Here is a 72,089-nt window from a genome sequence, read left to right as displayed (position 1 = left end):
AAAGATGCACCTTTTAAAAGTTTCAGAAAATGGCTATATTAGTCGACTAGAATAGTTATTAGTCAATTGAAATCAAATATTAGTAGACTGACTGTTACCATCAGTCAACTACTGTGTCTAGACAAACAATTTTGAATTATGGATTTTGAAGCTTAGTCGACTAATGAAAATCATCACTAGACTAAAAAAAACTTTTAGTTAACTCCTGCTAAACTTTTCAGAAATCAAACATTCTGGCCAGTCGACTAAGAGTCAATTAGTCGACTAATCAGAAAGTTGACGTTTTGCTTTGAAAAACTAATGTAAAAAACTAGTCGACTGATGAGTCTATTGGTCAACTGATAAACCTGAAAATGTGGGTAAAGAGCTTTCTAAAATGATTTTCGCCAAGGGTTCTTTTAGAAAAGTTTTTCTTAAATATTTTTAGGTGAAATGCAAATAAGATATGCAATCAAAGTAAGGCTCTTACAAGAATCTAAGACTTTTAAAGAGATTTACATTTGCACACTTGTCTTCACAGATTCTTCAACAAATTCTTTAATTCTTTTCATCTTTCTTCATTGCCTTAGCTGAAATTTAGTTGTTTCATTTGTTCATCATCAAAATCTTGTACTTAAATTGTCGTCTCTCTTTTTGATGATGACAAACTAGTCACAGATAGAGTATTGATAAACAAATAAAAAACTTACTCCCCCTATCAATATGCTGTTAAAACATAAGAAGTTAGCATAATATCAACATTGTTAACACATATTGTTTTTCTTCTCATGCATATTATTTTTCTTCTTCCCTTTATCATGATCAAAATGAGTAGGTAGAGTTAGAGTATAAAAAAAATGCAGATACAAGTTCAAAATATTACAACCCAAACAAAATATTATCAAAGCAATATCAATAAACAAAGTTCAAGAGAAGTGTTGCTTGAGCATCTCCTTGATTTCAGATATATCAGACTGAATAGATGAAAGCTGTTGAGTAACATCTTCACAAAATATATGTTGTTGAAGTTCCAAAGCTTCAATGCATTTCAAAATTTCATCATCATCTTTTCCAGTAGAGAATTTCTTCTTTTTGCCTTGAGATGGAGGCGATATAGGAGATGGTGATGGTTCAAGAGATATAGGAGATCCAGAGGATGAAGGTACTAGATAGGAAAGTTTCATTTGTTTAAAAACAGTTTCATCAAAGATTTTCTTTTAAGAAATAGACTTTTCATTATTCAGAGGCACTTTGAAATATTTGAAGATTCAGATAAAGATACACCCATATGGAAGAAAAAGTTTTTGTTTCCATAACATAGTAAAAAAGACGTGTGCCCAATTTGCAGATATATTTCCAAATAAGACATATAAAGCAGTAGAAAGATCATTTGAAAAATAATCAAAAGATCCTATTTTTGGGAGGACATTATGAGCAAGAATTCTTCCTGCAATTCGAGCGCGAGGTTGAAGGTTTGTATTTTTGAAAGGAGGACAATGAGGAGTGCCTGAAAGTAATATTTGGTCGAAAATCTTTTCATCCTCCAGTTCAATGGAATTAAGAAGAGTGCTAGAAGATGAAACATTAAGAATCTTTCCAAGAAGTTTGTAATCAAATTTGATTTCAACATCTCTAATGAGAGAGGAAAGAAAACCAGTATCATGATCTATTTATAAATTTGTGTAAAACAAATGGATCAATAAAAGATAATAATCACGATCGGAAGAAGCATAAAAAAGATGTGAAATCCCTGTAACAATGCCTTGAGATCATATCTTGAATAAACGTGAAAAAGAACACTTCTACCTGGTAAGATGGGAAGGGCAGAAATAGAGCCAAATGTTTCCTAAAGAAGAGGATTTCTAAGGAGGTTAAGAGAGAATCCATGCCGAGCTTTGGCTGTGGGTGTAGATGAGGAAGGAAAAGCATGTTCGGAGGCGGTTTTCTGATGAGGCATCGTCATCAAGAAAGAGGAGACAAAGAAGATGGAACCTACAGAAGATGACTTTGTCATGGTGAAGGACAGGATGCTGTGAGGAGTCCGGCATTACAGTGATGACATCCAGCGCTACAAATGTTATCCGGTGTTGCAGAGATTGTTGTCGTCGTCCGACGATTGGAAGAGGGACACTGATTCTACAAGGGTTTTAGAAAAGAGGGAAAAGGGACAATAGAGGAGAGGGAAAGAGAGAGAAATACAAGGGTTTTTATAACCTAAGTTGAATGCCCTTTGTTTTAAAAACAAGTAAGAAGTCAGTTCTATTTTTTTTTTTAAATTAACCAACTACCAATGGACTAATCGTCAAATGTCAGTCGACTAAAAAGTTCAGTTTTGAAAAATTTAAAGTAAAACTAAGATTTCAAAAAATAAATTATAAGTCTAATATGAGCAAATGCCTAGTTCTCTTCTGATTCTCATAAAATCTCCATTTTTGAGTGATTTAGTAAAGATGTTGGCATGTTGTGCATTTGTGGGTATAAAATTTAAAGAAATATCACCTTTTAAAACATGATCTCGTAAAAAATAATGTCTCACTTCAATATGCTTAGTTCTTAAGTGCTGAACAAGATTTTTCGAAAGATTTATAGCAATAGTGTTATCACAATAAATTATTATTGTGGAGTAATTCAAACCAAAATCTCTTAAGGTTTGCTTCATCCATAGTACTTGTGAACATGCTAAACTAGCCACTATATATTTCGCTTTAGTAGTTGAGAGTGATACTGAATTTTGCTTTTTACTAAACCAAGAGACTAAGGAATGTCCTAAGAAGTGACAAGTTCCACTAGTACTCTTGCGATCAGATTTGCTTCAAGCAAAATCTGCATCACCATATAAAACTAAATCGAAGAAAGATGTTTTCGGGTAAAAAAACCAAAGTTTGAAGTATCTTTCAAGTATTGAAGAATTTATTTTACAACAATTAAGCGAGATTCTTTTGGATTAGCTTGAAATCTAGCACACATACAAACACTAAACAATATATCAGGTCGACTAGCAGTTAAGTATAATAGAGATCCGATCATACCTCTGTAGAGCTTAGTATCTACAGTTTTACCATTTTCATCTTTGTCAAGAGAGGTAGTTGTGCTCATAAGATTTCTTATTGATTTAGAAGAGTCCATGCCAAATCTTTTAAGAAGTTCTTTTGTATACTTGGCTTGGTTGATGAAGATTCCTTCTTTAGTTTGCTTTATTTGAAGTCCAAGGAAGTGGTTCAATTTGCCCATCAAGCTTATTTCAAACTCTTCCTGCATAGCTTTAGCAAAATCTTTGCAAAGACAATCATTAATAGAACCAAATATTATATCATCAATATAAATTTGCACAATAAGAATACCTGAATTTATATTTTTAATAAATAAAGTAGAGCCTACCCGACCGATGAAAAAACCAGATTTTTCTAGAAAACTTCATAGTCTTTCATGCCATTTTCTTGGTGCTTATATTAAGAAGAGTCTCTCAGAGGGTTCCACACCCATATCATATGCTAGTGTTGAGATACAACAAAAAATGCCAAAGAAGAAAAATTATGACCGGAGTGATACATCATACTATTAAATACGAAGTAGGGTTGATACGTGGGTAGAGAGGGAGCCTGTGTCATGACCAAAAGCCTGCTGTCTGATATTTTCACAAAAAATACAACATCACTAATCGGAAACCCAAAAATATACACTCAAACAAGAAGCAACTAACACCTTCAATGTTGGCCAAACAATGGCTAACACATGCACAAAAGGTGAAAGAGTTTGTGGCCACATGCATGTCTCCCATCCTGAAAATATCTAAGGAGGGGAGGTGGACTCAGTGGTAAAAAAGTTTGACTCATTGGCTCGCGCTCAGGTTATTGCTAATCTTAAAGCTCAGATAGAAGAAGTTGAAGATACAACCACCTACAGTGGCAGCGGCGAGATGAAGATGGAGAGTATGGAGAATAGAGAGAAAGGATCATGTATAAGGTCGGAGGTACCTCAACAAGGGGAGGATGTGAACCCTAAGGTTGAGGTTAATGTGGAGGGTCATCGAGAAGTAGAGGTGAGTGAGGGCCCTTTGGCTGGATCTAATGTTCAGTAAAAGGTTGAGGTTGTGGTGGAGAGTGCATAAGAGGATGCTCATCAGGGGGATGTGGGTGGATCAGAGAAGTATCCTCAAGAGTCCAAGGTTGATGCTCGGGTAGATGAGCCCTTGGACATGAGAAGTTTGAGGAAGAAGCCGCAATGGTAACAAGGTCCAATGCTCCTAGGTGTGTTATTTTGTATATACTATTTATAGGGTATTTGCAATCATTGTCAATTTGCCATTCAATTATTGATTAAATTATCACACACACACACACACACACACACACACACACACACACACACATATATATATATATATGCGTGTGTGTGAGAAGCATATTTTTAGGATAACTAGTTTGATTCATGAAGTTTAATGTGTAAAATGTTATATATATATGTGTGTGTGTGAAGCATGTTTGTAAGATAACTACTTTGATTATTGATTAATTTAATGTATATATTTGCAACATGTTTAAAGGATAACTAGTTTCAATATATACATTCATTAATTTGTCATGTATATGTGTGTGTGAAGCATGTATGTAAGATAACTACATTGAATATTGCAATTCATTGATTAATTTGAGGTATATGTTTGCAACATATTTATAGGATAACTAGTTTCAATATATACATTCATTAATTTATCATATATATTTGTGTGTGAAACATATTTGTAAGATATCTACGTTGAGTATTGTAATTTATTGATTAATTTGAGGTATATATTTGTAACATGTTTATAGGATAACTAGTTTTAATATATACATTAGTTAATTTGTCATATATATGTGTATGAGTGAACCATGTTTTTAGGATAACTGGCTTGAATATATACATTCATTAATTTGTCATATATATGTATGTGTGTGAATTATGTTTTTAAGATAACTAGTTGGAATCATTGTACATAAGTAATTATATTTGTGTGTGTAATTCAATGATTAATGTGATTGATTCCAAAAAAATAATTTGTGGCTATAAGATCTACAATGAGAAGATTAAGAGGATCTAACAAGCCGCATGCATCAGTTCTATTGGTTTCAAGAACATGAGTGGTTCTTAAAACTAACGAAGAAAGCGAAGAACAAGCTAGATCATATATATTTCTAAAAATTCTTAGAGATTACATCATGTAAGATCTGTCAGTCTCTTCAAAGCCATTGTGCAGTTTTAAATTCTAACGATCAACACATTATAGTTCAAAGATATTGAGATGACCATCACGTTGGAGGACATGACACAAATCACCATATTTAAGTGCCATTGAAAATCAGTGAGTGCAGATCGGTGGAGAGATTGCAAGCACATGTTAGGTATTTAACTACAAACAAATGATGATGCATTTGAAGAATAAAGGCTAAAGTTATCAAAGTTGAGAAAGCCTTATGATCCTAGTATGGAGAGGAAAATGAATGAGAAACTACCATGTGTTGGAGGGAAGCGTGGTCCTATGGTGGATAAGGAGATGACAACATTCTTGTTGTACGCATTTGAGCATTGATCATACGTAAACCATTGTATGCGAGAATGGATTGTACGTAAACTATTGCATGTGAGCGTGAATTCTACTTAAACTATTGCATGTGAATATATATGAAGCACAAATCATTGCATATGAATATAAAATAGTACATAATTCTTCAAAATATCACATATGCGAGAATATTTTACTCAAAGATAGACATTTCTTTGTAAAGTATTTACATTCTTATAAAATATTTATAAAATATTTATTTTCTTATAAACTATCTATTTTCCTTGTAAAATATTTATAAAAAATTCACTTTCTCGTAAAATGTTTGTACCGGTACATTAAAAAAAAATCTATCATAAAATCAAATATTATAATTTTACGAGCATATGGTAGGAAGAAACCCTACCTCATAGCGTGAAGCTCCGCGTTGAATGGAAGATCCCAAAATTACTGAGGGGATTTTCCTTTGAAGCTTGCGATGATAGATGTGTATGCCAATAGTTTGGAGACGACAAAGACTAATGGGTGTGCCTAGGGTTCCACGTCGCTATTCACTACATTGATGGCAAAGAAATCAAATGTTTCTAGTTAAATTAATGAGTTTTACTAAATAGGCAATGTTAGATACCTCTAATAACTTGAATTAAGTAAAATTACTTGCAATCAAGGGGTTTCTGGTTCGTTTTCCATAAAGGTTATCTCCCAGCTTGACTTAAAAAATGAGTAAAAAAATACCTACAATTAAGCCTTTTTGAAGTTATTGTTCCATCTACATTGTCTTGACCCAAGTCTAACTCATTGACAGTTCTAAAGGAAATTATTACATCTTATTATTGGAAAATTTACATTTGGGAAAATTTTAATCACCATTAATTTGATTACTATACAATTTAGTGCCTACTGTTCTGTGTATACTGTAGTTTGCTTATGTTTTTGTTTTATCTACAGGTGTTTGGCTGCTGCATTGCCACTTTGATCGGCACTTTACTTGGGGAATGACGACGGTTTTTATAGTGAAAGATGGTCCAACAAATGAAGCAAGTATGTTGCCTCCACCACCATACATGCCCAAGTGTAATGTTTCAGAGCTGACTGAAACAAGTGGGCCCTATGATCCGTCCGATCATTGAATGCCATGGAAATGGTAATGCAAGAACAAGTTGTTTGTGACTATTTATTTGCTGTGATCATTATGTTTTAGTTAAAATCTCTCTCTCACCAACGTGGTTGGTAGGAGCTGTCAGTGCACGTCTCCATGTGGTGGGGACGTTGCAGGTTCAAACCCCAGTGACACTTAAATTTTCTTTTGGGTTTTAAACATTTTCAGTGTATTTAATTTTATTTTCTCTCTTTGGTATTAGTGTATATTGTTGTTGATTTTTTTTACTTTTTGAAAATATTTACTCATGCTTTCTTTTTTCTTATTTTTAGATTTTTCACTTTTGCCATTGGAATTTGGCGCTTTATTCTTATTATTCTCTCCTTCGTTCTTAGCATTTTTTAGCGGTTGTGGGTTACGTGTATTATGGATCATTTTGTTTTGTTTTCTCTTTTTTGGATTTTTTGTGGTTGCCTCGTAGAACTCTAATGGTCCTAGCTCCTTTCTTCACTATGGTACTCTCGCGAGCTTGGTTGAGGCTGTATTCGGTTTCCTGATGTACCCTAATGCCTTAACTATTTGAATAGAAACTAATGGATTAAGACATGCTAATGTTCAAGAGGACACCTTAGTGGATGAAACCAAGCACCTGTCTACACCTATTGATGATCATTGATGTTAGTTGAAGGAAGGGGCACGTTAGGTTTTCTACATTTTGCTTCCTGGCAAATTCTTTTCTCCCATCGTATTATTCTATCATCCCTTATTTTTCTATGTTTCAGTTTTTTCTTTTTTAAATTACAAATATAGTTTTGAAAAGTGCTTCAAGGCCATAGCCAATGCATACTTCGTTCTGGTCTGCAAGGAAGGGGCACATTAGATTTTCTCTTATTGCTCTTCTTTGAACTTGAATCATTCACTAAAAGAAATCTGTGGATTAGCGACGGATGCTATCCAACGATAATTTGTCACAAATCTGTCGTTAATCCGTTTAGCGACGGATTGACGACGACTTAGCGATGGATAGCGTTCGTCGTAATTTCTTAATCGCTAATTAGCGACATAATTGATCCATCACTACTTTCATCGCTAATTCATGACGGATTAACGAATGTCATGATCCGTCGCTAAATAAGGACTGATTTGGTTTTGCGACAGATATATATCAGTTGATAATCCGTCGCTAAAATTTCACGATGAATATGTTTCCGTTGCTAAATTTTGTTGCCAATTTATCAACGGATTAGCGACAGATTACATTTCATCGCAAAACATCGGCTGATTCAGTTTTTGAAACAGATTAATATTTGTCGCTACATTCATGATAGATATTAGCGACGGATAATATCCGTCGCTAATCCGTCACAAAATTTTTAAAAAATAAAAAAAATTATTTGAAATATAAATATCGAGAAAAAAATTCTCGTTATACAATTTATATAACGTGTGTATAAAAAATAAAGTACACATAAAAAAGACATACAAAGCAGGTGAAACAAATTTAGTACAAGGTATAAGTGAAACAGATTTAACAACCCACTATAATCCTCGCCAAGTTCTAATTAGTTACAAGAGAACATATACAAAGAGTTTCGTTTGAAACAACAAGTACGTGGAACAAATTCAACACATGAATCTAATCATCACCAAGATTTGGAGCACCATTCTCTTCATTGTCTCGATCTGCCTCTTCATCCATGCCTCTATTAGCTCCTCTACGCTGATCATCTCCAGCATCCTACAAGAGAACCAAAATTTTATTATTGATAAACAAAATATAATGAAATAAATTATATGCAATGCACCTAATCTAAGGCAATCAAAGTAACATGGTTGAATGATACATAGACTAGCAATAAAGTGAATGACATTAACAAAATTCAGATATGTGTTCTAAGGCTGACAAAAAAAATTCATAGTGATTCAATCATGGAGATAGATATGTGTTCTAAGGTTGTCAAAAAAATATCATAGTGATTCAAGCATGCATATATGGTTTATAACGATGTCAAATAAATATATTATGTATCACAATCATGCATATATGTGTTATAAGGTAGTAAAAAAACTTTCATAGTGATTCAATCATGCATATATGTGTTATAAGGTAGTAAAAAACTTTCATAGTGATGAAATCATGCTTATATGTGTTCTAAGGTTGTAAAAAAACTTTCATAGTAATTCAATCATGCATATAATGTGTTATAATGCAGTAAAAAAACTTTCATAGTGATGAAATCTTGCATACATGTATTCTAATACTAGCAATAAAAATTTATAGTGATTCAATCATTCATACCTAACAGGCACGAGAGCTCATGTTTAATGCAAACGAAGTTCCCCTATCCCCAAAAAAGTTACACAACTCATTATAGACAAGGTTGAAAATGACTTCATGTAAAAAGTCACGCATTGTGTCCTGAAGAAGCTGACAGACACCATCCTAAGAAAGAACAGAGTCAATCAGACGGTGGGAGTTGATGCTAACGAGAGAACTCTGAGAGCCCTAACTGCAGGAGTCAACGACTGGTGTGATGTTCATGTTACTCCCAAATCTGAACGCACGATCCTTTTTGGGTTCACCGGTTGCAGTCACCCATGCTGCAGGATCAAAAGGCGGATGCTGAGTGGAGTCATCATTATATCGCTCTACCATCTGCTGCTCGTATGACTCCTACAAAGTAATTATTACAGTATGAATTAATAATTAAGAATTACAATGTTTATGATAAAGTAATTCACGGTAACTTGTATATTACAATGTTTATTAATACAATAAATACATATCGTTGTCGCTCTCACCTTCTCTGATACGAACTCTCCCATACTCTTACGTTTATGTGTTTTAACAAACACATCCTTGGAAAGCATAATGCCTCATTTTTTGGCTTCCTGCTTGGTTAAATGATAACAAAATCAATTAGAAAGTATGCAAAAATACTTATAAATTTGACAATATATATATATATATATATATATATATATATATATATATATATATATATATATATATATATATATATATATATATATATTGATGAGTTACCATTTTCTTTTGGTGGCTCCCAAAAGTCCTAGAACCACCTGTGTGTAGATGGACATCGGATATCTTCGCTCAGTTTTGTGCAGCCTTTGCTGAGCGGTTTTGAAATTTATGGCTCGCCCACTTGTCACACATTGCATCCCAATAATCTATCCTGATAGTAGAAGGGATATGACCCTTCCACTGCAGTGGATCATCTATCCCACCAGCTGCTTTTATTGTTGCAGTCTTTATATTGTGCAACATGTCGACAAATCGATTGACAGCCACCTTCTGCCATACTATCCTCACGTCCTACTCCTCCTTCGTAGTCGTGAAGCGATTCGAAGCTTATAATTAATTTTAGAAAGTTAGTGCATATAACTATAACAAAAAATTAAATATGAAACACATTATCTATGATAAACGATTGTATACCATGAATGAGAGCCATAATCTTTCCAACACCACCTTCGGGTACTCTTTCCATTGAGTGACCGGTCTTGGTAGATGCTGAAGTAGTGACTTCCTAATTTCTCGTATTACTTCTTATGGCTCAAACCTTGCGTTGCTCATGAATTGATATACATTAACAATCGACTATTGATATACACTATTTATAAGATAAGTATTAGATAAGTGATAATGTAATACTTACAGTCGACTATCGATATACACTATTTGAATGAGTTGTCGAATGTCAGACTGAGAAGACTCTGCATCCGGCGTTGTCTCGTGATGTATATGAGTAGCTGGTGTAAGTGAGTCATGTGCATGCAAAACATCCTCTATAGAACAATGAGTTAAAAATTCACACAATGCACATATAAACTAATCAATTATACATTTATTTAAATGATATACCTATTGAAGCATTACATGAAGACGAAGGCTGAAACTGACTATCACTGAGTTGGGATCCTATAAACACGATTAACAAGTAACAATTTTTATATCAACATATAAGCAAAAACATAATGAATTCCTATATTTAAATATAACACAAAGACATCTACCTAATAATGTCCCACGACCTCCACTTGGTCCTCGACCACTGGGTGCTTGACCAATGTGACCTCTATGAACCATATTCTAACAAATAAAAATGTTATTTAGATCAATTATATAACTCTTGATCTTAGCATAAACATGACATATGCATGAAATGTAAAGATTTAAAAGTCTTACATGAATCAATTTTATAACTATGCATGTACATGCTAAGTATGCATGAAATGTAACATGATATGCAATTCCATGAACATAGATACATAATCAAATCGAAAATAACTTCATGTAAGCATACAATCACATCATACATATCATCTAATTGATAGTAATCACCCTCTTCAGCAATCTTGTCTTCCTGTAACTGATTATACTCAGGGCATAGTTTATACTTCACATTGCAAAGCGCCCACCATTCATTTCTATCTGACTTCCTTATTTTTGGATATGAAGTATAGTAAACTTGTTGAGCTTGCGAGACTAATATGAATGGTTTATATATTCCAAACCTTGATTTATGATTCACCTCCATAATGCCTGAGGTTTTGTCGACTCTTGTTGCTGTGGGATCAAACCAATGACACTTGAATAAAGTTATTGTGTTATTTATGCCTAAGTAAGTCAACTCCATTATTTTTTCAATAACACCGTAGTAGTCAAGTTCATTTTCATAATAACTACTACCCTTGACACACACACCACTATTCATCGTTGACTTATTTACACCGTAGTCTTTTGTATAGAATCAATAACCATTTACGATGTACCCGTTGTAACATTGCACAACTTTGGTCGGACCATTTTGTAAATCACATATTCCTTGATCATTAACATCACCATGACAGACCTACAAGCATAAACAATGACTGTAATCACGACCAATTAAGTAACATATTATTGTTTATACGAAAAGAATGCATGTCATCGTCCTTACCAACTCTTTGAACCATGCCCCAAACTTATTTTCACATTCTTTATGTACTTCTGAATCAGTGAGATGTGAAAGTTCTCTTCGTAACTCCAGATCAAATCGTTTACACTTAACAAATATTTATATTACTGAATCATGTACGCACGTATAGAACTTAGTGTTACATATTAAGTATACTTACTCGATGTAGGGGTCAATCGCTGAGCAATTAAAAAGGATATAGATTTGTGATGCGTCTTGCTCTCGATCTTCTAAGAGTCTTAACCGACAACTGCCAAAGGCATGCCCAAGTAGTTTAAATATCAATAGTTTGTCAGCCACAGTAAATTATTCTCCATCATCATTACGAGGTGGGCAAGTATAACGTGTTAAAATGTGAGGTTCAAAGTATATAGATGAAAAATTTAAAATCTCTTCTAATATGTACGCCTCACAATTTGAACCCTATACTCATGCTTTATTCTGAACTTTTTTTTTTGAGGTCAAACATGCATCTGTCAACAATATACATCTCGTAATACAATAAATTACCAATAAAATTAGAGAAAAAAGTATAAATAAAAATATACCTTTCAAATGAGTACATTCATCGATATTACACAATGTGATCATCACAAATTTTTTCCTCTCGGTTTCCTCTTTTCCCTTCTCTTTTCCCTTTCTAGCCTCTATTTCCCTTTTTAAAGGGGAAAATAAAAGATAGAAAAAGAAGAGAGAAGAGAAAATAAAAGAAGAGAGAGAGAGAGGAATTCTTTTGCAAAAGTCTCACGTAACCTTAAATTTTGAAAAGATTACTTGCTTCTGTTTTAAAAATTTATGAGAAAAATTAAGAGACGAGATTCGCTCGTCGGTACGAGGTTCGACCGTTCCTTGCACCTTTACCAGAGGCAATCGAACCAATGATCGATTTTATGCCTTTTGCTTTGCCTAAATATTGTCTAACAACTTATTCTAAGTCTAAGAATGCACAAAGAATCATGCTTGTGTAACACTACAACAGAGCAGTAGATTAGCGACGACCACCTTTCGTCGCTAATCCGTCGCTAATCCGTCGCTAACCATGTTAGCGACGGATTAGCGACAACGCGGCAACAGTATGCTTACGTCGCGAATATTTCGACGCTAACTGGCGACGGAATTATTCCGTCGCCAAGTCCGTCGCTAATTGCGACGGAATAACGAGCGCTATATTCCGTCGCCAATCCGCCGGTACTAAACGGCGACCACGGCGTGGCGACGGATTTAATTCCGTCGCTAAGCCGTCGCTAGATTAATATGAATAGCGACGGAATCATCCGTCGCTAATCCGTCGCAAAAACGAAAAAAAATCAAAAAAAATTTATTTAAAAATTAATTACGGAGAACTGTACAATTTATATTTCCTGTACAATTTATATTTCCTGTAAATAAAAAACAAACCACACAAAAAAATTCATATAACAAGTATCTATAATAATTAATCGTTCCACCTTAAAACTAAAAAGTTTAATTATTTACAATTCAACAATTACAATTAGGAAAAATAAAAAAAATAGAACTTCTTCAACACAGTCCTCTAATCATCGCCAAGATTTTGTGCGTCTTCTTGTTCATTGTCTTTATCTGTCCCTTCAGCTCCACTACCCTGATTATCGCTAGCAGCCTACACAAGAAAAGAACAGTCAGTATTGATAAACAAAATATAATGAAATAAATTACACACTATATGTGATTCTATCATGTGCTCATGTGTGATCTAAGGCAATAAAAAAACTCTATATGTGATTCTATCATGCTCATATGTGTGCTAAGGCAGTCAAAAAATTGAATATGTGATTATAGCATGTTCATATGTGTTCTAAGGCATATAAAAAAACTCTATATGTGATTCTACCATGCTCAGATGTGCTTTAAGGCAAGCAAAAAACTATATATGTGATTCGATCATGCTCGTATGTGTGCTAAGGCAGTAAAAAAATTGAATATGTGAATATAGCATGCTCATATGTGCTCTAAGGCAGGCAAAGCCAAAAATTTTATATGTGATTCTATCATAAATGATATATAACATGTTCATATGTGTTCTAAGGCAGTTAAAAAACTCTATATGTTATTATAGCATGTTCATATGTGTGCTAAGGCAGTCAAAAAACAGAATATGTGATTATAATATGCTCATATGTGTTCTTAGGCAGTAAAAAAACTGAATATGTGATTATAGCATGCTTATGTGTTCTAATGCAATCAAAAAAACTTTATATGTGATTCTATCATGCTCATATGTGCTCTAAGACAGACAAAAAGTTAAATATATATATATGTGATTCTATCATGCTCATATGTGTGCTAAGGCAGTAAAAAAATTGAATATGTGATTATAGCATGTTCATATGTGTTCTAAGGCATCTAGAAAAACTCTATATGTGATTCTACCATGCTCAGATGTGCTTTAAGATAGTCAAAAAAACTATATATGTGATTATACCTGAGAGGGACCTGGAATCGAAGATCCCCTATCCTGAACAGCGGCCTTGATCTCATTTCGGAGAAAGGGGGCGACGGTGTATTGGAAGTAGTTATTCAGTGATTCATTAATGATCTCGCGTACATCATCACCGGAAAGAATAGTCGGCTGCTTGGAGCTTATGTCGGCGCAAGAAGTTGGTGAGCCGTAACTGGAAGAACCAATAACTGGTGAAGTGTTCATATTACTCCCAAACCCGAACACGCGACCTTTTTTGGGTTCACCTGCTGCAGTCACCCATGCTGTAGGATCAAATGATGGATGCTGAGTAGCGTCTTCACCATATCGCTCTACCATTTGTTGCTCATATGCCTCCTACAAAATAATGTTTAAAGTATTCATTAATAATTAATGATAACATTATGATGACTTGCATATATATTGCAATGATTATTAATAGAATTAATACATACCGTTGTCGTTCTCGCCTTCTCTGATACGAAGACTCCCGTGGTCTTCCGTTTATGTGTTTCTACAAACACATCCTTATATGGTACACTGCCTCCTTTTTCTGCTTCCTGCGAAGTTAAATGACAAAAGATTTAGTACACAAATTTGCAACTATACTTATAAAATTAATATTATATATTGATGAGTTACCATTTTCTTTAGGTGGCTCCCAAATGTCTTAGATCCACCTGTGTGTAGATGGGCTTCGGGCATCTTCGATCGATTTTGTGAAGCCTTCGCAGAGCGATTTTTAAATGCATCTCCCGCCCACATATCGCACATTTCATCCCAGTAATCTCTCCTGATAGTAATAGGACCATGACCCTTCCACAGTAATGGATCATCTACTACGCCAGATGCTTTTTTTGCTGCAGTCTTCATAGTGTGCAGCATGTCTGCAAATCGATTGGCAGCCACCTTCTGCCACACCTTCCTTGCATCATTTTCTTCCACCGTAGTTGCAAAGCGATTCGAAGCCTACAAATATTTTCAGAAAGTTAGTAGACATTGCTTAAATAAATTAAATATGAAACACATTAACTATGAGGAACAACTGTATACCATGAATGAGGACCACAATCTGTCTAATACCTCCTTTGGGTACTCTTTCCATTGAGCAACTGGTCCTGGTAGATGTTGAAGAAGTGAATTCCTAATCTCCCGTACTACTTCTTGTGGCTCAAACCTCGTGCTGCACATGAATTGTTACACAGTAAATATCAATATAAAATATTTAAAAGATATGCAATAATTGAAAACAAAATACTTACGGTCGATTATCGATATACACTATTCGAATGAGTCTTCTTGTGCCAGCCTGTGAAGACCCTGTTTCCTGTGTTGGCTGTTGACTTGTGCGATCAACTGGTGTAGGTGGGTCGTATACAGGCGCAACATCATCTGTAAAAAAATACACACCAAGTTCTCAGAATGTGCATTTGAACTAATCAAGCATCTAATTAGTTATATGATATACCTATCACAGGAGCCCGTGAAGATGAAGGTTGAGCCTGGCTACTACTGGATGAGCGACCACTATAACCTCCACGAACCATATTCTAACAAATAACATATGTCATACAATACATTCAAATAATTCACATCAAGTATTACAATGCATTCAAGTCATTCACATCAAGCATTGCAATGCATTCAAATAATTCAAATCATTGACATCAAGTATTGCACTAATTCAAATCATTCGTTAATTGCATAAATTATAATACATTCAGATAAATTACAATGCATTCGAATCATTCGTATCAAGTATTACAATACATTGAAATAAAATTTTTAATCATTCACACCAAGTATTGCAATACAACTCACATCAAGTATTACAATGCATTTAAATAGAGGTTTGTAGTATAAGATTTTTTTCACTAGCTTGAGAATTCTTCCTCGTCACTAGTTTGACTTTCTTCTTCTTCTTCTTCTTCTTCTTCTTCTTCTTCTTCTTCTTCTTCTTCATTGTTTGCCCATCCACTTGGTACATCATTTGGATCACATTCCTCTATGAATGTTTCATCAGCCAATGGAGATATGACATGCATATCATGCGCAACATCGTGACCATAAGCGAAGTCACAGACATCATCTGATTGATAGTAATCACTGTCTTCAGCTAACTCATCTTCTTGTAACTGATCATACTCGGGGTATAGTTTGGATTTCACCTTGCAAACTGCCCACCATTCATTTCTATCTGACTTTTTTATACTCGGATATGAAGTATAATAAACTTGTTGAGCTTGCGAGGCTAATATGAATGGTTCATATGTTCCAAACCTGGATTTATGATTCACCTCCACAATGCCTGAAGCTTTGTCGAGTCTTGTTGCAGTTGGATCAAACCAATGACACTTGAATACCGTAACCCTGTTATTCATGCCTAAGTAAGTCAACTCCATTATTTCCTCTATAACACCGTAGTAATCATGTTCATTTTCACCGTAGCTGCTACCCTTGACACACACGCCACTATTTATCGTTGATTTGTTTATACCGTAGTCTTTTGTATGGAATCGATAACCATTTACGATATACCCGTTGTAGCATTGCACAACTTTGGTCGGACCATTTTCTAAATCACATATTCCTTGATCTTTAACATCACCATGGCGAACCTACGCACAGACATAAACAATTATTGTGATCACGATCAATTAAGTAACTTAGTGTTGTTTATAAGTACAAAATTTATGTTAGCTTCTTTACCAACTGTTTCAACCACTCCACAAACTTAGTTTCACGTTCTTTTTGTACTTCTGCATTAGTGAGATGTGAAACTTTGCTTTGCAACTCCAGATCAAATCGTCTGCAAACCACAAATACTTATATTACCGAGCCATGTATCCACATATAGAACATAAAAGGATTTATAATTGAGTTGCATATACATATACTTACTCGATGTATGGGTCGATCGCTGAACAATTAAAAAGAATATAGATGTGTGCTGCATCTTGCTCTCGATCTGTCAATAGCCTTGATCGGCAACTACCAAATGCATGCCCAAGTCGTTGAAATATCGACAGCTTGTCAGCTACAGTTACTTGTTCTCCATCATCGTTACGGGGCGGGCATGTGTAACGTGTTGAAATATGAGGTTCGAAGTACATAGATGAGAAATTTGAAATCTCTTCTAAAGTGTACGCCTCACAAATAGAGCCTTCTACTCTTGCTTTATTACGAACCTTTTTTTTTAGGTCGAACATGCATCTGACAAGAATATACATTTCAAAATTCTTCTCCATGAAACGTCCAGTTCTGATAATCACTCACAAAACCCTTCCTGTATAGGTGATGTCTAACGCCATGAGGTTCTACAAATCGATTATTCTTACAAATCTTGCAGGGACACCTAATCCGACCTGTGGGATCTACCGTACTGACACTTGCCGTTGCAAATTCAATAAAACTGTCGACACCATCCATATATTCATGCGATAACTCATTGTCTACTATCCTACGGTACATCCATTCACGGTTTGCAGTCATTCTGTCGTATGATGTTACGAATAGTATCCTAACCAGTTAAAAGAGAACCATCAGAATACTATGATGAAGAAAATATCAAATTTATCATGCAATATATGATGTCATACAATCACAAGAATTATGATGCATGCATTGATAACTTAATATTTTCATGTGCAAACTATTCATGACACGATACATTCATTTGAAGCATGCTTTCAGTATACAATTTCACATGGAAGACATAATCAAATTGAAAGTAACTACATGTAAGCATGGATACAATCACATCAAACATTGCAATACATCGAAATAATTCATATCAAACAAATATCAAACATGTACCTGCAGCAAACACACTTCAATATCCCACTAACTACTACCATGCATAGCATGGACTCCGTACTCCAAAAATAAGAACACTTCCATATTCATACATTAAAATCATGCTCAGCATGATCTCCGAACTCCAACAAAGTAGTCATAGATATCAACAACTAAGTGAGTGTGTGAACAATAAAGTGTTATATTCAATAAATTAAATAACATGTGATGCGCTTGCATCACTTACTCACCACGGGTATTTACCCGATTTGCATTGTTTTTGTCACTTACTTACCACGGGTGGCGGGGCACAAGCAAGTTCTGTTGAGAAATCTGCAAAAAAAAATGATGTTTTAAAATGAAGTCACCATGAAATTATTCGACCATATTAAATCATAAAACCTTAAAATACAAGAAAATAAATTATAAATAAACCAAAACATCATAAACTATAAGAAAAATAAACCATAAAATTAAATAAAAAAGCCACAATTTAAACCTTAATCAAACAAGGAAAAAACCTGCCAAAATCAAATACAAAAAAATCCTTCATCAAATTAACTAAAAAGTATTAATTAAAAAAATGTGATTTAAATCCCTAATTATAGAAAATAAAAATAAAAACTCTAAATAAATAAAAAAAACCTAATCAAATTAACTATAAAAGCCTTAATTAAAAAATTTTGATTTAAAGTCCTAACCAAATTAACTAAAAATCCTTAATTAAAAAAATTATGATTCAAATCCCTAATCATAGAAAATAAAAATAAAAGCTCTAATCAAATCCAAGAAAACCCTAATCAAATTAACTATAAAATGCCCTAATTTTTAAATTTTGATTCAAAGCCCTAATAAAACAAAATCAAATAAAAAACCCTAATTAAATTAACTACAAATAGCCTTAATTTAAGAAATTTGATTCAATTGCTTAATAAATGAAAATCAAAATAAAAAATCCTAATCAATGAAAATCAAAGAAAACTAAACAATAAAAATAAAATAAAAACCCTAATTTCTGAAAAAAGAAAAAAAAGAGCAAGAAACCAGGGGGTCGACCCCCGGCCGGACACGGCAGGGGGTCGACCCCCGGCCGGACATCAAAAGGGGTTGACCCCCTGCCGGACAAGGCAGGGGGTTGACCCCTGGCCGGAGACGGCAAGGGGGTCGACCCCGGCCGGACAAGGCAGGGGGTTGACCCCCTGCCAGACATCAAAAGGGGTTGACCCCCTGCCGGGGTTGACCCCCTGCCGGACACGGCGGGGGGTCGACCCCCGGCCGGACATGGCGGGGGGTCGACCCCCCCCCCCCCCCCGGCCGGACACGGCAGGGGGTCGACCCCCTACCAGGGTTGACCCCCGGCCGGACACGGCAGAGGGTCGACCACCTACCGGGGTCGACCGCCTGGCAGAGTCGACCCCCTGCCGGAAAACGCAGGGGGTCGACCGCCTGGCAGAGTCGACCCCCTGCCGGAAAACGCAGGGGGTCGACCGCCTGGCAGAGTCGACCCCCTGCCGGAAAAAGCAGGGGGTCGACCTCCAATCCATTTACGTACCTGCGGTTGCTCCGGGCAGCGACGGCGGCAGCGGAAGGTTGACGGAAGGAAGAGGGCGGCAGGAGGGAGAGGGCGGCGGGCGGGAGCAGCGAAAGGAGAAAGGAAAAAGAGGGCTGGGATTAGGGGTAATGCGACATATAGCGACGGCTTAGCGACGGATTAATTCCGTCGCTAAGCCATCGTAATTCAAAAAACAAAAAAGGCGACAGAAAATATTTCGTCGCCTAGGCCGTCGCTATGTTGCGACGGAATCTTAGCCGTCGCAATTCCGTCGCTAACTGTCGTATTTATTGCGACAAAACATTCTCTCGCAAAATCCGTCGCTACTTAGCGACGGATTTTGCGAGGGAATGTTTTCTGTCGCTAGTTTCGTAAAATTCTACAAATATAGCGATGGATTCATTTCTCTCGTTAATCTGTCGCTAAGTAGCGACGATATAACTCCGTCGCTAAATTCCGTCGCTAATCAACTATTTTTTTGTAGTGTAATACAAATGCAGAAATGTATGCTTTTGAGAAGAATAATTTTAGAAATTTGGGGATTTTCTAAGTGATTTCGAAATAAATTTGAAGATAATTGGAGAAATGATTCAAAAGGTTGAAATTGATTTGAAAAAGTTAGACTTTGAATCTAACTTAGAACTTTGAGCAATGGATCTGGAAGAAGAGACTTTGAAATTCTAAGTTTTAAAATAATCAGAGTTTGAAAAATAGATTTTGAAATAGAAGAAGATAAAGAGGAAAATTGGATTTTGAATTTAGAATTTTAAAGTAAGAATAAAATTTCAAAGTCAAGATGAGCTTTGAATTTGGATCGATTTTGAAAAGGGAATTTTTGAATTCAGAATCTAAAACAAGAATTGAATTTGAATTTAGACTTGAGAAATAGTTTTGGAAATAGGAATTGAAAATGGAACTAGATTTGAAATCTGGAATCCTAGATGGAATTTTGATCCGAAGTCTAGAGTCTTAGATAGAATTGGATCTGAAGTCTGGAATCCAAGATGGAATTTGAATCCGAAATCTGAAATCCTACATGAATCTGAATCCAAGATGAAATGGGATTTGAAATCTGGAATCTAATATGGAATTGGATCTGAAATCTAGAATTGAGAATGGATTTTGAAAATAGGATTTGGATTTTGGAAATCTAGATGAAGTTCGGAATTGGATCTGAGAAATCCTAAATCATTTTTGAAAGGGAGATGAAATCTAGGAAAAATTGATTTTCAGAGTGAATGCCAAGTTTTGATCCTTTAAAGTCCGATTTAAGACTTAGAATTTTAGAATTTTGAAAAATAAAGAATAAATCTTGAATTCAGAATTGAATTCAGACTTGAATTCTGAATTTAGAAGATGATCTGAAAGATTTGAAAACCTGAAGTGAAGAATATGGAATAAAACTTGTTTTTAAAACAGGAATTTTTGAAATCAGATGATGATTCTGGAAATTTCAAAGTTAAATTGAACTTTGAAATTTGATCTGAAGTGTTAAATTGAATCCTAAAGATGAATTTGGAATTTCAAAGTTGAATTGAACTTTGAAATTTGATTTGAATTGGGGATTGAATTTTGAATATAAAAATGAATTTAAAATTTCAAAGTCAAATTGGACTTTGAAATTAAATTTTGAATTTTTGAAATAAGATAGAATAGAAAGATGAATTTGAATTTATAAATAAGAATTGATTTGAGAAGTGAAGAAGGTATTTGAAGAATTATCTCAAAATCACTTGGATTTTGAAAAAGAAATTTGGAAACATGATGTAATTCTATCCTAAATGATGAATGAATTAAAAGAATTTGAAAATTGAATTTGAAAAACATATTTCATTCTTCAGAAGAATTAAAATAAGATTGAAGATATAATGCATTTCTGACTATGGTCATGAAATGTATTATATAATAATCTATATTTAAATTCAGATGAAGAATAAAACACATTTTGGTGACTTTATAGAGTTTGAAATAAAATTAACTTTCAATATATCCTAACTATGGCCAATGATATATATTTTAAGTTAATTTCAAGTTAAACTCTGATAAAGAAACAAAATTCAAAAAATATGATGATTTTTGAAAGAGATCCAGTGTGCATCCAATGTTATTCCATAAAAGATAAAAATCTTAAGCATTATCCACATTTTAACTATGGCCATCAATGTGAATCATTTTCTTAGGATTAATTACCTCTTATTAGAACGATGCACGTGCCATTCGTGACTCACCATTGTGGATTTTGAGAAATAAGATAAAAATGAGATAAAACACATGATTTATGAGATTTACATGCTCATACATTCTATTCTAATGCTGGAAAGGGAAAATTCTCATTGATATCTAGCTATTACAACTTTTGAATTGAATTGAAATCAAAATTCCTTAAACTAAGAAAGAAGAGCAATATCTTCTATGTGTCTCTGCAAAACAAGGTTAATACAAAGCAGATATATAAAATATAAAAGGAATTAAGAGATTACATTGAAGCTAAAGTCACTATGAAGATGCCTATATGCTAATGAGAGCAGACTATATGCACACTTAGTGAGTGTTGTGGTGAATGGTGATGCGTTTAAGTGTGTAAGTATAATATTGAGGGAAAGAAGGTAGTGCGGGAATTGACAGCTAAAAGTATGCTAGGGGTGAATAGGCAATGAGGTAGAAGCTAAGTGCCATGAAGTGAGTGTTGTGAAGGGATGTGAGCGCGGGAAATAATGAAAATGAAAATGAAATGGAGGGTTGTGAGGGAATGGTTATGTGATGGCTGTGAATGGTAGTGTGGTGAAGGTGCACTCGGAGTGTGCATATGCTGAAGAAGTGATATTACTATATAAGGAAGGACTTAATGAATGGAGCTGGTATGCAAATGTTATGTATAAATAACAAGTATTATTACTCTGACTATGGAATACTATAACAAAGAAGGTATAGTAGGTGCAATGTATATTGAATGACCATGAAATGGTAGATGTAACAGAAAATATGCTGATGGTTATACACAGGTGGTAAAGGCATGCTGGAGATGAATGTGGATGTATATTGGTGAAGCGTTGGGTGCAACTATAAAGGAGTGCCAAAGGTATAACAGCTATGTGACAAGTGTGAGGTACATGGAGGTAGTAGGTGAATAATGCAATTGAGTGTAAGTGTGTTAGGTGGAGAAAGGTGTATAGTGAAATGCAAAGGAAGATGAGGGTGATGAGACAGAGGATGGCACAACAGGGTGATATGCGCATGTGTTTATGGGTGATGGTGGCAAGGGTAGTGTTGGTATGATGATCACGTTGCTGAAAGAGGCAAAAGAGATATGGGTGCTGGGGAAGAAAAAAGAAAAAAGTGCAGTTGCAGGTGAGGTTGTAGCAGGTATTAAGGCTAATATCTATATTAGGCTGGGACTGTTGCAGGGATGACAGGGAACATTACTTTGAGAGCGACATGTAGCGGCTAAAGGGGATGTGGCTGGAAAGTGAAGTGGAAGGTATGTGCTGTAGTGTGAAGGCTGTGGGGGATGGAAATGTGAAAATACAGGTAGCAACAATGAGTGCTTGAAGTAGATGGGGCTGTGCACAAACGAGTTCACAATGATGATAATAAAAGAGGGTGATTGTAAATAACAGACATTATAAAAATTATGGCTGGGGAACATGAAGTGTGCATAGGATGACAAGCATGAGGTGTCATGTGTAGATATCAACATAACAAAGTGTACACATACTTAACTATAGCAAAGTTGATTCCATACTACCTGTCAAAACTTGGCAAATTGGATTTACATAGTAGTCTCCAAACAGTTAATTTCATCAAAGCATTGCAAGTTAGTGGACGCTTTTAGGCAAAGATGAACTGATTTGTTGCAAACCAACAACACACGCAAAATTCATGAATGACGTCTGACAACAGCAACTGGGTCTGTTGCAAGTCGATTTATTCACTGGTTTCTTTTTGACTATGTGCAACAGAAATTTCTTTCGCACCCTGTAAGATGAGGCCGAGCCCTATACTGTGAAACTTGCTTGATCCCAAAGACTGGGACCTCAATAATGGCCATGGTTCATCTCTTATACAACTTAGGCCTGATGAATCAGTAAAATGCTGAAATGCATCAGATAAACCCTTGTTGAGACTATGCTCAACATGATTTGTTACAAGACCAGGAGCCAAAAGCGATTGTTGCTTTGGAATAAAAAAACCTTAGAGCATGGTTTTACAGCAAATGGAATGAAATCTCATAGCAATTCAAAATTCTGATAGCGAGAAATAGGCATTCTCAGCAAATGAGAGAGGAACTTACAATGAAGCAAACACAGACATAGGTTCTTCAAACTTAACACAGTAAACCGATTATTCACTTAATTTCAAATATGAGATTCTTGAGATTCCAAGCAGTAAATTGATTTATGCTATCTAGGTATACAATAAGTCGATTTCTACTTGGTATATGGCGAATTCAACCTGCTGGGCTGTGGTTAGAAAGAAAGTAAATCAACGTAGAATTCGATCTTACAACAAATTGAATGTGTACTTAATTTTGAGGTAGTTGAGCAGGGCATTTCAAAGCAAATACTGATATCTACGAAATGCTGGTGCTCAACATCTTCTGAATTGGATTTTAATAAAAAATGCAAACATCATGTTATATTGAATTGTTGCAAGTAAACTCAATGCTAAGAAGAAGTAAAACATTATGTTGAGTTAATATCACGAAACAAAGATGAGAAGTGAGAAATGGCAAACAAAACAGATGCTAAGTGATGAATAACATGATTAAGAATACAATTAAAAGAATGACCAACTGCCATCCAAACAGTAGACCAAATGCAAGTAGGTGATTAGATGAAGATTATGCATAAACAAGAAATTAAAATATAGACAAGAAATCGAGAATCCGCAAGAAAAACGGAAAAGGAAAATTAAAACAAGATGGGATATCAATGAGATTCAAAGAAAAGGAAAGAAAAAGACCAAAACAGAGAATCTAAGGAATCAAAGAATACCAGACAAAATGCTGTAAGAGAATTCATATGCAAACAAAGAATTAATGCCAAATCACTAAGCATAATATGATTAGAATGGATAGAAAAATCATAAAAAAAATGAATGAGATGCCATCAGATATTTATCAAAATCAGAAATCAAGCATAAACAAGAAATCAGAGTAAATCATGAAATCAAAATTGAAATAAGAAAAGGGAAATATGATCTGAATACAAGGACCAATTAATGTTCAAATTACTCGGACTAAAGAAATTTTGAAAGAAAGAAAAACAAGTGTTGGAATCCGAGATTCCATTGCTGTAGCACAAAGTGGATCGATCCTGCTATATGCAGGTCGATCAAACCCTTGATGCCTAAAAGAAAAGAGAAAGAAAATAAAGAAGAGCGGAAACTAAATGAGAGGAATGTGGCAAAATAACATCCTTACAGAAAAATGAAATGGGAAGATGATAGTTACTTACCTTGCTTTGAGAAGTCAGTTTTCTTCAGTGGACAGGGAAGATAAAAAGAAATGCTCAGAATAAAGAGGAGAGAGAAGGGTGTGAAGACGATATGGAGAAGTCCTGAAAGAGGGAGCTGGTGCCTCTTCGGTGGAACAAGGGGGAAGCCCGTTGGCTCCTCCTATTTGCAAGGACTTCAGAGCTTGAAGAAGGAGATAGAGAGGAAAGGGAAATCTGAGAAGATGAAGAAGCATATGGTGGGGTGAAGAGCGGTGAAGGAAGAGGACCCCTGCAGCTTTCCTTTATAACGGAAAGCCGTTAGAAAAATTTGAGAGATGTCCCTTGTTTTTTTAGGAACTTTTGAAAAGAAGGTTTCAAAAAAAAGGTTTTTCAATAAAGGGGGGTTCTTTAAGTTTCGAGAATTTCATTTTTTTTTTCATTTACAAGGCTTTTCAAAAAGGTTTTTAAACTAATATATTTTATTTTATTTTTTTTAAAGTCTTTTATGTTTTTGAGAAAAATCCTAAAATACGAGAAAATATGAGGAAAATTCTGAGGATTTTTAAAAGATGTAATCCAGACAAGTTTTTTTTTTTAATATTTTTATAAAATATTCATTTTGAAATTGTAAGTTTGTTCTGAAATAAGGATTTTTACAAAATATATGATTTATTTCAGAAAATGAACCCCAAAATGGATTTAAATCCCAGATTTTAAGAAAATATTGATTTTGGATCTCGCATTGAGATTGGATTCAGATAAAACATTCGAGCAAATTCAAAGAATTGATTTTTTTGAAAATAAGAGATCCAGGATCAGAATTGAATCTGGATATTCGATTTGGATAAAAAATTAGGTCAGAAATAAAAATTGAGTCTTGATTCCAGTGAATCCGAGAAATGAATGAAAAATTTTGATTAAAAATTGACCCAATTATTCAAAAGATGGATGCAGGGGTAAAAAGAGATTTTTTTGGATTTTTTGAAAAATTTGGGGTGTTCACACACAGGACCACCAACCCTAAGTTCATATGGCAAATGTATGATCACATGTTCCATAACATCGATAAATGCTGACAGAAATATCTTCTCTAGCTGACAAATAGTAGTGACGAAAGAATCCTCGAGATTCTTTACTTCAGTTACAACAACTTCCGATGCACACAATGTTTTAAAAAATCTACTCAACTCGAATAATACCCCCATATAGGTTTGTCTAACATATCATGGAATGCTAGGAGAATCAACCGTTGCATAATGACATAACAATCATGACTCTTCAACCCACATAATTGTCCCTTGTCTATCTTCATAACCCGAGCAATGTTAGAGCGTATCCATCTGAAAATCTTAACTGTTTCAACCACTGACATATCTGTTTTACTTGATCTGGTCCAAGCACGTACCTTGCCTTTGGTTTCAGTACTTTGCCATTATACTCTTGGAATTTCAATTTTGGTCTTTTATATATTACTTTTAAATCCATACGGACCTTCAGATTATCCTTAGTTTTCCATTTGACATTCATTATCGTATTGAACACATTATCAATCACTTTTTTCTCTACATATATCACATCCAAATTATGTCCTATCAATAAGGTCGACCAATATGGTAGTTTCCAAAATATAGATTTCTTTGTCCAATTGTGATCCTTCCCAAATCCAAGCAAAGATGTTGGACTACGGGCATCTGTCAGTCCATATAGAAAGTATCATAATCGTCTTAAAATCTCTATGCCAAACAACCGTGTAGGTAAACCTTCTATTTCAATTATACCTGCTTAGAACACATTCTTTTATCGTCGAAACGGATGGTCGTTGGGTAGAAATCGACGGTAACAATCAAACTAGCACTTCCTTTCATGCGTCAATCTAAAAGATTTTGTATCCTCCATGTAGTACAGACATGCCAACTTCTCATGTGTGCTCAAACCAAATAACATACCATATGCAGGAAAGTCACTAATTGTTCATAAAACAACAACCTTAATATTGAAGTTTTGTTTTTTATGGGCATTGTATGTGAGAACACCGTCAACCCACAGTATTTTCAGTTCATCAATCAATGACCTTAAATATACATCAAGATTTTAGCCCGGAGAAGTCAGACCAGAGATCAATAGAGACAAGAAAAGACTTTGACGCTTCATACACAAGCTTGGAGAAAGGTTGTATGGGGTGACAAATACTAGCCAACACAAGTATGAGGTTGATCTACCCCCAAATAGATTAAATTCATTTGTACATAAACCGAGCCTAACATTTCTCACTTCCATTGTAAAGTTCTGATGAGTATGATCAAAGTGTCTCCAAGCTTCCGCGTCAACAAGATGTGCGATCTTGTCTTCATCATGTCAAACTTTATTTTGCATACCATATCATGTGTTTAGCTGTCCTCGAAGACATATATAGTCGTTGCAATCTAGGAGTGAGAGAGAAGTAGCAGAGTGACTTATATGACACTTCTTTTGACCTTGTGCTACCATTTCTTCTTGTATTTGGCTTGAACTGAGGATGCCCACATGACAGACATGATCTGCTATTTTCTTGATCTTTGAAATACAATATGCAGTGATTTGAACAAACATTTATCTTTTGATACCCCATACCTAGAGTGTTGACCATAACCTTCGTACGATAGAAATTTTGCAACATTTTTTTATCTTTGGGCAACATAGTCTTCATAATAGAGTATAGACGGTCAAAACATGATTCACTCAAATTATACTCTGACCTCAAATTTAGTAGTTGAAGAATTGCAGACAAGATAGTGTGACTCTTGCAACCATTCCATAGTGGCTCATGAGCATCTCTAAGTAAGTCATAAAATCTACTAGTTGCATCGTTTGCTGCTTTTTTCTCTACCTCAGTTAGTACATCACTAGAACCTATAGCAGAACCCAGTTCTGGTCCTGTAACATCAAATATCAAATTCACATATGGATTATCGTGCACCACATCCACCCGTACATCAAAATTATTCCAAAATTCTTCACCATGAAGCATCCAATTCTGATAACCACTCGCAAAACCCTTCTTATATAGGTGATGTCTAACGCCATGAGGTTCTATAAATCGATTGTTCTTACACATCGTGCAGGGGCACCTAATCCGACCGATGAGATCCACTGTACTGACACTTGTTGTTGCAAATTCAATAAAACTATCAACACCATCCATATATTCAAGTGACACCTCATTATCAACTATCCTACGATACATCCATTCACGGTTTGCAGTCATTTTATCCTATATTATTACAGATATTATCTTCACCAGTTAAAAGAGAATCATAATAATGCGTCGATAAAAAAATATCTAATTTGTCATGCATTGTTGGTGGATATAATGATTTGATATATATATATATATATATATATATATATATTACAAGGATATTTAGAAAGATGAAATCACATTCACAAACATGATACATTCAATTTAAGCATGTTTTCATGATACAATTTTATATTGAATGCATAATCAAATAAAAAATAACATCATGCAAGCATGGATAATGTCAAACATTGCAATACATTCAATCATTCATATCACAATAATGTCAAACATGTACCTGTATCAAACACACTCAAATATCCTGCTAACTGCTACCATGACTAGAATGAAATCCGAACTACAAAAATAAGAGCACTTTTATTCTCATACATTCAAATCATGCTCAACATGATCTTCAAATTTCAGCAAAACAGTCCTATAGATCCATAACTAAGTGAGTGTGTAAGCAGAAAAGTGTTGCATCCAAGAAAGTAAATAACATGTGATGTGCTTGCATCACTTACTCACCACAGATATTTACCCAATTTGCATGCTTTTGCATTTGCATTTTTCTTGTTTCTTTTTGCATGACATTTTAAGTTGCATGCGATGCTTAGCATTAAGCATCACATATTTTGCTCTGCTACACACCTGCAATGCGCACACCTGCAATGCGCATTTATATACGGTAGGAGCAGCGCTCCACCACCGCCCGACAGAGAGAGAGAGAGAGGTGGTATACATGCAGACTCATCGATGAAGGGGATCCGACAGTGGAGCGAGGCTACCAGAACAGGAGGACGACCGATGATAAGGTCACTGGCGTGGGTCAAGGGAGATGACAGCGATCAAGGCTGTCAAAGAAGGAGGAAGATGAGAGGGGGAGGAAGAGGAGGAGGTCAGTGAGGGTCGCAGGTGTGTGTGTGTGTGGGGGGGGGGGGGGGACTTCGATGACTCTCGACCTGAGGCTGGAGGTTGGACCAGAGAGGATAGAGGGCGGCAGTGAGAGGGGAGGCACAGTCAGAGAGAGCGAGAGGAGGAAGGTAGAGAGGGTTCGACCCTCTGTGCCCTATTAAAGGCACGATGAGGAAGACGAGAGGGGGAGGAAGAAGAGGAGGTAAGCGAGGGTCATAGGTGTGTGTGTGTGTGTGTGTGTGTGTGTGTGTGTGTGTGTACTCTGACGATTGTCGACCGGAGGTTGGAGGTCAGACGAGAGAGGAGAGAAGGCAGAGAGGGAGGTGGGGTTGCCGGTGAGGCAGAGTGGGTGGGCCGGACGTAGAGTGGGGGTCATCGGCGTTGGGTGGCCAAAATACGGCGAGTGGGAGAGACGGCTCAACTGAGGGAAAGGGGGCAACATAGGGGGAATGATGAAGGGAGGCCGGAGGGAGGTGGCCGGCGAGATCTCCGGAGGGCATTGTCGGTGGGTCGCCTGAGAGCGGGGGTGGAGATGGCGAGCAACAGAGTGGCGATTGGCGGAAGAAGAGAGAGAGAGAGCAGAGTTAATTTCGTGCCCTAACTGCATCATTTTACATCAAAAATTAGCGATGGATTAACGACAAAAATATTCTGTCTCAAAATTCATCGCTACTTAGCGACGAATTAGCGACAAAAAAATTATGTCGCTCATCCGTCGCTAAATTACGATGGAGTTTTAGATGAAACATTTCTGGTGCTAATTAGCGATGAATTTTGAGATAGAATATTTGCATCGCAAATTCTGCAACTAATTCTAATTTTAGAGACAACTAATTTTCTCTTGCTAATCCGTCGTAAAATTACGTCAAAAATAATCTATCATAAATTTCTGTCGCTAATTAACATTTTTCTTGTAGTGATTGCACCAAGCAGTGACACGTGTTCAAAGGAATGCCTATAGTAACCAATAACCTCAGAGAGAGAGAGAGAGAGAGAGAGAGAGAGAGAGAGAGAGAGAGAGAGAGAGAGAGAGAGAGAGAGAGAGAGAGAGAGAGAGAGTACCATTGCCGATCTGATACTTTATTTGTTTACCTAACTCATGAAAAGTGACAACCCAACCAACTCAATGCAAGCATTTTTTGTGGTGAACTAAAATTGGATTAGGTTCATGATAATCATGATTTTTTATTTTCTACCAAAGAATGGCAGATAAATAATGAAATCTAACATGGCGTCTCCTATTTTATATCCTTTGCTTTTGTCTCTAACTAATAGTGATGAATATGGCTTTTGAAAACTATTGTGTGATTTTTAGAGGAAGAAAACGGGCATATATAGAAAATAAGTTTAATTCAGCAGCCAATTAATTGGGCTTAAGAAAGTATCCTATGAAAGATGCTGTACATATCTTTTTGGATGATTCCAATGAGATCAAGTTGCAACTCGAGAAGGCTACATGCACATGAAATGTTTTCTCATGGTTTTGTAAAGTTACTTGACGAGAATGCTATGTTTAAGCTTTACAAGAAATACTCTCTTACTTTGATGTCGGTAACTGTTCATGCAAAAGAAATTGCAATTATAGCACTGTTTGGATGGTGGTTCTTTTAGTTTGAAAAGAAATTGCAACTATAACACTGATAGCGATGGCAAAATTGTCCTCCCGTTTGGTGGGCCTCAGGTAAATTTCTATCGACAATCATAGCATGTTTCATTGTCGACAGAATTTACTGTCGCTGTCCGTGGAATTATCCCTTGCCCTCAGGGAGTTGTAATTTGAATTTACTATGCCAAGCGCATCCACAGGGTTGGATTTGCAAAAAAAAGTGCTGGAAATGTCCATATTTCTAGTTCTCCTATTCTAATGACTCTGTAAGAATGTTAGATAGCTACCAACGGGGGGGGGGGGGGGCGGACACTCCATGTGTCTGGTAGGAGCAGTTAGTGCACGTCATTGTCTTACGTTGCAAGTTCAAAACCCAATGGTATGATTGTATATAACTGGTAGGGGTCTGCCTAACGCCAGCTTGTTTATAAAAAAACAAAGAAAAGTGAGATAACTCTTTGCTGTGCTACTGGAGACTGCATTGGCAACCCTATGGGCATGGACTGCTTCCACCGGGCCCTCCTGCTTGTCCAGATTGTGGCGTGCGGCCTTCTCTGGTGCCCAGTATTATCGTTGTGGGTAGGAGAGCTATCTTAGTGCGTGCGGATTCTTTGTGCAAACCTCCACCTAACGCATGGTAAGAAAAAGCCACCTAAAGGTCTGATTAACAGGACAAGGGTTTCCTCTCTCCAGAATGTTACGTACCTCTCAGACTCCTAATATATATATATATAGGAATGTTACTTGATATTGCTACTGGAGACAGAATTGACAACCCTATAGACATGGAATACTTCCACAGGGCATTCTTGCTTGTCCAGATTGTAGCGTGCCTTCTCTCATCCTCACTCCCATTGCAGGCTTTGTCGAAGACTCACTACCACCACTTTGTTGTAAGTTCTCCTAATCCATCTACCGGTGCACAAAACCTGAAGCGCTTCTTCGCTTCAGTGGCGGATCTAGGATTTTGCTTAAAGTTGAAAAAAATACTTTATAATAAAATAAAATATATAACTGAAAATATATCCAGGATTTTGCTTAAAGGGGGCAAAAAAATTTGTATAACAAAAGAAAATATAAAGGAGGACAATATAAATTTTTATAATAAAATAATAAAAAATTTCAAAACTTTTTGAAGAGCTCGAGCCCTGGATCCGCCCTTGCATGGCTTGACATCGTGCTCTTTTTTGCAGGTGGCTAATACCAATTACACGAGATTGTGTTCAACTAAGGAAATCCTGACAGTCAATGGACAGTTCCCTGGACCAACTTTATACGTTAACAGAGGCGACAGATTGATAGTCACTGTGTACAACCAGGCACCTTACCCGGTCACTGTCCACTGGTACATGACCTAATTTTACTTTTCCTTAGTGGCCATATGAGATTGGGGATAGCATTTGCTACCCTTGTGGGTAAGGAACCCCTTGTTGCAGCTCATAAGAGGCGGGTGGGTGTTTTGACCAAATGTCACCGCATGCATGTGTTTAGCATGATCAAAATAGTAGGAATCGACCTTTGGGACATAGTTTTTTTTTATGTAGAAATGTATTTTTTTGAGGTTTAAAAATTTAATACACTGCAAACCATTGATTTTTCAACCCCCGAAAAAATTATTATATTTTTTTATTAGAGGTTTTTTATCCATGCAGAGGGTAGCAAACACTATCTCTATTAGATTTCTCATATATATTTTAATGTTTTTTATTTTTTTTTATGACGAGAAACCCTCACCAAATTAATCCAAGAAAACCTCATACAGGGCCCCACAGTCGCCCTGCTTTAGGCGGCTCATCTCTAATTTATTCAAGCGAATAACATCTTATCAAAGTAGAAGCATGACTAGCAGAGGCAGAAAGTTTTTCCATTATTACTTCTTAAATTATAGCTTTATTAGGTGTTCTAAGAATGGAATTACAAATTTCTATAGGCATTTTATTTTCTTCAAAAAATGGATGTGTTACATTGCACCTTAATAAGTTTTGCACAAAGTAAAGAATTGTAACTTTAAATAGGCAATCTCTCTCTCTAATTTGGTTGATTTACACAATGTTAGAATTGGTATCAGGGCAAAATCAATTTTCAAAACCATTCAAAGAATGGGCAGATTTGGATGCTGAACCAAATCGAGCTGGATCCGCCAATTCTTAACTAGCAGATCAAACGTGTCAATAAAATATTAAAACAATATCAAATGTATTAAAAATATTTTAGGCCTTTTTTAAACAAATATTAGAAATTAGGCCTCATATCGATTTCTGAATCTAATTTTTGGTCGATACAATACCGACCATACCACAACAATGAATTCACCGTAAAGAGTTGCATGACTGCTTGGCAAAATTTAAAAACAGCGTGACCCGACCAAAAGGCACACCCTCTCTCTCTCTCTTACTTCTCATAAGCTCTCCTTTACAAATGTGCCAAACTTTACTTTATCTTAAATGACATATTATTATTTAATTTGTTTATGTTTTTTAGCCATAATATATATAGAATAATGGGTCCGTGCTAAACCAATTTTGTGCTAAACCACATGCTAAATGGGTTTTTTGGGCTTTATTCATTTTATTTTTAAATTCTGACCGTACAGATGTGATCTATGTACTTGATTTTAGAGGGATCAGCTCTTGATGTGTTTGATTCCAACACATTGGTGGCTTTTTATAAAGTTCCAAAAATCAACGGTTCAAAATCTTTGTAAATTTTCGAGGCTCCAAACATCATGTTTTTCATAAAAAAACAAATGATCCAGGTGTGGATTCTTAGTAAATTGACCATATATATATATATATATATATATATATATATAGAGAGAGAGAGAGAGAGAGAGAGAGAGAGAGAGAGAGGAAAATAAGACACTAATCCCTTTAGAATTTCCTTTCTCAACTACAAGTGATATACAAAGGTATTTAATTGTTTTTTCAGAATGGCAAGGTATTTAATGTTTTCGAACGCATGTTTCTAATAAAATAAGCATATTATTAAAAAAAAAATACATATTTTTATGTCTCATCAATTTTATTTTGTCAAATAAAAAATAATGAACATAGAATTGTTCCATATTGAGGTGCCTTTGCACCATGCCAATAGCGGTTTTTAAGAAATAAAAAAATCCAATGCCCATATTGCATAAAAAATTTAGTCAGATTGGAGTTTGGGTATGGCTGAAAGAAGTACACACATATGGGCTCGGGTCTTGATATGATCGGTCTTCTAGACTTAATTATGCACCAATGTTAAAAAAAAATAACCAACATTAAATATAAAAAGAATGTTTCCATACCAACCAATCATTTTAAGTCAAAATAAAAAGGCATCAATGATATGTCATTTCATGTCTATTCACATATAAAACAGGTTTGGGTACATACTCGGTTTTGTTTCGGGTTGGTTATGGTATTATGTTTATTCCGCTTCGGGTCGGTTAAAGAATAAAACGGGTTAAGGAACATCATCCGGCCAGGTACGGATCGGTTCACTTTTACAATGTGGGAAACCATTTGGCTTGGGTATAAAAAAGTGGGTCGAGTTCAAATGTATCACTACAAGAAAAATGTTAATTAGCGACGGAAATTTGCGACGGATTTTTTCCGTCGCAAATTAGCGACAGATTGGCTAGAGAAAACTTTCTTAATGAATCTGTCGCTAAGTAGCGACGGATTAGCGATGAAAGTTGTTTCATCGCTAATCCGTCGCTAATTAGCGACGAATTAACGACAACAAGTATTTCGTCGCTAATTCTCAATACAAGAAAAACATTTTAGCGAGGGATTTAGCGAGGGAAATTTTCCGTCGCTAATCCGTCGCTAATTAGCGACGGATTAGCGAGGGAAAATTTCCGTCGCTAATCCGTCGCTAATTTTCGATTTAAACCAAGCGCGAAATTTTCCCTCTCTCCCTGTTTGAAATTTAAATCGACCGCGCTCGATTTAAACCGAGCGACGTCGGAGAGCTTATTGGAGAGCATGTACATGAGAGTGGAGGACGGTGACGCCGGAGGACAGTCGGCGATCGCTGGAGGACGTCGGCGCCGGTTGACGGAGGACGACGGCGACGCCGGTTCACGGAAGATGACGGTGCCAGTTCATGGAGGACGGCGACGCCGAAGAGCACCGGTTCATGGAGGACGGCGACGCCGGTTCGCGATGAGGCAGAGCCATCGTTATGTGCATGCAATGCCTGTCGGGTGCGGTATAAGTCCGGCTTAGTGCTGCCGGAATACCGCCCGACAAGGATCAATTTTTTTTTTATTTTTTTTTTAAAATTTAGCGACAGATTAGCGACGGATAATGTCCGTCGCTAATCTGTCGCAAATTAGCGACGGAATTAACGACAGATAATTTTTTTCGCTAATTAGCGAGCAAAAAATCGCGATGGCCTCTATCCATCGCTAATCCGTCGCTAAACAGTTTAGTGACGGATTAGCGATGGATAGAGGCCGTCGCTAATCCACGGTTTTCTTGTAGTGTATTCGGGTCTTTATTTGTAATACCCAAGACCCAACCCATTTTTTTATGGGTCTATATATATTTTGAACTTAACTCAAACCCATGAATCCAGTAAAATTGAGTCAGGTCGGGTATAAATGGTTCTGATTGTTGGTTCGGATAGGGTATCCCAACCCAGTTACACCCCTAATCACATGACTCTACAAGTGTGAACCCCTATAGTTGGAAACACATTTGGTCCCGGCAACATGAGGCAGAAACTCCTTGTTTTTCATTTATTCCACTTTTTTGTTGTTTTTTATAAAAACTAAACTTATACACAGGATCCACATGCTTTGATTAGTGGAATCGACTTTAGATCATTCGGTTATGAGATTTTGCAGGATCTTTTAAGCCTTAAAAGATCAATGCTTACAGTTTACCATGTTGTTTTGGCTGGACAGTAATGTAGATATCACTGATTTTAAACATACCATAAGCAAATTAGAAAATATAATAAATCATGATGCCTGATTTTTCTTGACAGTTTTGCTTTTTGGTTTGGTCAAAATCATGCTGCCTGCTTATTTTTTCAAACTGATGTGACATACGCCATTAAGGTAGTTGTTTTTGATTTTTTTCGGCCTGATGGGAGTAAGGATGAGAGACCAAAATCTGACCGGCATCCTCCCTCCAGGTGGGTATTGACGACCGCCCAGTGTGAAAAAGGCAGAGACACGGCCATCTTAGGGGGGTTAATCGTGCAGAGCAAGGGTTGGAGCTTAAATAGCTTCTCTTGGGTAGCCATATTCCCATCTTAGATAGGAAGCTATAAATCCATTCAAAAATCCACTTATTAGAAACAAAATAGTTTTGTAATAATTTTGAAAATGTTTTGGATATCGACACCTTAAGAAAATAGTTGAACCCACTCTCTCCTCATGCAAAGGGGGGGGGGGGGGGGGGGGCACATGGCTAACATCTCTTACTTGGCCTTGTGAGTCAAATCATGCTAAAGGATTTTTTCTCTCACTATTGGTGTGTTACACTTGCATCACTATTACTCATTTAGCTAAATGTCTTCATTAGACATATCTTAATTTTATACAAGATACAACAATTCTTTATATATGCTTTTGATTGAAGGATCTACAATCATGTCAAAGGTAGATAAGTAACTAATTGTAATTTTATTTTTTTCAATCATGTCATGAATATAATAATACTTTATCATTATGTATTTGCTTTTGAAACTATCAGTTTCACTCTATAAGAGAGGTAACTGCTTGATTGTCATAGTAAATAGTAAATTTGTATTGGTTTGTTGGTTATATCCTGCTTCAAATTACTGACAACTTATTCAAATGACAAAAATAACAACATTGCATGCAGCTTCTTGAGTATACCAAACTATACAACCTTGTTTCTTGTATAATAAAAAAAGTATACATCCTTCAAAAAAAAATATATCAATAAATGAATTTACTGTTATCTTTGCTAGCAGCAAACTGCTTTCCACTGATACCAATCATGATTACTTTGGTAATCACTAATGACCTTTTTCCTATATATATATATATATATATGTATGTGAATAACCTGTAACAGTGGACCAGCATTTAGTGGGTCGGATGCATTTTTTTTCTGACTAAGAATTAGCGCGGTCACTCTTTTTTTCTCAAAATCAATGCACCCACAATAATGCGTCCACTGTTACGGGTTATATATGAGAGAGACAAATATTAAAGGAAGATTAAAATTTTGAAATACAGGCATGGACTGTTGAACCCGAGGAATCCCTGGTCAGACGGCCCAGAATACATCACCATGTGTGGCGTCCAACCAGGTGCAAGTTTCACCCATGATCTACGCTTCACCACCGAAGAAGGAACCATTTGGTATCATGCTCATAGTGACTGGACACGCGTGACCATCCATGGTGCTGTGGTAGTCTACCCTGAAATTGGAGCCACCTATCCATTCCCTAAGCCATACCAAGAATACATTGTAGTTATAAGTAAGCTCATTCGAGTCATGATCTGTTGTTTCCTACTAAAAACAATATATTGTTTTCAAGGCCAATTTGTATGATCTTATCAAGTATAGCCTTGAATAGAATTCATATTTCAAAAGTTCTCACTTGAAAAAAAAATAGAATATTTCAAAAGTTTCTGCAAAAAAAAAAAAAGAATTATCATGTTCATCTTTTCTTCTAAATTGTCTTAGGTGAATGGTGGAAACGAGATGTCATGGAGATCCTGCAAGAAGCATTACTAACTGGTTCAGATTTTGACCTCTCTGATGCGCACACCATAAACGGCCAACCTGGTGACCATTATCCATGCTCCAAAGCAGGTAAGAAATTCGTAGCATACCCTATTTTATTGAATGACTGAATGAAGCATTTTGTTATATAGCTGCAAACTTATTAATTATGATTGTTTTTTCTTAATCTATTTATTTTCATCTGAAATAGTTAAATATGATCCATTGTTTCTTCACCTTTCACTGCTAGGAAGAGCACAAGAGCATCCTCAGACAGATTCAATAGATTTGGTGCACACACACACACACTGTTATTTCGCTATAGTGGGCATGATACCTCATCACGCCTGACGTATTTCTGCTGCATCAATAAATCCATATTCTTCTTTCAAAAAAAAAAATATTCCATTAGTATGAAATTATAGATCGAATGGAATGAGAATTCTTTTATGGATCAATGTCAGATCCATTTTATATGCTTCAAAGCCTCTTGGACCGAATTTGCCTATTTTAGGACATAACAAGTACAGCCAATACACAATGAATTACTTAGAAGATTTTTGTAATCATTGTACTTAATAAATTACTAGGTACCCTAGTAATGATCTCCAGCACCAAATCAAAAACATGTTGTCTGAAGTTTATTGACATATATATTAAAATAAAAAATAAGTAATATATTATGCATATGCAGATAAGAAGAGATTCCTCAATGATACTTGTTTTGTGTGGCGTATAAAAATCCCTCCTCTTATAATCAAACAAGTACAATCAAGACAAAAAAAAACATTTAAGTTAACCTTTGATATTTGAATAGGTAAATTTTCACTAACTAAATCACTAGGTATCCTGCTTATTAACAAGTTTATTGACAACATCTCTTCAACACCAAATCAGATACATTCATTCTCAATAATAAAGTACTAGTAACATCAATAAAATTTTCTTTTCTGAAGCACTTTATTCTATTATATAGCATAAGGGCATGTTTTTTGAAATTCAAAAGAGAAGTTTTTCGCTTTCTTTGCTTGCTTCTGGGGAAGCATGATTCCTCATATAGCAAAAAGCTTCTAATAACCATGTTGTAAACTGAGTTCCAATTCAGACAGCTCGTGTCGTGTTCGAAACCATTAGCTCATATGCGTCTAAATAATATGTGGTTTTTTGAAGTATGAATACATATATTATGAGTGTCTTGAGCAGTGATCTAAAGCCCACTTTCCATAGTTGAAGTATCTACTGAAACACAACCACTAAATAGGCGTACGTGTTTATTTGTAAACCAACTTTTATTACCAGCATCTTTGAGTCCCTACCAAACATCTCTATAATATAGGTGTGTTTATAAGTAATCATGCCAAAATAGTAGTACCAAACTAAATAGTGTGTTTATAAAATAGGTATGAGTGCCCGTCGAACAAGCCAACCGAATAGGCATGTTGATTTAATGTAGTAGCCTTTATTATAGGTGTCATCGGTAGTGGCCCAAAAACTTCTCTCAATTTACAAGTGACTACCAAACACGCCTATTTAACAGACATGTTTTTATAGTGCATACACATCTTTGATAGGCATCTTGTATTGTACTCTTAAATGGGGGGGGGGGGATGTTATATGTGTTAGAAAAGTTTTAAATTATTAATTATTACTACCAAAAGTGTTTTGAAAAAGTTTAGTCCCATATCTAAGAGAGAAAGGTTTTTCAAGAGGTTTAAATAGAGAGTTTGTAATCTATTCTTTACTTTGGTAAGCCTTGAGTATTTAGGTGGATTGCGGACGTTGCTGCGCCATCGTGCAGCAATGGACGCGCCGTTCGTGCACACGCGCGCGTGCGTGCACAAGGGCGCTTGAGGCGCAATGTGGCGTTTTGATGGCGCACTTTGCACGCTCGCAGCGGTGCGAGGTGCATATGAGGCGCAAATATCCATTTTGATTTTTTGGTTTTGAGACATCTGGCCGTTTGAAAGGTTTTAATAGCATTTATATTGAGTTTAAGGCGCTTTGTGATTGTTGGACGGTTTTGAAGGCCTTTTGATTGATAGTCAAAGGTGGGTGACCGTTCAGGTACCTTTTCGTCCTATTTTCAAACTGTCAGATTTATGGCCATTAATCTCATTTATCGCAAAACGTTTTGGCCTCTCGAAAAGGTTATAAATATCTTCTATTTTCGTCTTTTGAAGACATCAAAATTTCTGACTCTCCAGTTTTCTCCTTTCTTTCTTCTCGGTTTGGCTTGCAGAGTTCATGTGTGGGAGAGGTCATCTGTTCTTGCGAAGCAGTGACTCTCTTGAGGTTCAAGCCTAGTTGCATCCTGGGAACTCAGTCGTAACAAAACCCTTTTTCGCATTTTCGGAATTTCCGAAGTGGGGCGATTGAAGTTCTAAAGATAGCGATCTTAAGAACGTGCCTCTAGGCTTGAAATCTCTTTTCTGAAATCCAATTTTCACAAGGTTGGTAGAACAATATGTTCCCCCCGGAACACGCACGGAACACGCACTGTAGCTACAGTGCGTGTTCCGGGGAGAACACGCAACACCCTCTCCTTAAATGGTCTCTCCATTTCAAAGTGACTACTAAACACACCTACCTAATAGGCATGTCTATGAAGTGCAGGTGCCTTAATCATGGGTGTTTTGTGCCTCCGGGCTTCCATAGTGCTCTTTTTCTTGTGGTTTCTAGTCTCAGTTTCTATTCTTATAACCAAGATAGGTAACTTTCACGTATTTCTCTCTTTAGAGAGAAATCTATGTACTTATTGATTGATTGATTGCATAGTGGATCAAATTTGCTCTGTGGCTTTCCCTCAACTTTAGAGTTTCCCACATAATGTTTCTGTGCCTTCTTTCTTTTGCAATTCTTGTTTTGCTTTTGTTTACCTGCCTATATATTTCTGGTACTTGTGTGGTTGTCGGTTCATATTCAAATTTGGTCACGTACGTGAACTTGTAGCGTGTCCTACCATGCCTCTACTAGATGAGTGAAGCCCTCATGGGCAGAACACTAAGGGATTAAAGAGATGATAGAGAAATTTTCTGATACAAATTTAAAGAGCCCAGAGTTTTTGAAGTCTATAAGTTTAATACCTTGTAGGCTTGGCTCAACTCCTCATTTTAAATCCAAGATAGATTTATTAACATTTGCCAATTCTTTGTTAGAATCATAATTTTCTCTTAGTCTTATTATTAATTAAATAGCAAAAGAATTCATGTAAGTTTAGTTTCTAACTTATCTAACATGCACCGTGATCTTCTTTTTCTTTTTAGGAACAAGCCGATTTCTATTTGAGCATGGTAAAGCGTACCTTCTTCGCCTTGTCAATGCTGCAATGAGCAGCGGACATTTCTTTGCCATAGCAAATCATACACTTACAGTAGTTGGCAGGGATGGATCCTATCTTAAGCCTTTCGACAGAGAATTTGTCCTAATAAGTCCAGGACAAACGATGGATGTTCTTGTAGAAGCCAACCAACAACAAGGACTTTATTATATGGCAGCCGGCCCTTTTACTGTTGTTGATTTGCCAAGCCGTTTTGATATCAATTTGACCACCGCAATAATTGAATATCAAGGTTACAACACTTCCCAAGCCTCAACATCATTTCCATATCTTCCATTATGTTATGATATCGGTGCAGCATACGAATTTACTCTGCAAGAGAGAAGTCTAGCATCCAAGGATCACCCTATTGATGTTCCAGTGGAAATTGACTCAAGATTTATCTTTACAGTATCATTGAATGTAAAACTTTGTCCTAATGACACTTGCCAAGGTATTGCTGGGTCAAGGTTTTCTTCCAGTATTAGCAATATATCATTTGTTAATCCATCAATTGACATACTACAAGCCTATTATGGAAGCATCAAGGGTGTCTACACTACTGATTTTCCAAGCTTTCCACCATATATATTTAATTTTACAGACACCGATTACTCAAATGATCTTCTATTTCCTGAGTCTGGGACAAGAGTGAAGGTGTTGAACTACAATGAAACAGTTGAGCTTGTGTTTCAAGGTACCGCACTAGTATATGGAGACACTCATCCAATGCATCTACATGGTTATGATTTCTATGTAGTCGCGCGAGGCATTGGAAACTTTGATCCCGAGAATGACCCGTTGAAATACAATTTGGTTGATCCTCCAAAGGAAAACACAGTAGGAGTTCCACACAATGGATGGGCAGCTCTGAGGTTTAGGGCAAGTAACCCAGGTATTACCCTACTTTTCTTTTCATTCAACTATTTTGCCTAGTACTATTCATAACATACATCAACATATTGTCATACAATACCATTGAGAAATCAACTCTTGTCGTGTTATGTTTACATGTATATTATGATATTGAACTTTTTTTGGCTCTACACATCCAAAAATATTGCATATGCATATACTCCTTTATACTGCTACATATCTTATGATATGGGCATCTTGAACTTGAATGCAAATAGCTAAATTAGATCGACATTCAAATTGTCTTTCCGTATACAAATGCCTCTCACTCATTCCATTAACTGGCATTTATCCAAATGAAATCTTGTTGGTATCAGTTGAACTTCTAAAGAAATTGCAAATCCACTAAATAAAAGTACATAAAAGATGAGCTATGGTACCATTCGAGGGGTTAGATTCTAATTTAATCTGAAATGTTTTAATTTCTTGGATACATAAGTCAAATTCTAAAACATAATGGAACAGAATAAGATGCAGCTGAAGCATCTAAGTCATTTGATTGGGTGTACATCATAGTCATTAGGGATATCAATGGATAGGATTTTATTCAATATCACATCAAATATGACTCTGTTAGTCGATTCCTTAAGCCAAAATCCTGTTGATTATAAACGGTTGTAAACATGGTTTTGATTTCTTGCTACCAAATCCAACGGATGTTCAGATCTAATGGATATCCAAATCCAATTACGTACATTTAAAAAATCGGATTTGGTATGTGCTTTTAACCATCCTTATCTGAATGCGAGACCGAATCCCTTTAGACAATATCTGGCTAGTCAGATCTGGTATTGTCCAAATCCAAACTATTTACATCTCTAATAGTCATTTCCTGATTGGGTCTAAAAATGAGTCACATGTAACGGTTACATGCCCAGCCTGAAACCGATCTAATATGTTCAGGATGGCACATGATAATATGTATTCACAACTAGGGTAGTGCCTCAATTCTAGAACAAGTTCTTGGAATATTAAAAAGGCTACAATCAAATAAAGTTGAATTGAACATGAAAACATGTTAATTAAATTAGTTGCACTTTAAATCGATCAGAAACGTATAGTGATAGGTGTTTGCTTAATATAAACTTATAAGTATATTTTTATATACGTGATTTAGTAGAAAATTTGCATCAGATAAGGTACGTTTTATGTTCAATGTGATTCTAGAACAGTCAGGAGTCAACGATCACTATTCACTACATTGATGACAAAGAAATCAAATGTTTCTAGTTAAATTAATGAGTTTTACTAAATAGGCAATGTTAGATACCTCTAATAACTTGAATTAAGTAAAATTACTTGCAATCAAGGGGTTTCTGGTTCCTGTTTCCATAAAGGTTATCTCCCAGCTTGACTTAAAAAATGAGTAAAAAATACCTACAATTAAAGCCTTTTTGAAGTTATTGTTCCATCTACATTAATGTCTTGACCCAAGTCTAACTCATTGACAGTTCTAAAGGAAATTATTACATCTTATTATTGGAAAATTTTAATCACCATTAATTTGATTACTATACAATTTAGTGCCTACTGTTCTGTGTATACTGTAGTTTGCTTATGTTTTTGTTTTCTCTACAGGTGTTTGGCTGCTGCATTGCCACTTTGATCGGCACTTTACTTGGGGAATGACGACGGTTTTTATAGTGAAAGATGGTCCAACAAAGGAAGCAAGTATGTTGCCTCCACCACCATACATGCCCAAGTGTAATGTTTCAGAGCTGACTGAAACAAGTGGGCCCTATGATCCGTCCGATCATTGAATGCCATGGAAATGGTAATGCAAGCCACTATTTATTTGCTGTGATCATTATGTTTTAGTTAAAATCTCTCTCTCACCAATGTGGTTGGTAGGAGCTGTCAGTGCACGTCTCCTTGTGGTGGGGACGTTGCAGGTTCATAGTAACTGGCGGGGGTCTGCCTAGCTTGTTTTTCAAAATAAATAAATAAATAAAATCTTTCTCTCTCTCTCTCTCTCTCTCTCTCTCTCTTTTGAGTATTCGTATGGCTAGCTTGATATTTTCATATTAAATTAATTTTTATTGAAATCATATGAAAAATATTATAATTTTATTAAAAACACTAAAATAATAATCACATATGTCACCGTCTATATCAATGTACGTGTCCAATCATGTCACTGCGGCAAAAGCCGATCTGCCACATGGGCTATACATATTTTCTATGTAAGATCAAGCTCAAACTAGGTTTACCTAAGTCCATCACCTTAGTTACTTACTGTTATCGTCGCAAAATTTATTTCCCTTCCCTGCGGGAGAGAGGGGAAACGATTCCGCGAGTCAAACTTGACCAGAATTTTGAAAATTGTTTTTGAAATACTCATCTCTGTTTTGAAAATAGTGGGAAAATCCATGGGATGGGGCTCGACCTGTCGGTACGAGGTTTGACCGTTCCTGCTGCCTTTAACAGGGGTAATCGAACCAAGGACCAAATGTGTGCTTGACTTAGTTAAATCATCAAAATCATGTTCTATCCTAAATGCACAGAGAATTCAGGTATGTACTATGAAATTTTGTAAAAATGCAAGTTGGAAAACATGATGTATGCTTGAAAAATGTTTTGGAGTTGAAAAATGTTTCTAAGGCAGATGAAGGAAATCGATCTCTCAGGAAAACTCTGATAAAAGGATTTGAAATCTCAAGAAAGTTTATAAAGATTTGGAAAAATCATGAATGGACGAAAATCCTGGGAAATGGAAAGAATTCTTGAAAAAAAAAGATAAACATTTGAAATGGAAAATATTTGTTAGAAAAACTCCGACTTTGAAAATTTTCTTTGGAAAATGATTGAAATTTATTGGAAAACTCTTTGGGGAAGGAAAATTAAAACTCAGGAAATTGAAATTCTGAGAATCTTGAGATATTGGAAAATCAATTTTGATTTTTAAGAATGATGATAAACTCCTTTTGAAAATGAATCTTAGGAAAAGAACAATTTTCCAGGGAAAATCGTGGAAAACTTGACTTGGGAAATTCAACTTTGGAACTTTTCAGAGTTTTTTGAGGAATCCATTTCCTTGTAATGAAATTTTCTTGAGAAAAGTTTTGACAAATGCAGGTGATTTCATGATGCAAACTATCCTGAATGAATGGATGTCTTTTTATGAAAACCTCTTTTCAGGAAAAAATACAATTTTAGAATTAAACTAAGGTAGAATTACCACATATTCCGACTATGGCCGTAAATATGCTTGTAATTTACTTAGTTAATTCTAAAATATTTTGTAAAAATTGAAGATATGCAGTGAATTTTGGAAGATAGCCTAAGAGTGTACGCTCGGTGTGACTAGTAGAAAGATGCTGAATCTGGGTCTCGTCCATATTCCGACTAGGGCCGTAAATATGGAATCCACCGAGTTCATCAACTCCCTAAGAGTTGGTGCACATGTCATTCGTGTATATACATAGTGATTTTGAAATATAATGCACGAATCACACAATCATGATATTGCAGAAATTCAAACTATATGATATGCATCCTGATCTAAGCAGAAAAGTAAATCTCACTACAAGAAAATTGTTAATTAGCGACAGAAATTTGCGACGGATTTTTTCCGTCGCGAATTAGCGACAGATTAGCTAGAGAAACAATCTGTCGCTAATTCGCAATGGATTAGCGAGGAAACAACTTTTATCGCTAATCTGTCGCTACTTAGCGACTGTAATTTTTTGTCGCTAATTCTTATTACAAGAACACCATTTTAGCGATGGATTTAGAGAGGGAACTCTGTCGTCGCTAATCCATCGCTAATTAGCGACGGCGTAGCGACAGACTATATTCCGTCGCTGTCTTGGTATTTTGATTTACGACGGCTTAGCGACGAAATAATTCCGTCGCTAAGTCGTCGCTAAATGTCGCGTAAATCCCTAATCCCATCCCTCTTTCTTTTTTTTCTGTTTCGCTGTCTTGCTCCCGCCCGCCGCCCTCTCCCTCTCACCGCCCGTCGGCTTTCGCCACCGCCGCTCGCCAGCCGCCGCTCCCCGTCCACCGCTCGCCAGCCGCCGCTCCCCTTTTTTGGTTGCGCCCTCTCCCCACTGTTGCTCCTCCATCGCCAGACCACCATCATCCTTCGCAAACCTTGCTACCTGCGAACCATCTTCCTCAAAACCCTCTCACCTTCTCCTATCCACCTGATCCCTTCTCCACCATCTTCCTTGAAACCCTCGAATACCCAAAAGGACGATCCCGTACATGATGCAAGATCGTCGGGGTTCAAGTTTTGCTCGATAGGGGTTTGAGCGACGGAGTTAGATCGTCAGGTTTCTATAGTTCTTGATCGACAGGGGTCTGAGCGATGGGGTTTGATCGATAGGTTTCATCTGGGTACTACAATGAGCATCCAGTGTTGCCTTAGCGAGGTAAAGAATTCTGTCATCTCCCTTCCTTATGTAGCTTCCTCTTTCCCAATCTCTATCGCCTTCTCTTTTTTAACCTAGCTGTTGTGCTCTTTCAATCCCTCAAACACTACTGGAGGTGGGAGATGTTTTAGGGTTTCTTTTAAAGGGATATCATCCTCTCTCTCTCTCTCTCTCTCTTCGTACTCTTGGCATCCTGCCAAGGAAATACGTTTCATTCATCCCGTCCATCTCTTGATGGACCTTTATGGCTATGGGCATGTTGCTGATAAAAAATTATGTGGTGCTTATAAATATTTGTTATTATTTTTTTGTTGATTCCATCCTTTGTCCTAAATTAGCATCTGGTGCCAGGAGCAGCTGTCATGTTTATTTGTTTATTTGTAGAATCTGTGACACTTCCCATGCTCATTTTTATAGTGACGATCCAGTATTCTTACACTATTGCATATCATGAGATATTTCATTATCTGTCACATCTAAGTGTGTTGATGCTGATGGATTGATGTAGGATTAGTACACCATTGTTTTGTTTCTGCTACAAATTTCCACTTATTTTGGATAAAGCTTATTCTTTACGATGTTAATTGGGAGAAACATGCTGAGAACACCATATCCTTTTTTGTGATGTAGCTTGCAGAGCCCTCTCCAACTACTCAACCTTTTCATTTCGGCCATACATTAATGATGTCAATTATGGTGTCATATTTGATGTGTTTTCTTCATCAAGGAATATTCCTGAGAAGCTATCATGTGATGATGGCAGCCTGAGAAGTTTTGTGTTTAAACCTCACACGGAATCACGTTCCAGTTCAGGCATTCTGGTAGGTTTCTATTTACCTGTTTGCTGATAACCATTTTCTGGAAGATGACTACTTGGTTGCCCCTTTCCTATTTGTTGGAAACTTCATCTTGTTGTGAACATAACATGCATCATGATCATATGCCCTGTTAATTAATGTTGAGATGGTATTAGAAATTTTTACTTTTCCAAGTGTTTGTTGGGTACCATATAAAATAGTAGCCATTATAATAAAAAACCTCTATGAGTTCTCAGTATGTTGCACCAGCTTGTTCTCGTGTGTTATCTGTATGCCGTGTAACTATTGGACAGAAGATTGAAACAAACTGAAATTTTAACTGTTGTGGAAATTCTTGTATTCTCCTGTATTGTAGCAATGTTTTGCAATAACACATCAACTTATTTCTTTGATGTTATGTGTAGATTTAACCTCAGTTCCAATTAATGGATGAGATTGCAATTCCTTTGCAACACATTGACATTTCTTTGCCTGTTGTCTAATTGAGACATTTTAACCCTGATTCATTGCGGACTTGGGAGTGTTGTATGAACTTTATGATGCTTATAACTGAGACATCATAAACTCCTGATTCATTCCTGATTTGGCAGTGTTGCATGAACTTTATGTTGCTTTTCGTATTTTCAATGCCTTTCAATATGGCCAGGAAAAAAAGATTCATCATGCAGGATTTTGAAATTTTGAGATTTGTTGATTGTATCTGCTCATTGTTAGGTGCCTTCTAATTGTATTTGTGCTATATTTAAGATAAGTCTGCTTCTGCTACAATTCGTGTGTTTTTCACTTTAACATCACATTGCTATATCATGCAATTGTGGCATGACTATGATTTAAGCAATTTGTTTCTATCTGTTATAAGCAATCTTACAATGGGCACCCATTCCCATTGTCTTCTTCATCTTGATAGGCATCATTTCAGCCTTCACATTGTAACAGATTTGAGCACCGCATGCATATTTATTGTTTGAACTGAGGGTTTGTCCATTTTTTTCTAGCACTCTAGTTTGTATCTTTGGCATTTTAGACAAGTTATCTTGGTGGTTTTAATTTCTTTAAAAGAGTGTAAAGAAAGTAGCAGTGATCATAATCATCCCTTTAAAGTTCAAGTTTTGATATTGGGAACATAATTGTCATTTGTACACTTTGATTGAGGTCTGAGTACCAAACAACTAGATATAGATTGAATATGGTATCTGGGAGTGTACGCAGGGAGAGCATTGTGAGCTTTGAAAAATATTCATTTTAACACAGTGTTTTTTGCAGATTTCTCAACGGAACTCGCTTGTGCTCCGCCACCCGTGGTAAGTAAGTGACAAAAACAATGCAAATCGGGTAAATACCCGTGGTGAGTAAGTGATGCCAGCGCATCACATGTTATTTAATTTATCGTTCACACACTCACTTAGTTGTTGATATCTAGGACTGCTTTGTTGGAGTTCGGAGATCATGCTGAGCATGATTTTAATGTATGAATATGGAAGTGTTCTTATTTTTGGAGTATGGAGTCCATGCTAGGCATGGTAGTAGTTAGTGGGATATTGAAGTGTGTTTGCTGCAGGTACATGTTTGACATTTGTTTGATATGAATTATTTCGATGTATTGCAATGTTTGATGTGATTGTATCCATGCTTACATGTAGTTACTTTCAATTTGATTATGTCTTCTATGTGAAATTGTATACTTAAAGCATGCTTCAAATGAATGCATCGTGTCATGAATAGTTTGCACTTGAAAATATTAAGTTATCAATGCAGTTATGGCTCACCGACTTCTTGCGCCGACATAAGCTCCAAGCAGCCGACTATTCTTTCCGTGATGATGTACGCCAGATCGTTAATGAATCACTGAATAACTACTTCCAATACACCGTCGCCCCCTTTCTTCGAAATGAGATCAACAATCTTGTTCTGAACAGGGGATCTTCGATTCCAGGTCCCTTTCAGGTATAATCACATATTCAGTTTTTTGTCTACCTTAGAACACATATGAGCATAATCGAATCACATATATAACTTTTTGTCTGCCTTAGAGCACATATGAGCATGATAGAATCACATAGAGTTTTTTGCCTGCCTTAGAGCACATATGAGCATGCTATAATAACATATAGAGTTTTTTATTGCCTTAGAGCACATATGAGCATGCTATAATCACATATAGAGTTTTTTTGACTGCCTTAGAGCACATATGAGCATGCTATAATTACATATAGAGTTTTTTTGACTGCCTTAGAGCACATATGAGCATGCTATAATCACATATTCAGTTTTTTGACTGCCTAAGAACACATATGAGCATGATAGAATCACATATAAAGTTTTTTTGACTGTCTTAGAACACATATGAGCATGATAGAATCACATATAAAGTTTTTTTGACTGCCTAAGAACACATATGAGCATGCTATAATCACATATTCAGTTTTTTGACTGCCTAAGAACACATATGAGCATGTTATAATCACATATTCAGTTTTTTGACTGCCTTAGCACACATATGAGCATGATAAAATCACATATAGAGTTTTTTTATTGCCTTAGAGCACATATGAGCATGCTATAATCACATATAAAGTTTTTTTGCTTGCCTTAGAACACATATGAGCATGTTATAATCACATATTCAGTTTTTTGACTGCCTAAGAACACATATGAGCATGTTATAATCACATATTCAGTTTTTTGACTATCTTAAAACACATATGAGCATGCAGAAATCACATATAGAGTTTTTTTACTGCCTTAGAACATATATCATTTATGATAGAATCACATATAATTTTTTCTGCTTTGCCTGCCATAGAGCACATATGAGCATGCTATAATCACATATTCAATTTTTTGACTGCCTTAGCACACATACGAGCATGATCGAATCACATATATAGTTTTTTGCCTACCTTAAAGCACATCTGAGCATGGTAGAATCATATATAGAGTTTTTCTAGCTGCCTTAGAACTAGGGATGGCAGTGGACCGGGGGAAAGCGGGGCCCCGCCCCGCCTCGCCCCGTTTGGACCGGGGATGAAGGGTATGAAACGGGGATGGAGGCGGGGATGAAGGTTAAAATCCATCCCCGTCCGGGGGTGGAGGCGGGGATGGACTGGCACGTTCCCCCGCCCCGCCCCGCCCCGCCCCATCCCCGCCCCGGCCCATCCCCGCCCCGCCCCCGGCCCATCCCTGTCCCGGCCCCGCCCCATCCCCGCCCCCAACTCAGATGAACTGTTTACTAACCCTAACTCCCTTCCCTAATTTCCTAACCCTGGAGCCGGGCGACGTTACTGTGCACGTAGGACGCCGGGTTCTCGATAGCGTACCGGACTCCGGCCTGGGCGGCGAGGTGCATCACGTGGGTGAAGGCGACGAGGTCGAAGAGCTTGGCCAGGAGCCGGGCGTCGTTGATGTCGCCGGCGATGACGAAGACGCCGTGGTCGCCGAGGATTCGACGGCGGGCCTTCTTGAGCGAGGGGTCGTAGTAGTCGTTGAAGTTGTCGAGGCCGACGACACCGTCACCGCGCTTCCGGAGGGCGAGCGAGACGTGGGTGCCGACAAAGCCAGCGGCGCCGGTGACGAGCACGCTCATCCCGCGGGGTCGGGGACGGGGGCGGGGTCGGGACGGGGACGGGGCGGGGGCGGGGCGGGGACGGGGACGGGGCGGGGACGGGGACGGGGACGGGGCGGGGGTGGAGGACATGAAACGGGGATGAAGGCGGGGGTGGAGGATAAAATCCATCCCCGCCGCGGAGGCGGGGCGGGGGTGGAGGATAAAATTTTGAGGCGGGGCGGGGGTGGAAACCTTGTCCCCCGCCCCGCCCCGCCCCACTGCCATCCCTACTTAGAACACATATGAACATGCTATAATCACATATTAAATTTTTTGACTGCCTTAGCACACATATGAGCATGATAGAATCACATATATATATAACTTTTTGTCTGCCTTAGAGCACATATGAGCATGATAGAATCACATATAGAGTTTTTTTATTGCCTTAGATCACACATGAGCACATGATAGAATCACATATAGTGTGTAATTTATTTCATTATATTTTGTTTATCAATACTAACTGTTCTTTTCTTGTGTAGGCTGCTAGCGATAATCAGCGTAGTGGAGCTGAAGGGACAGATATAGACAATGAACAAGAAGATGCACAAAATCTTGGCGATGATTAGAGAACTGTGTTGAAGAAGTTCTATTTTTTTATGTTTCCTAATTGTAATTGTTGAATTATAAATAATTAAACTTGTTAATTTTAAGGTGGAACGATTAATTGTTGTAGATTCTTGTTATATGGAATTTTTTGTGTGGTTTGTTTTTTATTTACAGGAAATATAAATTGTACAGAAAATATAAATTTTACCGTTCTCGGTATTTAATTTTCAAATAAATTTTTTTAATTTTTTTTTTGTGTTTGCGACGGAACCATCCGTCGCTATTCATATAAATCTAGCGACGACATAGCGACGGAAGTAAATCCATCGCCAAGCCGTGGTCGCCGTTTAGTACCGACGGATTGGCGACAGAATATAGTGCTCGTTAGTCCGTCGCAATTAGCGACGGACCTGGCGACAGAATAAATCCGTCGCCAGTTAGCATCGAAATATTCGCGATGTAAGCATACCGTCGCCTCGTTGTCGCTAATCCGTCGCTAACATGCGTAGCGACGGATTATGGTCGTCGCTAATCTACTGCTTTGTTGTAGTGTCTCTTATTCCAAAATTTATATTATTACATCATTAAATAAAATGAAATAAAGACAATTGCAGACTTCAGCTCCTTCCTTTGAATGTCCCTGCCAAGCTTGAAATGGGGTTAGCTCAAATATGTGGGTTTTTCCAAGATTTTCCAATAATATCTTGAGATTATTGGACTTAGTTGGATATAAACCCGATTTTCATACTTCCTTGATATTTGAAATAATGCAAATGCAAGAAAATCCAGCAATAAATAGTTTAAAATTCAGAATTGTGGTCAAAATGACCAAAATACCCCTAATATTAAAGTTATACTTTTAAAATCAGGGTTTTTTTGAAGGAATTTTGGTAAAATTTGAGGTTTTGAAATTTGAATTGAACCAAATGATGATAAAATGCATGATGAGACATGATGACATGCTGCTAAACACATTAGGACTGTAAAAATCAGAATTGATGTTTGAAACTTGGCCAAAATAACGAATTTCACTTGTTTCACTCAGATCAGGATCCTGCGGGGACCCTGATTTGATGATACGGCTAAACTTATCATCAAACGATACTCAAATCATGCCAAATTCGATAAGGAGCATCTCTCTACCCTTAGAAACAATATAGAATGATGAAATTCATGAAATGACATGGCCTAGATGCAAAATTTCAAAGAAAATCCTAAAATAAGCAATTTTCGCCTACGGGTACGAACCAAACATAGCATTTAACACAATAATGCAAAAATCCAGCATAGAAATGTCTGATATTTTGCAGGCTGCTAAAGGACATGAAAATGAACATCTTTGGTTTTTACAGCCTCGAGATTTGACCTATGATGAGTTTGGTAACCGAGATTTGGTTCTGACGGGACTAAAATCAACATGATCTGATGTAAAAATAAATAAAAAATAATAATTGACCATAAAAATTTTCGAAAATTAAATGGAGAACTACTGACATGCATATGAACAACTTTCATTTGTATGAGTTCAACATTTAATCAACTGGATGAGAAATAAAAATACAACATTATATGCATAAATCAGAAGAACAGATGTAAATGCTAAAACAGGAGACTGGGATGAAAAATACGGGACTGACATAAAGACTATCCTAAAAATTGCAAAATTTCAGAATCAAACATAGGAAATTCAGAACATAAAGTTCAATTTTTACAGATTTGGATTTGGAGCTATATCCAGAGAGAACCCATCGACTTAAGTCGATCCAGAGTCTTAGAGACTCAAATCAGGCTCTGACATGTGTCCCGAACCCTCAGATTTTTGTCAGATAGTGAAAAAAATCAGAAAAATCTGAGAAAATCAGCACTACAAGAAAAACCCTTATTAGCGACGGATCTTTGCGATGGATTTTTTTCGTCGCAAATTAGCGACGGACTTAGCGAGAGAACATTATCCGTCGCCAATCTTTGAAATATTTTTGAATTTAGCGACAATATAAATTCCGTCTCAAATCCGTCGCTAATTATCGACAGATCGACAACAAAAAAATTTCACTACAAAACTATAGGAAATTAGCGACAGATTTAGCGAGGGATTTTTTCCATCGCTAATCCGTCACTAATTAGCGGTGGAAAAATTCCCTCGCTAATTCTGTCGCTAATTTTCAATTTAAACCATCCCACCTAAGGCGCGAAATTTTCCCTCTCTCCCCCGTTCGAAATTTAAACTAATGTTTGATTTAAACCGAGCCTCGTGCTTCCGTTGGTCGATGAAGCCGAGCCTCATGCTCGCCGCAGTAAGGCTCACCGGACGATCTTGCTGGGCGATGTCGACCGCCGAGACTGCCGTCGCCCAACTCCGACGCAACAGAGGAGGGCGGAGGAATCTCGATGAAGGGCGTGCAGATCGCGGGGCAGCCGTTGTACCTGGACATGCAGGCGACGTCGCCGGTGGACCCGCGGGTGCTGGATGAGATGCTGCCCTTCTTCACTGGCCACTTCGGCAACCCCCATTCCCGCACTCACCTCTACGGCTGGGAGTCAGACGAGGGGGTCGAGCGCGCCAGAGAGCAGGTCGCTTCCACGCCACCTACCTCCTCATCGGCTCTAACGACCTCCTCGACCTCGACCGCCTCCGCGATGCCATCTGCCCCGACACCGGCCTCATCTCCGTCATGGCCGTCAACAACGAGATCGGTCCATTCCGACCTCTGCGAGACCCAATCAGAGATCTTGGGGTTGAGGGAGTACGACTTGCTGGGATCCGGTGGTGGGTCGTCCTCCTCCTCTGTCGCCGCCGACAAATCGCTCCAAGTCCGGCCTATTGCTGCCGGAATACCTCCCGGCAGCAAACAAATTTTTTTTTTTTTTTTTTAGAATTTAGCGATGGATTAGTGACAGATATTATTCGTCACTAATTTAAAATAGCGAAGGACTCGCGATGCATATTATCCATCGCTAATTTAAAATAGTGACAGACTCGTGACGAATCATTTTCGTCTCTAATCCATTGCAAATTAGCGACAGATAAGTTTTGTCGCTACTTAGCGTCGAAAAATTCGCAATGAAAGCTATCCGTCTCTAATCCGACGCTAAACTGTTTAGCGATGAATTAGAGATGGATTAACGACGGATTTAGGTCATCGCTAATCCACAGGTTTCTTGTAGTGCAAATTAAATACTAGACTTCATCCCGAGTTCAAGGCATTTTTCGGATCGAAAATCGGATCCCACATGAGGGAGATTTCGATTTTACAAGTCGAGACCAAATATTTAGAACGTTTCCCGGGTCATGAAACCCGGCTTGGAATTTTGAACTTTGAACATAGTAAACGAATTCAAATGATTCCGATTTTTTTGCAGATTATCAGGGACATCTAAGGGCACGTAATACGATTTCTTTGGTATTTTTAGATAAAAATAAACACATAAAATAACGAGTGGACTGACTGACAAAAATAGGGAATTACTGAAATGAAGCAGAACACATGAAACACCTAATAAATTCATGGAACATGCTATTTTAATGAAACAAAATATAAATCTATCCTATTTAATGCATGATTATAATGAAATGCAAATAAAAAATGAATCAAGGAAACTGATCAATGTTTTGATGTATGTCATTTACGAAGAGGATTTGGTCCATGAGCCAGACAAATCGTTTCTTCTGAATGACGATGTGACATGGTTATATCACATTTTCATAATCATATTTGTATTATCGTGAATATGATTTCATATTACCACAGAAAGTATTCAATGAAGCGATAGAATAAACTCGTGTGGAGACTCACCATGGGATTGACGACTGTGATGGAGGTTGCTTCTCGTTACTCGACCACCGCCGGAGACTAACTTCAAGGAGATCAAAATGAGGTTTACCTTCAATGTTCAACCTGGCTACTACTTGAATCTGGACTAAAAAGAAGCAAATGGAGGGACACCAGAAGGGGGCGTGGACTTCAGGGAAGGAAAAGAGGGCTTGAGATTCAGACTTAGGTTGAAGTTCAGATCTAAAGAGGAGCCTCCCCTCAGCTGGGCGTGGGCTATAGTATTTGTAGACTATTGGAGGAATTTTGAAATTCAAAAAGAAGGTCATCTGGACCCTCCATGTGGTGCCATCTCAGAGGATGCTACTTTGGATTTTTGGAATAAAATACAAATTTTGTGAGTGAGACACCTCAACAAAGGAGTTGGCTTGATTTTCTCTGCAGGAGCTTCCCATATGGTGCCACCTGAGAGGATGCCATCTTGGAGTTTGCTTTTGTTTGAAATTCAAAATTTTGCTTTTCCGGTAGAAGGAGAGACTACCATGTGGCGCCACCTCAGAGTGGCTTCACACTGACATGTGTCAGAAAAAAAGACAGAGGAAACAGATGACGCCACCTCAAAGGGAGTTTGAATATTTGAATTTTTGCTTTTTCTAGAGGAAGCAGGGGCAAACATGTGGCGCCACCTTAGGGTGGCTCCACATTGCCATGTGTCAGAAGGCAGGAGCAGAGGAAGCAGAAGACGCCACCTCAGAAGCATTTGAATTTTGGTTTTCTACTTTTCCTAAAAGCAAGCTGCAGAGCTATTTTGTAGGGAGGTTTTTTCAGAAATGGCGCCACCTCAGAGAGGGGATTCTACTTTTTTTGAAGAAAGGAGAATTGGACATGTGGCAATTCAGGGTGGTTCCATACCTGACAAGTGTCAGTTTGCTGGAGGAGACTCTTCAGATGGCACCACCTCAGGAGGAATTTGAATTTCAAATTGGGTGGGCTCTGAAAGAATGGAGGGTGGCCATGTGGCGTCACCTTAGGGTGACCCCACAGTGCCATGTGGCAGGAGGGAGGAACAAGGGACATGTGGCACCATATCAAACCAGATAAAAAAGGTAAAGTTCAGGATTTGCGCCACCTTAGGAAGGATTTGAATGTTTGGATTTTGGCTTTTTCTGAAGAGAGCAGAGAGTGACATGTGTCCCTCTCTTTTTCTGAGAAAAGCAAAGAGTGACATGTGTCCCTTGCTTTTTCTGAGAAGAGCAGAGAGTGACATGTGTCACTTGCTTTTTCTAAGAAAAGCAGAGAGTGACATGTATCACTTGCTTTTTCTGAGAAAAGCATAGGGAGACACGTGTCCGCTGCAGGAGAGAACACCTCAGATGACGCCACCTCAGGGGGAGACAAATCTACTTTTTCTAGAAAAAGCAAAGGTGGACACGTGGCGACTCAGGGTGACCCCAGATTGCCATGTGGCAAGGGAGAGAGAAATAAAGGTGGTGGACATGTGGCGCTACATTAGGGAAGCTCCACATTGACACGTGGCATGAAATAAGAAAAGATGACTGAAGACACGTGGCGCCATCTTAAAGAGGCCCCACACTAACACATGTCAGGAGATAAAAAGAGGAAGATGTAGGGAGGACAAGTGGCAACTAATGGAAGGGCAGGGAGGGAGACACGTGGCGTGACCTCACGGTGACCCCACACTGACACTTGGCAAAGACATGGAAGGTGAGAAAAAGTGACATGTGGCACCGCCTCTGGGTGAACCCCACACTGACACATGGCATAGGATGGAAGGAGAGAGAAAGGGCCCAGTGGCACCAATTCAGAGACAAGGCTCCTATATTTTTGGGTTTTTCGAAATTCAAATTTTACAAAAGGAAAGCATATGTGGTGCCACCTCAGGGTGGACCCCACATCATTTCTTTATTGAAATAAAAGCAAGAAAGCAAAAACCTCTTTTTAGAATTTTCATAAAAACTTAGACTAACTGGCAAATAAGAAATACTTGGCCTAATTGCAAAATTTTGGAAAAGAGGTGGTCCCTGTAGGCCGATTTTGTAAAAGAATGATATTTGAAATTGTTGACAAAAGGGTAAAATCTGGGATAGAATTTGCTAAATTCGGAGCTTCGTTCCCTTCTTCAGGCATAGCTGATCCAGTTGATAAAATTAGAAAATCCAAATTGAAAACTATCTAGATTGTTTTCCTGAGAAAATCTTTTTGAGATTTAGAGTTCTGGGGGTAAAATGGGAAGAATTGGCAATTTTGAAGACCCAGGAGGTTTGAAATCAATTTTCAAAAAGTTAAAAACTCGAATCTGGATTGACAGTTTTGAAATCGAGAGTTCTGGACCTCAAAATGACATGCTGTGCCGTGCAGTGATATGAAATGCTAATGCAATGATATGCAATGACATGTCTTATGAAATGCAATCTTGAACCAGGATTTGGAGATTCCCGTCTCCTGTCAAGAATAAAACTTTGAAAATCTGAGCTAAAATAGAGAAATTTTGAGAGTTGCAGATGAAATTTGGACTTTTGCAAGTTTCAGGTTCAAAAAATGACCATTTTACCCTCTAACGATCTCAGGGGATGAATGATGATGTTTGGTGGAAATGTCAGGGAGGTGAGTGAAAATTTGAGGTGTCTACAGATGCCCCTCTTTGCTACTAAGCCGGCTTGTGGCTGAACTTAGTGGCAAAGAAAAACATCACCTTAATTACTCACCAACACCATCCAATGGGGAATGGTTTACAACTTCCATGTAATGTTTGCTTGTGACCTGGACTGGGTCCGCGATTTGGATCTTGCTTGTGATTGATATCCATAATATCCAATCCGACCTATAGTAATTAGGTGGACCATAATATCGAGATCCTTCTCGTTTAGGTTCACACCAAAAATTAAAACTGATTTCCGTCTTGTTGAGATATGGTCCAACATTTACATGTTTGTCAGATCCATCCGAAACCTAGGGCTCCCATCCACCAATTATCTATTTACTAGCTGGACACGCTCTTTTACACATAGGGATGAACAAGATCCATTGAGGACCCAAATATAGCTTTATCCCCTTACAAAGTGGATCCCATGATCCATTCCCCGATTCCAAATCCAAATAAGTCTCCATCCCACTTCTAGGGTCCAAAATCATGTCTGAATCCACTTGTATTTGAGTTGGGTCTTCCTCAATCTAGGTTGATGTTGTCCACCATCCACCGGGTTGTGTCACCTATAAAGTTTGATACAAACACAAGCTGAAAGTAAATTATCTGTCTTTGGATGTATTACTTTCAGTCAAATCATGTTTAAAATGAACCAAGGGGTTTGTCATAGTGGATGGGGTCTAGGCTGTTTGACTATCTGTTCAAATTTCATGGCCATCAGCCCCCCTACGTAAGCCAAAGCTTGGCAACTCCCTGAGGATCGAGGGGCAAGCCCTCAAAGTTTTATGCTGACAGGACAACGACCGTAAGTACGACTGGTTGTGCCAGCACAATTAGGTCTCTGCGCCTAGTGTGGTTTTCCAGAGTAAAATAATCATGTTTAAAAATAGAGAAAAGTTCAATGAGAAGGAAAAATATATCTTCATCAGTTACAGTGATACTTCAAAGTTTATCATATAAGTTTTGATCATGCTTGACATGCCACCAGCTCATGGCATGAGCTGAGCTGGAGCCCCCCTTGTTTGGTTTGTTCAACTATTTTTCTGCCCTAATCATTTGTACAAAATAAGAACACTGTAAGTATGAGAAGATCAATATGATCATTTTCATTGATTGAATGATCAAGTTTTTAATTAGGAGGAATTTAGGCAAAAGACTTCTCTTTCAAGAAAAAGCTAGGACAACAATTGTTAGGCTTGGGTTGCAATGAATTGGGACTAAACTGGTATTGGCTTAGGCATGATCAGGTGAGAGTTGAAATTAGTTGGGTCTTGCGATTCTTGAACCCGTTACCAATCCAACTGGGCTTGAACAAACATATGTCTTTCTCACCACGACACCTTGTGCATTTTTTTACCAAGAAAACCTTCTCACACTGAAGCTAAGTTTTAGGGCATAATCATTGTAAAATTTATATGCAGCTTCCTCATTATTAAACTGCATTCCTTCTACCAGAACATAATAAAGTGTACTTCCATGTTCATTTGCAGTACCTACACTTTTATTATGTGTACTGTCATGATAATCTACCTCATTATTGAATTGCATTTCTTCTACTGGAACATTCAAGTCAAGAGTGGGTCTAATGCCTGCACCCTTCTTATCATGTGCATCATTAGTGCAGATGTTCAATTCTTCAGTTACGTCATTACTATAGATGTTCAATTCTCCATACCTTTCAATTGATTGAGCTACATCGTCTTCATTACAACCTGATGATAAGCTCAACAATGTTATAAGCAATACATCAGTTTCTGTTGCCAGCAAAATAGCAAACAAATCAATATTAACTAACAAAACAATATCTCACAAATAAGTAGTATGTTACTAATACAACGGTTTGAGATACAATGCATATAATGAGTGAATGTAGGATACCTGATGGGGTAGATGCCCTTCCTAGCATTTGTAAACAAGCATTCTTGTCAACAGGTCCCAGCGTCTTACAAATATCGATAAGTTTCTAACCATCGTAAAAACAAGATCTACCTGCAGTAACAAAACAATGTCTTAATGGCACGCAAGACGACATGCGTTCTTCATCGACAGCATGATGAGATGGAAAGCTACTCACGACACTTTAATGGCACTGGTCGGAATGTTTGTGCGTCATTGCTTTCTTCCGTAATGCCTAACGACAACGCAAAAGAAGAGAAGACACAGGAATGTTTTATAAGCAATATATCATGTTGCGTTAGCAAGCACATACGTTTACTACGATTTAATCAGGATGCATATAACAACAGATACCGATAAGAGTTAGCAAGTCAAAGAATTGATTTAAAGAATGGCAGTATAAAAGCAACTGCGGTTTGATATCTGCTTATACTGAGCATCGAGTTGTCACTTACCATGCCAATAAAAGACACGAAATGTCGTACATGTGTGTTGACGATAACGCTGTCAGTAGATCCAAGAGGCTGTGAAACGAGTTCAACACAAAACGCTGACATAGCAGTGATTTGAATGCGTGTAACGATGTGTTTCTGCACGCACACGTTTTCAAAGTCTGTGTACAAATATCTTATGAATACATATTACAAAACATATAATATCTTACAAATCGATATACATATCGAATAATATATTGAAAATCAATACGGCAGTTCAACATAATAACTTACAAATTGACAATACAAAACCATAATATCTAAAAGGTCGATAAATATTTTGCACAATAAATTACAAATTGATACGGAAGAAATTGGGCATAATAGCAAACAAATCGATATTAACTAACAAAACAATATCTCACAAATCGGTAGTATGTTACTAATACATCCGTTTGAGATACAAAGCATATAATGAAAAAATGTAGGATACCTGATGGGTTGGAGGCCCTTCCTAGCATTTGTAAACAAGCATTCTTGTCAACAGGTCCCAACATCTTACAAATATCGATAAGTTTCCAACCATCGTAAGAACAAGATCTACCTGCAGTAACAAAACAATGCCTTAATGACACATAAGATGACATGCGTTCTTCATCTATTGCATGATGAGATGGAAAGCTACTTACGACGCATTAATGGCACTGGTTGGAATGTTTGTGCATCATTGATTTCTTCTATAATGTCTAATGACAACGAAAATGAAGAGAAGACACGAGAATGTTTTGTAACACAAGGCAGGCACGAGAAGACAACAATGTGTTGTAAAATAGGATACAAAACAAGGCAGAAACCTCGACCGGAGACGAAGGCAAAGCTTGCGTTGACAATGGGAGCTACTGTTACAGCAGATGGCGCAAGAGTTTAATGAATAGCGAACATCTACACCTTAAATAGTTAACATCAAACTTTCTGAATGAAGGACTTTTTTGTCCTTTTCTCAAACCGTAGTTTCACAACTTTTGAATGAAGGATATTTTTGTCATTTCCTCGAACCGTCTTTTCAGGGCAAGAAAAGCAAGTAAGAGTGATTAAGTCTTTGCAACACCACCAGAGTCCGATGCAAAGTTATGTCAACATACACGGGAATACGAGCCCCATGTACATAAATACGTGACGCTCATTCACCCCCCCCCCCCCCCCGAACACAGACCTGGGATTCAGTGAGTCATCGGGGGAGAACATACACCACCCTCCCCCTATATGTCTTCCGAGTCAAGTATTTAAGAAGCACCAACCTTTTCACTGATGACTTTTTGGTGGTCTTTTCTTTCAAGTGTTAGGTGACAACGGTTGCATTTCAAAATTAGTGGCCTAATGCAAGCATTTTGATTTCTGACAGATATTTTTGGCAGCATCACAAATAATGCAAAAAACAGTGTTTTTTTTGTCATGTTTAATCACCTAGCTTTCAATTATGACCTCTTAAGGTTTTTGTTCTGTCACGAGGGCTAGCCTGGTTCCATTAGTTTATCGTGTTTAGTCAAATAAAATATAGTGATGATAGTTTCACTTAATAAAAGCTTTAGATTTGATAAAAGCTTTAGATTTTCAAATTTCATGAACTTTTTTTCGTTGATCAGACTATATAGATATGATCTATAAGCATTATTTAATAGAAAACAAGATTTAGATCATGTGATTATAACATACATATAGGTTTTTTAAAGACATTTTAAAAATTAATAGCTCAGCCACGTTATGAGGAGGGTGGGCACGTGCCCAACCTGATCCACAGAAACCCCTCAAATGGGTATGAGTCCCTGAAACGTGGGCAATGCCCAACCCAAGGGCCCCCTGCCCTTCCCTTTCCCAAATCCATACCCACCTTTCCCGGATACGCAAATCTCTCTCTCTCTCTCTCTCTCTCTCTCTCTGACCCTCTGCCCTCCCCGCGATGGCACGATCCCTCTATGTCTCTCACTCGGACCCTCTATTGTCCCTTCGACAGTGCGACCCCTCTCTCTCATTCTAAGATGTACTATGATTTTCTTAGAGAAATCTCCATATTGTTTTGCCCATTGATTCTGGGTTTTGTTTTATCTTTTAAAGCTTCATAGATTTTTGCCAAATGACATACACAAAAATTGTTTGTTTTTCTTCCATTGAAGTGTTGAAGACTGCGCGCGACAATACATTATGTTATTTTTAATTAACATAATTTATTATTAGACTTTAGTTTTTTTGTTTAAATATTTTTTGAAATAGCATAAATGCTTTATTAGGGTTTTTGGGTTTTGTAAGTGTGTTATTTTTTTTAATTATCATTAAGCATGAATAATGAATGCTTGAATTTTTGTTAGAATATTAGGGCTTTTATTTGTTCTTTTGCATAAATTTGTGATTTCTTTTAGGATTTACAACTTCCATGTAATGTTTGCTTGTGACCTGGACTGGGTCCGCGATTTGGATCTTGCTTGTGATTGATATCCATAATATCCAATCCGACCTATAGTAATTAGGTGGACCATAATATCGAGATCCTTCTCGTTTAGGTTCACACCAAAAATTAAAACTGATTTCCGTCTTGTTGAGATATGGTCCAACATTTACATGTTTGTCAGATCCATCCGAAACCTAGGGCTCCCATCCACCAATTATCTATTTACTAGCTGGACACGCTCTTTTACACATAGGGATGAACAAGATCCATTGAGGACCCAAATACAGCTTTATCCCCTTACAAAGTGGATCCCATGATCCATTCCCCGATTCCAAATCCAAATAAGTCTCCATCCCACTTCTAGGGTCCAAAATCATGTCCGAATCCACTTGTATTTGAGTTGGGTCTTCCTCAATCTGGGTTGATGTTGTCCACCATCCACCGGGTTGTGTCACCTATGAAGTTTGATACAAACACAAGCTGAAAGTAAATTATCTGTCTTTGGATGTATTACTTTCAGTCAAATCATGTTTAAAATGAACCAAGGGGTTTGTCATAGTGGATGGGGTCTAGGCTGTTTGACGGTCTGTCTAGGTTCAAATTCCATGGTCATCAGCTCCCCTGCGTAAGCCAAAACTTGGCAACTCCCTGGGGATCGAGGGGGCAAGCCCTCAGAGTTTTACGCTGACAGGACAGCGACCGTAAGTATGACTGGCTGTGCCAGCACAGTTAGGTCTCTGCGCCTAGTGTGGTTTTCCAGAGTAAAATAATCATGTTTAAAAATAGAGAAAAGTTCAATGAGAAGGAAAAATATATCTTCATCAGTTACAGTGACACTTCAAAGTTTATCATATAAGTTTTGATCAAGCTTGACATGCCACCAGCTCATGGCATGAGCTGAGCTGAGCTGGAGCCCCCCTTGTTTGGTTTGTTCAACTGTTTTTCTGCCCTAATCATTTGTACCAAATAAGAACACTGTAAGTATGAGAAGATCAATATGATCATTTCCTATGATTGAATGATCAAGTTTTTAATTAGGAGGAATTTAGGCAAAAGACTTCTCTTTCAAGAAAAAGCTAGGACAACAATTGTTCGGCTTGGGTTGCAATGGATTGGGACTAAACTGGTATTGGCTTAGGCAGGATCAGGTCAGAGTTGAAATTAGTTGGGTCTTGCAATTCTTGAACCCGTTACCAATCCAACTGGGTTTGAACGAGCTAGCTTGGCTCCACACTCGAGTTTCGTTTGGGCTAGCTAGACCAACTCATTGATTCCTTTTGTTGGGTCATGTGATTTTATTACAAGTAAATATACACACTTTATATTGTATACGTAGTAAAATTAAGAACCCATCAGAGCCAGGAGCCTCGGATTTGATGGACTAGAGCCCGGCTTTGATTTCATCTTTCAAGAAGTATCCTCTAAGAAGCAAGCTTGCTGCAATGACGGGCGGCAAAGAGGAAGGATAAGGAAGCTTCCAAAGGTGGAAGTGAAAAACCCATGATCTTTTATCCAAGAAGGGAGGTGTTGTTGTAGTGCTCTATAGGCCGCCCAATGACCATAAATTTGGTGGTCTCACCATCACCTAACCTCGCCAATCAAGCCTAGGATACTCCGCCACCAGTCGAACCTAAGCCTAGGATACGCATCCACCAGTCTTAGAACCTAAGCCTGTGTTTGATACGAGGCTTGACCGCCAAATTCCAAAATAAGAGCCCCATGATCTGATTTTGTTCTAGGACAGACAATTCATGAGAGATCATGAAATACCTCTAAAAAACACAGGCCAAAGCCCGGTCTAACTTTCGCAAGCATGGAGTGTGTCGCTTATTGGACCAAGAAAAATGTTGACCACCCAAAGGAATGCCATATAGGTTGAAAGTAGAAATGAAATCATTAAAAGCCCGCATTGTGTTAAGATCTAAGCACATAAGGTGTAAAGAGTAAATTGTTACATGAGGAGGTGATGTAAAGTGTAAATCGTACAGGGAAAATGTGTAAATCGTTATATAAGGAGGTGGTGTAAAGAGTAAATCGTACAGGGTAAATCGTTACATGAGAACAAATCATGATCATCTCTCCACCACTCACCGTGTAAATCGCTTCCCATAAAATTCAGACGGATCACAACTGTCATCGTGATTTCAAGATCGCAGTTATTTCTGGAAGGCTCTATCATCCTCAACCGAATATCTTAGACAAATCTTTTTCAGTTGTATTTTTGGTCTCTGTAACTTTCCTTTTCTGAGTTGCTTATCTTGTAATCTTCAAACTGTATATATTGAGTGTTGAGAATACAAAGGTAGAACTTTTTCATCGCAACTCTTTTGTCATCTCTGCATATGATAACCTAGTTGGTTATTTCACATGATATCAAAGCCTATTTTGATTGCTCATTGAGAAGACTCGGTTACAGATTTCTATCATGATCATTGATGGCGGAACACAATGAAACCAAATAATGCTACAAGTAGCACGTCTACAGGTAGCTCCAAGATGTCTTCCATTAATTCGGTTTCATCAGCAAACCTTGCAGGTCTGTCAGACTCCAACTATACCTTGTCTACAGGTAACTGGGTTATAGATTCCAGAGCAAGTGATCATATGGTTGCTTCTCCAACATTCATGACACAATCATCCTAGAATTTCTCAGTTCCTCTAGTAAAACTGTGAAATGATAGTTTCACTCCAGTCTTTCATATTGGCTCCGTCATTCTAAATTCCAATTTAAATATTCATGATGTATTGTGTATTCCCTCCTTTAGATTTAATTTACTCTCAGTTAATAAACTGACTAAACAATTAAATTGTTCAGTGACTTTTTTCCTGAACTACTGTCTTATTCAAAATCTACAAGCGAGGATGACGATTGGAGCGGGTGAGGAAAATGATGGATTGTAGTACTTCAATCACTTTCCACCTATTTTATCAGCCTTATCATCACAACAATCAATCATACATCTCTGGCATTGGCGTCTCGGACATCCATCTCCTTCTTGTATGAAACTTTATAATAATTATGATTCTAGTATTCAGATGAATAATTTATGTCATTGTGAAATTTGTCCTAGAGCAAAACAGTCAAGACTGGCTTTCTCCCTGAGTGAAATTGCTAAAAAAAACCTTTTGATTTAATTCATTGTGATATTTGGGGACCTTATTCCCAACCCTCTTTTGAATGGTGCCCACTATTTTTTAAGCATTGTTGATGATTTTACTAGATGCATCTGGATATATTTAATGAGGCATAAATCTGAAACCCAGGGTTTATTAAAGTCTTACTTCTCCTTGATTGACACTCAATATAAAGGCTCAATCAAAACCATCCGAACAGATAATGGGTTTGAATTTTTTTTAAATGAATGCAAGATTTTCTCTCATCTCGTGGAGTTTTTCATCAACATTCTTGTGTTGCAACTCCTCAGCAGAATAGTATGGTTGAACGAAAGCATCTTCACCTCCTTGAGGTAGCTTGGGCTCTGCGTTTTCAAGGTAATCTCCCTCTAAAATTTTGGGGTGAATGTATTCTAACAACCACTTATCTTATCAATCACACCCCTACCTCAAAACTGGGAGGCAAAACTCCTTTTGAGAAACTTTTTTAAAAAAACCCGAGTTATACACACCTTAAGGTGTTGGGATGCTTGTGTTATGCCATTAACACTAGTGAATTCAAGACCAAATTTGATGCTCGAGCCTCAAAGTGTGTTTTTCTTGGTTATGTTTATGGTAAAAAAGCGTATAGAGTTTTTGATATGGAAAAAAATACATTATTTTTTAGTCGAGATGTTTTTCAAGAACAAATTTTTCCTTTCCATATGAGTAAAGAGACACTATCCGAACCAGTGCTGCTTGTGCCTCTTGGGGACCATCATGTTTCACCTCTTCATAATTCACCATCACATGAAACTTGTCATCTTGATACTTCACATCTAGAAGAAACTCAATTATCTCCAGGTCAATCTGAAACCAGTGAATCTTCTCTAGATCCAGTTTCCACCTTCATACCCTCTTCTGAACCAGTTTTAACATCCCATTTACGATGATCTACTAGAGAATGTCAACCATCTACTCGATTGAAGGATTTTTACTGTGCATCAATTCATTCATCACCTCAACTATCATCAAAATTGATTGGAGATACGCATTTTTCTTTGTCCAATTTTGTTTCCTTTGATAAATTTTCTCCCTCTCATAAAGCTTTTCTTTCTAACATATCCAATGATGTTGAACCCACAACCTTCACCCAAGCTATGAAACATTCTTGTTGGAGAGTGGCAATGGCTGCTGAAATTCAAGCCCTTGAAGCAAACTCTACTTGAACTATCACTGAATTACCACCAGGAATCAAACCCATTGGAAGCAAGTGGATTTATAAGATTAAATATAAATCCGATGGATCCATTTAACGCCATAAGGCTTGGTTGGTCGCTAAAGGATATTTTCAACAAGAGGGTCTAGATTATCATGAAACATTTGCTCCTGTGGCGAAAATGACTACCGTTCGATGCCTTCTCACTGTGGCGTCCACACAAAATTAGATTTTACAACAAATGGATGTTCATAATGCCTTCCTCCATGGAGATTTAAAAGAAGATATTTATATGTTTATACCTGTTGGATTTGCACGACAGGGGAAGCATCGAGTGTGCAAACTTCACAAGTCCTTGTATGGGCTTAAATAAGCACCCATAAATTGGTTTGCAAAATTCTCCTCTCACTACAAGAAAATAGGGAATTAGCGACAGACGTTTGCGACAGAATTGTTCTGTCACTAATTAGAGATGGATTAACGAGTGAAACAAATCTGTCACTAAAATCTGTAATATTTACAAAAATAGCAACGGAATAGCTTCCATTGCACAATCCATCGTAAATTAGTGACAGCTTAGCGATGGAAGGTTTTGTCATAGTAACTGCGACATTTAGCGATGTATTTGGCGAGAAACAGTCTGTCTTCCTTATCTAGCGACAGAGTTAGTGACAAAATATTTTCGTCGCTAACTAGTTATGTAGATTTACGATGGCTTTGCGATGAAATTAGGCTGTCGTTAAATCCGTCGCTAAATATCGCGTAAATCCCTAATCAGAGACATCTTTCTCTTTCCTATTTCGCTGCTCCCGCCCGCTGCCCTCTCCCTCCCGCCTCCCTATCCCGTTCGTTGGCCTCTCCCCGACCCCCACCGCCCGCCGCTCGTCAGCCGATGCTCCCCGTTAGCCTCCCGCCGCTCCCCGTCAGCCGCCCGCCGCCCGACGATGCTCAGGTAATCGATATTAAATTCACTTTTTTCGGCAGGGGGTCGCCCCCTTGATTTTTTGGCAGGGGGAAACCCCCTTCTTTTCCGGCAGAGGGTCGCCCCAATGCCTTTCAGGATGGGGGGCGCACCCTGCCTCTTTGGTTTTTCTGGCAGGGGGGTCGCCCCCTTGCATTTCATGTAGGGGGTCACCCCCATGCTTTTCTGGCAGGGGGTCGCCCCCTGCTTTTCCGACAGGGGGCCCCCCAATGCATTTCCGAATGAGAAGCGCCCCCTGCCTCTTTGGTTTTTCTGGTAGGGGGGTCGCCCCCCCTGTATTTTCGGCAGGGGGTCGCCCCCCTTCTTTTCCGGTAGGGGGTCACACCCCTACTTTTTCGGCATGGGGGCGCCCCAATGCTTTTCTGGATGGGAAGCACCCCTTGCCTCTTTGGTTTTTCTGGCAGGGGTGTCGCCCCCCTGCGTTTTCGACAGGGGGTCGCCCCCCTAATTTGCCACTAGGTGCTTGGGTGCTCGGCTTCTCAACGCCTCCATCGTGCTCGTGCCCGTGTGCACAACGTGTGCTTTTTGGGATCTCTATGTTTACTTTTCCTTTGTCGTAGTAGAATCGTGTCCCTACTCGGTGTTGGCAACTCAACTGCAAGGTTCCTTGTGCATCTTGCTAGAGGGCTTGACATGTGATTTGGCAAGCCACACTGCATCGTTTTGTAAAACTGTGAATGACTCATTAAATCAATTATAGTTTGTTTGATGGTTCCTACTACTCGGATAACTCTAGTAAAGCTAGAGCTAATACGTGCACCAAAGCCCAACTTCTGGAAGGGTCGCATTTTTTAGATAAAAGGCCAATGCAAGATTTTTTCATTTCAGCAGAGGGTGACTTCATTTTAATACATTGTCTCTTGCAGATTTCTCAATGGATCCCGCTTGTGTCCCGCCACCCGTGGTAAGTAACTTATAAAATCAATGCAAATTGGGTGAATACTCGTGGTGAGTACGTGATGCAAGCGCATCACATGTTATTTAATTTATTGAATGCAACACTTTACTGTTCACACACTCACTTAGTTGTCGATATCTAGGACTATTTTGTTGGAGTTTGGAGATCATGCTGAGCATGATTTAAATGTATGAGAATAGAAGTGTTTTTATTTTTGGAGTATGGATTCCATGCTAGGCATGATAGTAGTTAGTAGAATATTGGAGTGTGTTTGCTGCAGGTACATGTTTGACATTTTTTTGATATGAATGTTTTCGATGTATTGCAATGTTGAATGTGATTGTATCCATACTTGCATGTAGTTACTTTCAATTTATTTATTACTTACATGTGAAATTGTATATTGAAAGCATACTTCAAGTGAATGTATCATTTTATGAATAGTTTGCACATGAAAATATTAAGTTATCAATACACGCATCATAATTCTTTGGATTGTATGCCATCATATATTGCATGATAAATTTGATATTTTCTTCATCATAACATTTTGATGTTCTCTTTTAACTTGTTAGGATACTATTTGTAACATCATACGATAAAATGACTGCAAATCATGACTGGATGTACTGTAGGATAATTGATAATGAGTTATCGCATGAATATATGGATGGTGATGAAAGTTTCATTGAATTTGCAACTGCAAGTGTCAGTACAGTAGATCCTACAGGTCGGATTAGGTGTCCCTGCAAGATTTGTAAGAACAATCGATTTGTAGAACCTCATGGCGTTAGACATCACCTATATAGGAAGGGTTTTGTGAACGATTATCAGAATTGGACGTTTCATGGTGAAGAATTTAGAAACAATTTTGATCCACGGGTGAATGTTGTGCACGATAATTCATATATGGATTTGATATTTGATGCCGAATGATTTGAATGTATTGCAATACTTGATGTGAATGATTTGAATGTATTGCAATGATGTGAATGATTTGCATGTATTCCAATGATTTGAATGTATTGTAATACTTGATTTGAATTATTTGAATGCATTGAAATGTATTTCATTGATGTGAATGATTTGAAATAATTTGAATATATTGTATGACATTTTTTATTAGAATATGGTTCATGGAGCTTACAGTGGTCGTTCATCCAGTAGTAGCTAGGCCCAGCCTTCATCTTCACGGGCTCCTGTGATAGGTATATCATTTAACTAATTGGATGCTTGATTAGTTGAAATGCGCATTCTAAGAATTTCTAACATATTTTTTTACAGATGATGTTTCATCTGTACATGACCCACCTACACCAGTTGATCATACAAGTCAGGAGCAAACACAAGATGCAAAGTTTTCTCAGTCTGGCACAAGAAGACTCATTTGAATAGTGTATATCGATAATCAACCGTAAGTATTTCGTTTTCACTTATTGCATATCTTATAAATATTTTATATTGATATTTATTATGTACCAATTCATGTGTCGCACGAGGTTTGATCCACAAGAAGTAGTACACGAGATTAAGAATTCACTTCTTCAACATCTACTAGGACCGATCGCTCAATAGAAAGAGTATCCAAAAGAGGTGATAGACAGATTATGGTCCTCATTCACGGTATATAGTTGTTTGTCATAGTTAATGTGTTTCATATTTAATTTTTTGTTATAGTCATGTCTACTAACTTTCTGAAAATATATATAGGTTACGAATCGCTTCGCGACTACGATGGAGGAACATGATGTAAGGAAGGTGTGACAGAGGGTGGTTGCCAATCGATTTGCAGACATGCTGCACAATATGAAGACTGCAATAAAAAAACATCTGGCAGAATAGATGATCCATTACAGTGGAAAGGCCATGACCCTATTACTATCAGGAGAGATTATTGGGAGGGAATGTGCGACAAGTGGGCGGGGGATGCATTTTGAAATCGCTCTGCGAAGGCTGCACAAAATCGAGCGAAAATGCCCGAAGCCCATCTACACACAGGTGGATCTAAGACTTTTGGGAGCCATCTGAAGAAAATGGTAACTCATCAATATATATATTGTCAATTTTATAAGTATTGTTGCAAACCTGTTAACTATATCTTTTATCATTTAACTTTGCAGGAAGCAAAAAAAAGAGGCATTGTACCATACAAGGATATGTTTGTTGAAACACATAAACGGAAGACCATGGGAGACTTTGTATCAGAGAAGGCAAGAATGACAACGGTATGTATTTATTCTATTAATAATCATTGTAATATACAAGTTATCATAAACATTATAATTCTTAATTATTAATGCATACTGTAAACATTATTTTGTAGGAGGCATATGAGCAACAGATGGTAGAACGATATGGCGATGACTCTACTCAGCATCCATCATTTGATCCTGCAGCATGGGTGACTGCAGCAGGTGAACCCAAAAAGGGTCGTGTGTTCGAGTTTGGGAGTAATATGAATACCTCACCTGTCGTTGCTTCCTTCAGTCACGGCTCACACACTTCTCCCGTCGACATCAGCTCCAAGCATCCTATTTTTTCCGGTGATGATGTACGCCAAGATAGTTAAGGACACAATGCTTGACTACTTCTATGAAACCATTGTCGATGTTCTTCGAACTGAGTTTAACAGTTTTTTGCTGAACAGGGAAACTTCGATTGCAGGTGCCTCTCAGGTATAAAAGTTTCATGCGATATATTGCATGTCGTTAGATTTCATATAACTTTGATTGCCTTAACTTAGGTACATTGGATATAATTTATTTCAGTATATTTTGTTTATCAATACTGAACTTTTATATAATATTTCAGTATAATATTTTTACTGTCTTTGAACACATATGAGCACGATAGAATCACATATATAGTTTTTTTACTGCCTTAGAACACATATGAGCATGATAGAATCACATATACAGTTTTTTTACTGCCATTAAACGCATATGAGCATGATAGAATCACATATAAGTTTTTTTACTGCTTTTTTAATACATATGAGCATGATTGAATCACATATACAGTTTTTTTACTGCCTTAGAACACATATGAGCATGGTAGAATCACATATACATTTTTTTGCCTGCCTTAGAACACATATGAGCATGATAGAATCAAATATACATTTTTTTGCTTGCCTTAGAACACATATGAGCATGATAGAATCAAATATACATTTTTTTGCTTGCCTTAGAACACATATGAGCATAATAGAATCACATATAAGTTTTTTTACTACCTTTAGAATACATATGAGCATGATTGAATCACATATACAACTTTTTTTACTGCCTTAAAGCACATATGAGCATGAAAGAATCACATATACAGTTTTTTTTACTACCTTAGAGCATATATGAGCATGGTAGAATCACATATACAGTTTTTTTGACTGCCTTAGAACACATATGAGCATGATATAGTCACATATACAGTTTTTTGCCTACTTTAGAGCACATGTGTGCATGATAGAATCACATATACAGTTTTTTGACTGCCTTAGAGCATATATGAGCATGGTAGAATCATATATACAGTATTTTTTACTGCCTTAGAACACATATGAGCAAGATATAATCACATATACAGTTTTTTGCCAACTTTAGAACACATGTGATCATGATAGAATCACATATACAGTTTTTTGACTGTCTTAGAGCACATAAGAGCATGATAGAATCACATATAAAGTTTTTTTGACTGCCTTAGAACACATATGAGCATGATATAATCACATATTAAGTTTTTTGCCTATCTTAGAACACATATAAGCATGATAAAATCACATATATAGT

General features: G+C 37.4%; 2 protein-coding genes across 2 annotated transcripts; one reads left to right on the top strand and one right to left on the bottom strand.

The window, feature by feature from the left end:
* Positions 1 to 13,077: 13,077 nt before the first annotated feature.
* LOC149834487 (uncharacterized) lies at positions 13,078 to 14,284 on the bottom strand. The gene is made up of 2 exons (XM_090010146.1): positions 14,046 to 14,284; positions 13,078 to 13,223 (listed from the first exon to the last, which is right to left on the bottom strand). The coding sequence occupies exons 1-2, from the start codon at positions 14,265 to 14,267 to the stop codon at positions 13,137 to 13,139; spliced, it is 309 nt and encodes a 102-aa protein (XP_089866272.1). The 5' UTR covers positions 14,268 to 14,284; the 3' UTR covers positions 13,078 to 13,136.
* An 8,347-nt stretch (positions 14,285 to 22,631) lies between these two features.
* LOC149834486 (laccase-14-like) lies at positions 22,632 to 43,308 on the top strand. Its single transcript, XM_090009379.1, has 4 exons — positions 22,632 to 22,752; positions 37,279 to 37,407; positions 40,581 to 41,528; positions 43,127 to 43,308. The coding sequence occupies exons 1-4, from the start codon at positions 22,632 to 22,634 to the stop codon at positions 43,306 to 43,308; spliced, it is 1,380 nt and encodes a 459-aa protein (XP_089865505.1).
* Positions 43,309 to 72,089: the final 28,781 nt, after the last annotated feature.

The sequence above is a fragment of the Nuphar pumila genome, chromosome 6 (genome assembly GCF_984573655.1).
Source record: "Nuphar pumila chromosome 6, dmNupPumi1.hap1.1, whole genome shotgun sequence".
Classification (NCBI taxonomy): domain Eukaryota; kingdom Viridiplantae; phylum Streptophyta; class Magnoliopsida; order Nymphaeales; family Nymphaeaceae; genus Nuphar; species Nuphar pumila.
Note: the sequence above shows the minus strand (reverse complement) of the source record. Positions and strands in the feature narration are given on the sequence as shown.

What these genes read in the sequence shown, in the direction of transcription:
- LOC149834486 (XM_090009379.1), top strand. Translation starts at nt 22,632, where the DNA reads ATGGGTGATGGTGGCAAGGGTAGTGTTGGTATGATGATCACGTTGCTG. An exon ending in TGCAGGTGAGGTTGTAGCAG is followed by an intron (nt 22,753 to 37,278) that starts GTATTAAGGCTA and finishes AAATTGTCTTAG; the next exon opens with GTGAATGGTGGAAACGAGAT. An exon ending in TTATCCATGCTCCAAAGCAG is followed by an intron (nt 37,408 to 40,580) that starts GTAAGAAATTCG and finishes TTTTCTTTTTAG; the next exon opens with GAACAAGCCGATTTCTATTT.
- LOC149834487 (XM_090010146.1), bottom strand. Translation starts at nt 14,267, where the DNA reads ATGAACACTTCACCAGTTATTGGTTCTTCCAGTTACGGCTCACCAACT. An exon ending in CGATTCCAGGTCCCTCTCAG is followed by an intron (nt 13,224 to 14,045) that starts GTATAATCACAT and finishes TTTCTTGTGTAG; the next exon opens with GCTGCTAGCGATAATCAGGG.